The sequence below is a fragment of the Solanum verrucosum genome, unplaced genomic scaffold (genome assembly GCF_900185275.1).
Source record: "Solanum verrucosum unplaced genomic scaffold, falcon-dt-bn FXZP01000182.1, whole genome shotgun sequence".
Classification (NCBI taxonomy): Eukaryota; Viridiplantae; Streptophyta; class Magnoliopsida; order Solanales; family Solanaceae; genus Solanum; species Solanum verrucosum.
The window spans coordinates 1,921,241-1,974,056 of NW_026020378.1; the positions used below are offsets into that span (position 1 = coordinate 1,921,241).

Consider the following 52,816-nt stretch of genomic DNA (forward strand, 5'->3'; position numbering starts at 1 on the left):
TCCTAGTGCTTCCCCATAGGGTGCTCCAATTTTGTTTGTTAATAAAAAGAATGGTAGTATGAAAATGTGTATAGATTACCGGCAATTGAATAGGGTCACTATTCCAAACAAGTACCCTTTACCTTAAATAAATGATCTTTTTGACCAATAGCGAGGTGCATCAGTTTTCTCTAAGATTGATCTAAGGTCTGGCTACCATCAATTGAAAATTAGGCCTGAGGATGTTCCCAAGACGACGTTAGAACCCGCTATTGGCACTATGAGTTCCTAGTTATGTCTTTTGGTTTGACTAATGCGCCTGCAACTTTCATGAGTTTGATGAATAGGGTGTTCAAGCCATTTCTTGACTCATTTGTTATAGTCTTTATTGATGACATTTTGGTCTATCCGAAAAGTGATGAAGAGCATGCCGACCATCTTCGTATTGTTCTAGGTGTTCTTGGGAAACAAAGGTTGTATGCAAAATTTTCTAAGTGTGATTTCTGGTTGACTTGGGTTGCATTTTTGGGGCATGTAGTTTCAAAGGAAGGGGTAATGGTATATCCTCAAAAGATTGAGGCGGTTAAGAATTGGATTGGCCTAGCTCTGTGACGGAAGTTAGGAGTTTTGTGGGGGCTCGCTAGCTATTATTGTCGATTTGTGAAGAACTTGCTTCTATTGCCACTCAGTTGGCAAATTTGACCAAAAATGAGATACCATTTGAATGGACTGAAAAATGTGAGGAGAACTTCCAAAAGATCAAGACTCTCTTGACCACTGCACCTATTATAGCATTACCGGTAGAAAGTAAAGAATTTATTGTTTATTGTGATGCTTCACATTCTGGTTTAGGTATTGTGTTGATGGAGGATAAAAATGTTATAGCTGATGTATCACATCAATTGAAGGTGCATGAGAGGAATTACCCAACACATGATTTGGAGTTGGCAGCGGTAGTGTTTGCTCTTAAGATCTGGCGACATTATCTCTATGGGGTCAAGTGTGAAGTGTTTACTAATCATCGTAGTTTGCAGCACGTGTTCACTCAAAAGGATTTGACTTTGAGACAACGAAGGTGGGTGGAGTTACTCAAAGATTATGATATGATCATTCAATACCATTCGAGTAAGGTTAATGTGGTGGCAGACACTTTGAGTTGAAAAACGATGAGTATGGATAGTTTAGCTTGCTTGAGTGTATCCAAACGATCCTTGGCTAAGGAAATTCAGACGTTGGAGTCTAAGTTCATGCAGTTGGATATCTCAAAGAGTGGTGAGGTGTTAGCTAGCATTGAAATTAGGGCCACATTCATTGAAGAGATCAAGGCTAAACAATTTGAGGATGAAAATTTGAATGAACTTAAGAAGAAAATTGTGATTGGTAAGGCAAAAAGAGACCACTCTTGATGCGGAAGGTGTGCTCAATTTTAAATAAAGGATTTGTGTTCCTCGAGTTGATGACTTGATTAAGAAATTGTTGACAGAATCATATGGTTTGCGATATTCCATTCATACGAGTGTAACTAAGATGTACCGAGATTTGAAGCGAATTTATTGGTGGCCGGGCATGAAGAGAGATATAGCGGAATTTGTGGCTAAGTGTCAAAATTGCCAACAAGTAAAGTATGAACATCAAAGGCATGCAAGTTTGCTTAAGAGAATGCCAATTCCATAATGGAAGTGGGAAATGATAGCTATGGATTTTGTGGTTGGTCTTCCCAAGACTTTGGAGAAGTTTGATTCTATTTGGATAGTGGTTGACAAATTGACTAAGTCAGCCAATTTTATTCCGGTAAGAATAGATTATAATGCTGAACAATTGGCTAAGGTATATGTGAAAGAGATAGTGAGGTTGCATGGGGTGCCCCTCTATATCATCTCAGACCGTGGTACCCAATTCACTTTTAAGTTTTGGAGGAAATTACATGATGAGTTGGGCACACAAATCACTTTTAGTACAACCTTCAATCTACAGAAGGACAGGCAATCGAAGAGGACTATTCAAGTGTTGGAAGACATGTTGAGGGCATGTGTGATTGATTTTGGAGGGCATTGAGATAGTTCTTACCTTTGTGTGAGTTCTCCTATAATAATAGTTACCACTCCAGCATAGATATGGCACTGTTTGAGGTACTTTATGGGAGGGGATGTAGATCACCCATAGGGTGGTTCGAAGCTGAAGATGTGAAACCTTTGGGAGTTGATTTGGAACAGGATGTTCAAGATAAGGTGAGAAGTATTCAAGCTAAGCTGTTAGAAGCCCAGAGTAGACAGAAAAAGTATGCAGATCATAAGGTAAGAGATATGTCATTTCAGACAAGTGAGAATGTTCTTCTTAAGGTATCACCCATAAAAGGGGTGATGAGATTTGGCAAGAAGGGCAAGCTAAGTCTGCGATACATTGGTCCCTTTGAGGTTCTTGAATATGTAGGGCTTGTGGCTTATAGATTGTCTCTACCTCCTAACCTATCGGGAGCTCATCCGGTATTTCATGTGTCCATGTTGAAAAGATATCATGGTGACGGGGATTACATCATAAAGTAGGACTCAGTTGTGTTAGACAAAGACCTCCAATATGAAGAGGAACCGATTGCAATTCTTGATTGTGATGTGCGTAAGTTGAGGACCAATGAGATTAAGTTTGTGAAGGTTCAATGGAAGCATCGTCCAGTTGAGGAAGCTACTTGGGAAACCGAGAAGGACATGCGAGACAAGTATCCCCAATTGCTCGTTAATTCAGGTACTACTCTATTCTTTCTTTAGCTTGTTTTTCCTAAGTTTGTCACTCGGGGACGAGTGATGGCTAAATTGGTATCTATTGTAACGACTTGTTCCCGTCGTTATAGAAAAGTCAATGGGAAATTTTTTTGGGCCAGAAAACTTTTTTGTAGTAACTTGGATTTTCCCAACATTGTCCATATTTAGATGAAACCGGAGTAATTAAAGTCTAGGGAAATCTGGTAGTGATTGGCTAATTTAATTATGATTTTAATTACATGAGTTGATATCCAAGACGTTAAGGAACCCGTACGACTTTACGAAATTAAATTCGAGCGAGTAGAACTCCCGAAATTAATCTTAGCTTGAACAGTAGTTTGTGAGTGTCGTTGGTTAAAGGTGTGTTGTGAAATGGGGTCTTGGAATTATTAATTTTTCTCAGTGTTCCGTGCAAGCAGATATAATGATATTTTCTGCCGCCAGGGCAGGGCCGCTGTAGCGGGGTGAGGTCATTATGGCGGGATAGAGGCGACTTAAAGTCGGAAATAAACCCCAAAAATGTTTTATTCTGCAATTTTCAAACTTGAGAGCTAAGGAACCAACCCAGGGCTTTTCTTGACAGTTTCTTGAGGCTAAAGGTAAGATTTTCACTCCCCGAATCTATTTTTTTGATCTGTAGAACATGATATAATGGGTAATTATCGATGGGGAAGGGTTTCGAACCGGTAATTATGATGGAAAAACCCTAATCTAGGTATGAGGATCATGGGTATGATCTAGGGTTGATAGAATTATTAGTAATTCAAAAAATTAATTATTATTTATTGATTCCCGTGTTATATTAATTGTTTGTAGACCAAGAACAAGCGGAATGAATTCGAAAAAGGAAGAATCAAGTTTCTTAGGGGATTCAAACTTGTTTCGAGGTAGGTGATGGTTGTGATTTCATGTTATGTGAAGTATGTTTGGTCTTGCTTCATTATAATACATGTATGTATGTGAATGTTGCATTATTGATCACACTAATTGTAAATGAGGATAGATGAATAATGAATGCCATGAATCATGACTTGATTGTATGATTATGAGAATGTACTTTGTGATTATGATTTTGGATTGTTGAATGAATCGGGTGTTGCGTTTCGACACACTAACTTGGATCGCTTGCCACGTTCCGACATAATTGTGAGATCGGTTACCACATTTCGGCATAATTATTGGATCGAGTACCACGTTCCGGTATGCTAACAATTTGAGTTTGGGTTCCATGAGAGGACCAATGACTTGATATAACTGTGATATTTGAGAATTATGAAATTATTCGTTGTTCGTAAATGTTGATGATATTATAAATATTCGGTGTATGCATGTTATTGTATTGTTGTATTGACTTATGTATGTTGCACTTAGTGGGATAGTCACTTGATCCTGCCAGTACATTGTGGTTGTGTACTGATACTACACTTACTCTTTCTTTGTTGAGTACAGGGCATCTTCAGGCGGCTATTGACAGACCTCGCTTAGAAGATCAGTGATCGCTTCGAATTCAAGGGTGAGCCAGTTCTTCTGGGCTGCCATGAGTTCTCTTTCGATTTAAGTCCACATTTCGGACTTAGACTTTCTAGTTAGTTGTTAGTACATTAGTTTGGGGTTGTAACCTTTATTGTTTAGATTTATGGTTCTTGTTAGAATTTTGGTACATTGACTTTCAGGTTCTAGGTAGTATTTCCGCATTTGTTTAATTGTTAGACTTTTGTTTGGAGTTTATGGGAACTCCCTATTTCTTTCCTTAGCATTTAACTTTCTTCTGTAACCTTAAATGCTTTAGTATTTTTTATTAAGTTGGTTAGCTGATTAGTATAAATGGTTCTCTCACCGGAGGATTAGTGTGGGTACCAATCACGATGGTCTGGGTCGTGACACATTCGACCTGCATCTTTTTATGATGCAAATCAGGTACTTAGGATCATCAACATGAAATCCATTAAAATCACATCATCTGCTTGTTAGCTTTTGGTGAGACCTTCTATTTTTGGAGGACCCCAATTTTATGATTTGTTAATAATAGTTTGAGGTGTCGAGAGTCTTGTCTCAACACCTATCTTTATACAGTAGATGCTTTATAAATAGACAGTCTTGATCAGTCTTTTGACATTCAGTTTTAGAAGTTTTATTTAAAACCTTATGTTTGATACTCAGTATTTTTAGATAGCTTTGAAATTTAGTAAACTGTTTGTTAAGCAATTCTTCAGTTTTGATGCTTGTATATGCTTGAGTTAGTCTTCCGCTTAGTAGTCAGATAGGACAAGGGTTTACTTGGGGACCAACAATGATTTTCGAGTGTTGACCACGTCTAGGTTGTAGGATCAGGACGTAATATTAATGTTTAAATCGTAAGCATAAAACTTATCAAGATGTTAAGTAAGTTCTTCCTTTAATACATTTTTGTGATTATTTATTATCTCAGTAATTAGGTCGGATAAAAGACAAAAAACGCCCCTCTATAGGTATCGGTACCTCCATATTGGTGAGCACTAAAAGTTTGATTACGTTTATTAATGAGTATAAGCAGAATTGTGTTCATAAAATATGTTAAGAAATTTTAATTTGAGGCGTTAATTAATTTTGTACTTAATAAAATCAAAATTAAAAAATAAATAGTCTGCATTTAACATTATTGTATATGTATATAAGTAACTGGATTGATAAGAAATTCCTAATATATTCTCTCCTTAGTTTGAGGTGAAGAGAGCAGATATGAAGTCTTTGGAAAATTTCTAACAATCCAGTTATTAGGATATATACATAAATATTAAATTCAAACTATTTATTTTTCAACTACTAATTCTCCTAATTAAGTATGAAATTAATATAAGCCTCAATTTTTTAAAAATAATTATTTTTTACGGACAGAATCCTACTTATGACATTAATAAGCACGATCAATATTTTAGTATTCAACGGGTCAAGTTGAATCAATGTGATGATATCTAAATCTATAGATAGACTTTTTTTGTCCACCATCCAACCCACTATCAAGATAATAAAAAATTACAAAAATGCATTTAAGCAAAAAATATAGTGACATCTAATAAGATTTATGCCTACTGTTGAAACATTAACAATACCTTAAAGGCATACATTCTGCAAGTATCAAGAATTTTAGTGTACATGACATTATATGACATTGAAAATATAACTAAATTCTATGATACTATTAAATTTGAACAAGTTAAAATATCAATAATCAAGACATGTTGAAGTGATGCAAGTGATTGTAAAAATTCAAAAATAGAACTAATGTAATTAATTCTATACATTCTTTAACAAGAAAACCTATAAAATACATAAATAAACAAATAATCATAAGTAGGAATCAATTATTACCTTTTCAATGTTTTACTCGTAGATTAATTTAATTATATTTCTAACATAATTGTATATATTATGAATATATACTACAATTAAAAGCATGATTAAGACATCAACTTGTAAAGAGAGTTATTCATTTCGAAGCACCTTCTAAGAATATAGAACGTTTTGCTTCATCTTCCTCTCATTGCTTCTCCTATAATTGGTTGTCGAATGCGGCAAATGCCTTCAGTTTGATGAGATAAGAAGGAACTTAGCCCTATATATATAAACATTAAGTCTTGACCTAAAAAGACTTCATTATGTATCTAATAGGGCCTGTACTACTACATACATTAATACATGAAGTGATTTAGGCCCAATAATGAATTCAATATAAAGTCCGTCCAATAAAGATTTTGGGGCCTTTATGCCTATATTCTAAATATTTTAGGCTTAAATGAGCTTGTGTTATGAATGAAGTTCTCTTATCTTTACTTGCACGATTTTTTTTGTTTCAAGTATTTATTTGTCTCGATAGGTTTAGTAAACTAAAGTGGAGCCTTAACTCTTTCTGTATTCATATTAATCTCACACTTAAATATTGTTATATCTTTTAACCTTCGCCTTCACAACACAACTAAAAAATAAAGTTATTTTATATATTCTCTTTCGAGATAAGCCTTAATTTGACTACTTTTGAATAATTAGGCCCATACATGCACCTTTCAATGACATATCAGACTGTCCAATAAAACATACACAAAAGTTCCTCTCAAAAGGTCCAATTTACCTTATACTTTAAACCAAAAGTATATATATTTTGTTCATCATTATACTTTTTCAATAAAATTATCTTTGTTATCCAATTTTATTGAAAAAAATATAACGATAGATAATATAATTTTTTTTAAGAGTAGAGAGCATTGTATTATTGGTTATCCACAAATTCTTAAGGGTCGTTTGGTAGAGTGTACTAGTAAAAATAATACATGTATTAGCTTTGTGTATTAGTAATACCTTGTTTGGTACACTTTTTCATGCTATTTATAACTAATACTTACATTAGTTATACACTCTATTGTGTATTGAAGAGCGTAAATACCATGGATTTCTAAGTATTAGTAATGCAAAGAGATTTAATACATGCATTAACATGATTAAAGACCAATTACCCCTCAAAAATACTTTTACATCTTTTCCACCATAATTATGGATGATACTTTTGTAAATAAATAATTTTATACAATGCATACTATTTTTTAGACACCAAACGAAATAATGCATAAGAAGTAATCTAAGCATAACTAATGCAAATATATTTTTTCGATCAAAGGGATACTTATATATTAAAATTAAATAGTGGCGAAATTAGTAGGTTCCCCACTCGTTGCCATGGGTGGGTCATTGTTAATAGTTTGGGCCACGTCCTGGCCCTGGATAATACAAAAAGGTTCATTTTCTAACCCTAGTAAATTTAGTTCCTAGCATGTCTGCATCTACTTCCTTTTGCATACATATTGTTGCAGTAGTCAAAAAATTTGGTTCGTCAAACAAAACGTTCTTCACTCCTTCCTTTGAGGGCTTGTCCGCCACCCTATTTTGTTCACGGAATACATGCTCTGCCTTGGTGACTTCCAGCTTTGTCATCAAGAACCTGCATTCAACAATCAGATCATTATAGATAAGGTTATTCTTAGTTAGCATTTTAATTGCTTCAAGGGAGTTAGAGTTTATTTCCAAGGGGCTTAGTCTGTATTCTACTGCTAGTGCTACGCCCCTCCTCATGGCCTGAAGTTCGGCTCTGATTGGGTTAGTTAAGGGGGTATGTTCAGTGAAACCCACCACCCAATTGCCGTGGTGGACTCTGATCACCCCTGTCAACCCTTCTGGTCCAGGATTTCTCTTGACAAATCCATCGACATTGAGTTTGAAAGTGTTGCTGTCGGGTGGTTTCCAGTTGACCTCGATGGTGATTTTGTTGTTTTTGCCATTTCTTTTTTTCTCAATTATTATGGGGTACTCTGTGGCCTGGTGGATGACAAGACTAGGGCTTACACCTTTATTTTTGTTGTTGAAGGTGTTGTGATTCCTGGTGAGAAGATGTGCCAAAGGCAGAAGAGAATAAGGTTCCCAGTTTAGCCAACCATTATAACTGTCCTTGAGAGTATGCCATTGGTCTATCTAATTGGTTGCATTGATTGGGTTGGCTCTAATGGAGGCTAGATTATTGCTGGTGGAAGTCATATGGTTCCAGAATGTGAGAGAGTTAGGACACTGGAAGAAGATGTGGTTAATATCTTGGGTGTCATTGTCACAGTAGTGATATTTATGATCCACATCAAGGCCTCTATGGTTTAGAGAATGGTTTGTTGGTTGTCTCCTATGGTAGATCAACCAAAGGAAAGTCTTGAACTTGTTTGGTGCTTTGGCAGACCATATCCATTTGAATCTCTCACTGGTTTCATGCCTATGATTTTCGTTGGCTTCTGTTATGTGTCTGTAGGCAGTGCTTGTAGAGAATAGCCCATTGTTGGTAAGTCCCCATATTAGGGTGTCTTCTTTTGATTCGTCGCTAGAGAGCATGTGGCTCCTGATGACAACTTTCATTTCTTCGGGGATAATAAATGACACTGTCAAAATTCCATTCTCCATTTTGGTAGACTTCTCTTACTTTGAGGTGGTTCTCGCTTTCTGGAAAGGGGCCATGGATGCTTTGGCCTATAGTTCCACAATGAGGAATTCATTTATCTCTTATGAAGTTGATCTTGTCCTTTTTATGTACTCTCCATTCCATTGCTTTCTCGACATCTTGCCAACCATTCTGGATATTTTTCCAAGTCCTAGACACTATCTTTTTGGGGTGTTCCCTGTTTGTCCTTTTATATTTGTCTATGAGGATCTTACTCCAAAGCTTGTAGGGGTTTTGCATTGCTCGCCATGCTAGGCTAGAAAAGATAACCTTGTTTTTCAATTCATTTTTCTAGAGTCCAAGTCCTCTCATGGCTTTCGTGTTTGTGATGCTATCCCAGCTCAGTAGGTGAATTTTCTTTTTTCAGCAGTAGTTCCCCACACAAAGTCCTTTTGCACCTTGTTAATTGTGTTGGTAATTTTAGCTGGCAACTTTATGTACTGCATTACATGAGAAGGGATCTTGCTCAAAGTGGCTTTTGTGAGAATTGTCCTGCTAGTCAGATTTAGGAACTTGGTTTTTCACCCTGACAGTCTTTTCTTCATGTTGTCGAAGATGAACTGGAAGTCAACATTTATGGGTCTCTTGTGGAAGATTGGGAAGCCAATGCATTTATCGAATGTGTCAGCAGCTCCAACGCCAAGGGTGATGGAGAAATTCTGGCGCACCTGGTTAGAGCAGTTCCTCAAGAAGATGATTTTGGATTTTTGGTGGTTGACTCTAATGTTAACATTACTAATACACTATATTTGACATTATTTTTATACACTACCAAATGACCCCTTACAATGAAGTGAAAATGAAAAGATAAATCATAAAAAAATAAAATAAAAATAAGCTGCAAAATGCAAATTAAAAGAAAGAGGATTAACAACTTGTTTGGATGGGCATTTAAGCTGGTCAAACTGGCTTAAAAGCTAGTTTTTGACTTATTAGAGTGTTTGACAATTATCAAAGTGACTTATTTTAAGTCAAAAATGACTTATTTTAAGCCAAAAGCTAAAAGCTAGGTGAGGGGAGCTTTTTTTTTTTTTACTTAAAAGCCCTTTTATGTTGACCAAGTATATTACCTTTTTGCCCTTAATTCTTTTATACAATTTCCAAATTGCCCATATTGAATTATTATTATTATTATTATTATAATATTTTTTTAAATTATTATTATTATTTTATTATTATTATATTATTTATTTTATTATTATTATTTTATTATTATTATTTTATTATTATTATTATTTTATTATTATCATCATTATTATTATTATTATTTTATTATTATCATTATTATTATTATTATTATTATTATTATTATTATTATTATTCCTCTTATAAATAATTTGTGGTGGTAAAGAAATATGTGAATGATAGGAAAATATTATTACTTATGGATGTAAAATATAAATTAATTTTGTTTAAATTTTTTTAAAAGTATAAAAACCTTAAATTAATCAACTTTTCATCATGTTAACAACTTAAAGGGTATTTTAGAAATTTTGATCAAAAAAGTGTGTACCAACACTTATTTGCCAAACACATTAACAACTTTTTTTTCAACTGCAACACTTTTATTCAAACACATAACTACTTATTTTAAAAATAAATTTCAGTACTTTAAAAAGTTACTTTTTAAAAATTACTTTTTTTTAAGTCAATCTAGACGGGCTCTAAATACTGAAATAGTGTATAATTAAAAAAAAAAACTAAAAAAAGTGGTGACATTTGAACCCGAAGAACCGGCTATATTTTCGTATCAGTTCAATTGGAATGAAAATCCTTTCACCTTCTTCTACCTGCTACAAATCTTATGGTTTAACTGTGGAGAGGTCTGGATTTATGCGTATATACAGAATACATCATTGAAACTCAGATCAAACGACTATGAGGAGCTTTTCAACTTCACTGTTTAGTTGTTTCTTCATTCTCATACTTGTTCTAAACCCAATCTCATTCACTCATGGCAACATGTAAGTCCTCTTACCATCACTATCCAATTTTGCCTTACTTTTTGGAAAAAATTTAGATCCTTTGGGGGCTCTTGGCTTGAGTAGTGATAGAGATAAGCAGTGGCCGATACAAGATTTTCATTAAGGGGGTTCGAAATAATAGTGATTGAGAATTGAACTGAAATTTGAATACCCTAAACCACTGACCTAACCTCTATTCTTATGTTAAGTGTATTCAATTTTTTTTATATATATACATAAAAATAGAAAAGGTAACTTATATATATTGTATAAGCTTTTACAGAGGGGATTCGTGCTAGATTCACTCCTGGGCTAAGGTGATTAGGCAGAATATGCCACAACTTTAGCTCACTGATGATGTGACTCTTGATAGGAGGGTGTAGGTCAAAGATTAGGATAGAAGGTTAGTAATAAGTCAGACGTGTTTTTTTCCCATTCTCGGAGTTTTAGCATTATTATTCAGTTTTTTACATATTTTTAGATTTCTATTGCTACATGTTTTTCTTTAGCTCGATATCTTATTTTCTTGTTGTTTCTGCGTGTTACTGCTGCCACCTTTTCATTTACCTTTTATTTTTTAGCCTTGTATATTATTTTCTTGAAATTGTTTCTGCATGTTACTGCTGCTTTTTTTTCATGTTCGTTCAACCAAGGGTCTAGTGGGAGTAGTCTCTCTACCTTGAGAAGGTAGGGGTAAGGTCTGCATATACTTTACTATCCTTGGACCCCATCTATGGGATTACACTGGGTTTGTTGTTGTTGCTATTGTAGATCCCTATGTGAGTTTTGCAATATATTGTTGGATTTAACTTTAACACATAAATTTGACCTGTCAATGTAATTTAATTGGCCGGAACAGCTTAGTATACTTTCCAGGTTACAAATCCATGCTTATTATGGATAGTTACCTATAGGCTATAAGGATTTCAGTTACAGGGTATAGAATTTGTATACCTTTTCCAAGTTACCTGCAATTGTTCTTTAGATAATTGCATAATGTAAATATGTTATAAAAGCTAAAATTCATAATGTTATAGGATGGATATAAAAGTTTTGCAAGTCGGACAGGAGCTAATGAAGGAAACTCTTCCATTACAATCTGGATCGAGACTATATGAACTGCAAGGGTTGAATTCCAATAAGTGGTATGAAGTGAAGATCTCATATCCTGCTTCTGTATGTACATTTTCATTCTTGCCTACTACTAGATTTCTATACCCTATTGGTATTTAAAGCTTTAAACCTTCACTTTTTCAACATATAACAGATACCAGCTACTTTTACTCTACAACTAAGTAAAGGAAGTTCAGTGCTAAATGTTGGTAGGAAGTTACTGAATACTGAAAAGATTATTTTTCAGGCGGACAACAGTCTTCAATTGCTTGGTGACAAGGTTTGGTTATGTCTGCATCATATATAATGATTCTCATCTATTCTTTTGCTCATTTTTACCTCTGAAGTGGCACTGATAATGGAATTTTTCACAGGGTGAAATGTTTGTTCTGGTAAATGTGGAGCCTGAGGGAATTGTTGCAATACCTGGGGTAAAGGAGAGGGAACACATCATATATAATATAGGTAAACGTTTCCCCTTAATTTAGATAGTTCAGAGTTCCATCTAGCATGTTTAATCGTCTTCTCTCATGCCAATATAGTAATTATGTTACCCAAGTTGTCATCATTTAGAAGCGAATTGGCAATGCTAAATTTTCAGGCACACCTTAACCTCCTTTTTATCCCCAGAAAAAAAGAGTGGGAAGGAAGTAAGAACATTCACCTATGACTTGTATTTTTGAGTCAATTGCCATAAAAATGAAAAAAGAAGATAAATGCTATAATTGAACACCTTCTAATAAATTGGAATTCACAAAATTAAAGGCGTATTCGCATAACACTCTTTGATCTAGGAAGCACATTTATGCTAAACAGAAAGATGTCAAAGTATGCAATGTTGAAATTTATCTAGGCTGTCAGTTAGCTTTACAGATACACCACGTCATAACAACAACAATTCCCAATGTCAAGCAAATTGGGGTCGGCTGTATGAATCGCCCATATTGCTCCAAGTGTCAAGTCCTTTAGATCTCTAGAGCTTTGTGAGCTCCTTGAATAGCTAGGAGTTTTTTGCTATCAGGAGACTTGACTTTTTTTTTTTTTTGCAATCAATTGCATCCTCTAGATGGTTGATTTAATGGAAGAGTAGTTGATTAAAAGAAAAAAATTCAAGTAGACCCCATTAGATCTAAGACTTGTTGCATAAGATTGTCAAAGGAAGAACATTGAACATGTGAAGCCTCTTGCCATTGTCTGGTGATTCTTCTATTATTTATCCTATTAAAAGAAAGTAGAATTTTAATATGTGCTATAAAGATTGCCGTTACTTGTCACTTGAAGAGAAAGAAAGGTAATTTGGTGCGAGAAACGTAAAATGTGGGAAAAAAAGATGGAAAGGCTTGTGCATGCTTAACAGGCTTAAGTGCTCAGCTGGATATATGCTAAAAAGTTCTAGTTTGGTGGAGGTTCTATGATATAGGATGAGAGTTTATTATGGCGACGAGAATTTTTGAACCATGATCTGCAGAACTCCTTGAGCTGCTGTCACCAGTGGCCATTGCAGCTATAGGTTAGCAGCAAACTCCTTTCAGGAGATGTGTTGGTCTTGGGAAGTTCAATTTTAGCAGGTATTTTATGATGCCTCCTTAAGAAGGGAGAATTGCAAGATAAAATTCGGTATGGATGGTTATAGAATTGATCACATCAAATCCTATTATAACAACACCTGTCACATATATTGTCTTAAGATGCCTCCGAGCAGTTTTCTAGTAAAGGTATCATAGCAATATAGATATTTCTAATCTGGAGTAGAAACAATAGGAAAAGCTAAATTCAGGTTGATGTTTGTAACCACATAGTATTGCATAGCCAAGTTGCTTTTAAGCTTCAGTCTTGTTAGCAGATTTCACACCTATCTTAGGCTTGTGAGCTATTTGTCCAAGTTTAACAAGGAAAAAAAATAAGCCACTTCCCTCACATGTCTGGCAGTTTAAGGAGACAAGATTGGAAGGTGAGTCAACCAGTGGATTGACTAATATTTCTCCATCAATGCGATAGCAAAAATTCTTTGCTAGAGTAAAGGAGAAGAGGGCATGTGGACAAACCCTCCCCTGACCATAATAGGAATTGAGGCTCATTCTTTGTGTATCAGCCATGATCTCTCTCATTTTTATTTAGATATTAACATTTTATCAAAACTTACTATTAAGTAGTTATATCTTTCAAGTTGTATCTCTGTTTATTATTACTATTAGCCTATCCGATCAGAATAAATTTTGCTTGGTTTGAAAACTAATGTGAATGAGAAGAGTTTTTTTTTTTTCAAGCAATAAGAAGAGTTAACTGGTGTGTGTTTTATCTTCTCTCATGGACCTGTGGTTGAAATAAGTTTTTGATTCCATAACTAGTAAACAAAGTAGTCAAAGCGAAAAGCATAGAAAAACGCCAAAGTGTACTGGGGCTTTAAGCCCATTATGGTACTTAAAGCACGAGTGGCACTAATGAAGAAAAATATTTTATATATAATGCAATAGAAGGGAACTATTTATTTGGACAAATAAACTATAAAATATATATTTTAGCGAAATATATGAAGTTAAAAAGATGTCAATAAAGCACCAAAGGGTGTAGCAATGGTTAATGAATTGGGTTGAAAATCTTTGGTCTCAGGTTCAAAACCCACAGAGGCAAAAACACTAGGTGATTTTTTCCTATTTGTCCAAAACAAAATGATGTCAATCAAGTAGAACAATTTTAGTTTCTGATTTAGATGAAAAAGTTTCTCGGGGCTGGTTTTCATATGGTACTAGATTTCTGACTTCTTCTTCCTTACAATTAAAATTTCATTCGTACTGTTTTCTAACAAGTAATGTATCAGTTTGCCAACTATATTTGTTGTCTAGTGCTGTCCTATTAAAGACAGTGTCTACAGTTGATGCCCTTGTATCTTAGGACAGACAGTAAAGCACCACCTAAACGGGGTGATGCGTGTAACCTTTGTGAACTTACACATCCAAAACAGCCCTAGATATGCTTTCTCAAGTTCATCTTAGATGATGCCTAACTATTCTATAAAAGCATAAACAATCAAATAAATAAGAATGCTAGGCGTTAGAATAGCGCTTGATGGAATACTCCCACTCAACATATCAAGTGCACTGTGCTGAAGAAATCTTTTTTCACAGTGCAATTTTGTATGCACTTGAGTACTACATTAATCTTTCATGTTCTAATATGTTGCATTTGGGTAGTTTGATTTTCTTTTTAATTCATTGTGTCCTGCTGTCTAGGACAATTTTACGACTAGTTGCAGTAAGCCATCTCGATGCACTGAGCTTAATACAATGCAGTGCGCTGTATCACCTTTCTCCCTCCCTTTTCCTACTCTTCTTGTCGTTATGGATTTAATCTGTAGTTTCTTTGCTCTGGGCTTGAGATCTTGAGCTTCATTGCGCATGCTTTTGACACATAACAGTGGAAAATCATTCCTCGTACCAATTACACCCACCTTCAAAACAAACACAAATAGGCAGTTCAAAGCAATAAAATATCACTCAAGGCATTCAATTCAAATAAAAAGAATTGTGTTGAATGTTTGTAACATCTCTGGGTCATCAATTGTGTTCTTGGTTGTAATGATAGGGATTGCAAATGTAGGCTAAAAAGTGGCTTGTAGCTATAATATCTGAAGACGAATGAGGTCCTTTGGTTTGTTCCAACCCATTGACAGAATGTAGCTTTGACTTCTGTATTATTGCAGCCAGTATCTCGTTAAACTGTGCCCCTCTTTTCTTTGATGTTGAAATATTGTAATAACTATTGTGGAGTATTAGTCAATAGAAAACTTCTTAGCTCAATTGCATATCTGCTTTTCTATACTGGTCTATCTACAATGTGATCTTACCTACAATTGTAAAATTTTGATTTGTGAAGTTGTGGATAGCTCGTGGATTTCCTGTTCCTTTTCCCTTTGATGTTAAGAACATTAAAATGACTGTTGTAGAATATGGTCAAATGAACAGCTTTTCATGATGATTATGACCCCTGTTTCATGATACGCTTGCCGTCCAACAGCCTTGTCTTACTGAAGCTTTTTGGCAGCTGTGGCCTGTGTATTTGTTAGTATCTTCAATTGTTACTCCTTCACAGTGTCTTGCTAATATTATGTGCATTTCCATGGCAGTATGTGATGAGCTACTATTTGGCATCCCTCACCAAGCATGGTATGTCGTAGTGCTGGTGGTGCTCTGCTTGGCACTGGCACTTGTAATCCCGTCATTTCTTCCATCATATGTTCTACCAAGGAATCAAGGATTAGATGCTGCTAATCATGGTATTTCTAAGGACTCTTGATCATGTTCTGGTATGTCACCAGTGACGTAACATACATTCAGCAATGGGTAGTAGATCTTGAAGCTCAAGTATTAGAAAACTTTCTAACTGGTGTAAGGTAGTTTTGTTAATTGCAAATGATTAAGATCTGCGTCATTACTCAATGCAACTCTCACAACCCCTATCTCTTTATGTATTATTTTCCCTTCTCTTGGCTGTAAACATGGAGTTAGTTTGTTCTGTCATTTTTCTAGCTTGAATAAAGTATCTGCTTGCAAAATTTTCATGTGATATTGTTGAAGTGAATTAACATCTAGTAGCCTCTGTTCATAAATGTGCCCCTTGTTATTAGCGGAAAGGAATTAACCCTATTTCAGAACCAGGAGAAGCATCAAGATACATGTGATACACCTTACTTTTCCCATACTGCTATCTTTCTTGAGGTAGAACCGGGAATCTTTTCTCAATTTTAAACAATAATATGAATTCCTTGTTAAGAATTTTGAAGTTTTTTCCTCCTTATTTCCCTTCTTTGTTGTACTTGCCGTCTTTTTTGCCTTTCTGTTTAAAAAAAGTAATTTGTTGGTGTTTTTATTTTATTTGTACTTCTATTTTTTTTTGTTATAGAAGAACTGGAGATGCATCATACGTTACTTTCAATTTGTCCATCTTTTCCTTCTCCCCCTGCCAAATGTTTGATCCTAAATGCTCATAAAACTAAAGGCTCATGCCAAGCTTCCCATCACTCCTGCACACTTTTCTAGACCCCTCATGTCTCACACCACCCAAGAAGATGATGCCAATTGTATTTTCATGTGTCCTTAGGATCCCCACTTTATCACAAAAAAAAAAACTATATAATGCAAGACTCTCCTAGTCCTTTGCATTCATTCTCAGTTCCTACCTAAAAGTATAACAACCTCTATTGTTAGAAGTTTTAGCCATGTCTGATCAGCAGAAAGAACTCCGTGGATCACCTCCAAATTACGAAGCCTTGAGGCTCATGGCAGCAGGAACACTTGGTGCTGCTTTGTTAGGCTTGTCCAGTCTTACTTTTGCAGGGACAGTTATATTTCTGATCCTTGCTGCCCCATTCCTTGTCGTGTTCAGCCCAATTCTTGTTCCAGCTGCGATGATTCTCATCTTGAGCACTGCTGGTTTCTTGTTTTCTGGTGGGAGTGGAATAGGGGGATTAGCTGCAATATTGTGGTTGTATAGGAAAGCTCGTGGGCAACTTCCGTATGCTGCAGACCAACTTGATTTTGTTAGGATGAAGGTTGCAAGCAAAGCTTGGGATATGAAGGAAAGAGCTAAAGAGGGTGGACAATTTGTGCAGAACAAGGCCCAGGAGAATACAGAAGCCTAATTATATGAAATGTTATTAAAGTGCAATTTGTGTTGCCTTATCTTAAGACTGAGTAATATCCCAATAATAAAGGGGGAAAAGAGAATGTATGTGTTGTTCCTACTGATCTTGGCATAGCTTTATCTCTGTTAAAACTCTGTTTGTACGATTTTTACGTGTTGTTTCATAATATATTGTATTGTATCGTATTTGTTGTATTGTATTGTTTTAATAAATATAATATTTAAATAGATTGTATTGTCTCTGTTGTTACATAATGGGCAAAAGGCATAAATTACCCCCTAAACTTGTACCCAAAAGTCATTTACACACTTTAACTAATGAGGCGACCTATTACACACCTCAAGTACATAAAAGTATATTTATTTCTCCCTTCCGTCACCCAACCCAGGGCGCGTTTCACTCCACATAGTTGAGCGCGTCAACACGCTAATAAAGTCATTTTTATTTATTTTTTTAATTAAAAAAACTCAACCCAACAGTTATATTCCCATTCTCTTCATATAACCCACCCACCCGACCCTAATGAACAAGAACCCTAAATTTTCACCCAAAAATTTGAATCAAGAACCCTAAATTCAAACATAGTTCAAAACTCCTTTTGAATCAAAGGTGGTAACTCTTTTCCATTTTGATTCATTCCTCTCTTTTTCATTTTGATTTGTTTCTATCTATTTTGTATTTTGAATTTTTAGTTGTTTGATTCGCGGTAATTCTTATAAAGAAAATTTAGATGAAATTGAAGAAGCAGCAGCAGCGGCAACAGAAAAATCTACAGGGGAAAGAGGAGACATTGGAGAAGACTGCTAATAACTTTTGGATTTTACGTTACGGAGATAAAATCCAAGTCCTTCTGCTGCTGTTGTTGTTGTTGAAGTAGCATCATTTGTTGCTGTTGTTGAAGTTGTAGAAATTGCAATTGTTGTTGTTGTTGAAACTCCGCAAGAGATCGCTTCCCCATCAAATTTGGTCTTCCTTGATGAACGATTTGCAATTGTTGGTGTTCTTAGAGAAAGGAAACGGGTGGGTGAAATAAATGGACTAGGGTAAAATAAAATGGATTTGGGTGAAAAGAATCGGATTTGGGTGAAAAGAAATGGGTTTGGGTCAAATGAATCGGATTGGGGTCTTTTATTACGTGGCTTCACTAGGAGGCGAGTGGCTCTCACTCTAGGCATAATGTCCTGGGTTGGGTGATGGAAGTGGGAAATAAATATACTTTTATGCACTTAGGGGCCGTTTGGTTACTGGTTAGAGTTATGCAGGTATTAGTTATACATGGTTTAGTTATGCAGGGTTTAGTTATGCAGGTATTAATTATGCAGGGTTTAGTTATGCAGGTATTAGTTATGCAGGGTTTAATTATGCGGGTATTAGCTATGTGGATATTAGTTATGTAGGTATTATTTAGTTATGTAGAGATTACAATACATGAATTATTAACTATTATATTAAACTTGTAGTAAATTATTAATATATATTATTTACAAAATAATAATACATGTTAATAAAATGTGGAATATATTGAATAATATACAATACTAATATTTTTTATTTTTTTTAATCAACATTGGACCATGTCTATTTATTCATCAAATAAAAATGTGTCCAAACAAGGTCCAAGAGTGACCAAGTCGGTCAACAAAATAGACAAAACAAAAACAACTAGAAATAATCTAATTTGGAAACAAAAAAATCCTAAACTGATAGAACAACTCCAGCATAATGCTAATATTTGATTAGCATATGTACCGTCAAAAAATATACAATCAAATCTCTAATATTAAAAAAATATTTATATTTGCATAATAAATAAAAACGGTAAATATAAAAAAAATGAAAATAGTCTATATATAAAAAGAAATAAAAATAACAAACGTAGATAGGAAAACAGTAAAGTTTCCAATTAAATAAAATAAAATAAATTAAAAGAAATGAAAATGATCTATATATAAAAAGAAATAAAAACAACAAACGTATATAGGAAACAGTAAAGTTTCCAATTAAAAAATAAAAAATAAATTAATATGGTAAATATGTAATCTATCATTTTAATACATGTATAACTAATACCCACATAACTTATTCCACCTTCTACCCTGCATAACTTTATACATAGATTTCCTCATAAGTTATGTTGGTATTAATTATGTAGGACTACAAAAATGCAACCAAACACCGTATAAATTAATACATGAATAACTTTTATACAACATTTAAATTCTTACCAACCAAACGTGGTATAAGTTATGCTGACTTTTATACCTAATACAAAACTTCTACCAAACACAGTAAAGCTAATGCAACTTTTTATACATGAATAAGATGTCTCTTATACAGTAACCAAACGACCCCTTAAGGTATGTAATAGGTCGCCCCATTAGTTAAAGTGTGTAAATGACTTTTGGGTACAAGTTTAGGGGGTAATTTATGCCTTTTGCCTTACATAATGTCAATAATGTCATACATCAACCATTTGAATGATGATACATTGTGATATAAAACGGTAGGGTAAAGAATAAAAATTGATTAATTAAAAACAAGTACATCAAATCAATCATTATATGAAATAAAAAATTTTGATTTTATCTAACGATGCATTTAAATGATACGATATAATAAACTTTAAGTGACAATTAAAATAAATATGGCATTTAAACTAATAATACAATATAACTTAAATAGCACAAAATTAATATTGGATAACTCCTAATTTTCCGTGGAACAAAATAACTTAAATAGCACGAAAATAATATAAAAGATTCATATAAACCCCAAACTATATGTTTGAAGCATTATTAATTTAAGGGTTAAATAGTAAAAAACACACTTATATTATCCTATTTATTGAGTTTCACACTTAAGTTATCAAGAGTGTGAGTTTCCAAGCTGAACTATCACCTAATAGTTAACGAAACACACCTAAATGTTGACTAGATCAAAATTTAAATATTTGTCTAGAAATGCTTTTAGGAGTGCTTGTACCTAAAATTTCCATCCACCTAGCATATACAATAACTCTATTTATTGACACACTAATTTTTAAATATATTTTTATTCTACTTCTTTATAACTCTAAACTCTTTCCTTTTAAAATTGTTGAAGACGCTCCTCTAAAAAGGAATTTATTGAACAAAAAGAGTATCGCTATTGGTCCACGTGGCACGTTACCGAAAATATGACCGTTGTAAGAGAAATTATGTCCCCCGTCCCCCCTCTATATTCAAATCGAAAAAAACTTCAAACAACTCACCATTCATTTTTTTTCCCGTTTTGCCGTCCACTCTCTTCTTCTTCTTTCTTTGATTTCTTTTTTCTCTCTCTAGATAGATATAGAGGATGGGGATCGCGATGGAGAACCAACAACAACAACAACACAAGGTGAACAAACAAATCCACGATTTTTTGAATTTTGATTTGATTATTTTAAAATTTCATTTCGAGCTTTTTGACAAATTATGTGTAGGGATTCCATCAACTTTTGAAATTTATTGAGTAATTTAGGGTTATACATTGGACGAGCATGATTTCATTGAGTTTTTCTTCCTTAATTTGGAAGATTTGTAGAGATTCCAGCTCGGTTTATGATATGATTAGGGTTTTTATGTTCATTTTTTATGACCGGTATAATTTATTTATTTTTTAAAATTCCAAATTTGATTTTTGATGATATACTGTACAACAACAACAACAAGAATTTATTGTTATTTTTACTTAACTGATCTTTTATGTGGACTACAGAATTTTCAACTTCTACAGACTTCATCAGAGGCTGATAAAAAGAGATGGACACTAAATGATTTCGACATTGGGAAGCCTCTTGGAAGAGGAAAGTTCGGTCATGTATATCTAGCTAGGGAGAAAAGGGTAAGTCCTTAAAGCTTTACATGTTAAAAATGGCTGATAAAGCTACTTACTTTTTCAATTTCTCGGATTTATGCTTTGCGAGTGAGAATCTCTCGTTCAACATATTAGTTATCAGCTATGGTAGTACTAGTCTGTATACTCGAGGACCGACCGAGGTTCTAGATAAGAAATTTTATATAGCGTCTAATGGTAATTGTGGGAGGTTGGGGATGATATCTTATGGACATGACTTGAAAAAAAAAATCGAATTCTATTAGATAGACTTAACATTCTACAATCACATTCCAATACTAAGGTTAGTTGTTTCTTGAAAACAGAGCAATCATATTGTTGCATTAAAAGTGCTGTTCAAGAGCCAGCTAAAACAGTCCCAGGTTGAACATCAGCTTCGTCGTGAAGTTGAAATACAAAGCCACCTTCGCCATCCAAATATTCTGAGGCTTTACGGTTACTTTTATGACCAGGTAACTTGTCGTAACCTCTTCTTCTGTGCTGCTTGTTCTCAACTTTTGGTTTTAAGAACTTTCAAGAGACTGATGATAGCACTTACTAATGCAGAAACGTGTGTATTTGATCCTGGAATATGCTGCCAAGGGTGAACTCTATAAGGAGCTGCAGAAATGCAAATATTTCAGTGAACGACGTGCTGCAACTGTGAGTTCTTGTTGAATTACTGAACTAGTTTTACGTATATTATTGGAGATAGGGTAGTCTTTTCTTCAATTAGAGAAGTTTGTAAATGAGCAGATGGGGTAGTTTTTTCTTTAAATTTTCTGTTGTGGTCCCATTCTAGATAGCCTTCAGTATCTAATTATATTCATGCCCTTCACCATCTACTTTCAAACTGACAATAAGTTCTCTATTTTTTCTTTATCTTGGGTCTTGGAGCAGTATGTTGCATCATTAGCCCGGGCCCTGATATACTGTCATGGGAAGCACGTAATACACAGAGATATTAAGCCAGAGAATCTTTTAGTTGGTGCACAGGTATATATTTAGAATTGCTAAACAGTTCATACACTGCATTGCAGTAACATGACAGCTGAAATTAATTATTTTTAATATTTCTGCTGTTAGGGTGAACTTAAAATAGCAGACTTTGGGTGGTCAGTGCACACCTTTAATCGAAGACGGACTATGTGCGGCACTCTGGACTATTTGCCACCTGAGATGGGTATGCCTGTTTATATGCAAAAAGTTGCATTAGCATGATGGTTTCATTTTATATGATGTAACATGTTGGCAGTTTTATTCAAATGTTTTAGCATTTCTTTCACTGCTTTTACATTTTTTTCTGATACATTAATTGCTGAACTTGCAGTGGAAAGTGTGGAGCATGATGCAAGTGTGGACATTTGGAGCCTTGGTGTTCTGTGCTTTGAGTTTCTGTACGGGATGCCCCCATTTGAAGCAAAGGAACACTCGGACACATATAGAAGGTGAAATTTTCTTCCAAAATGTAGACTTAACTTCAGAAGAAATAGTACAATTTTGTACACAATTCCCCTCTTAGAAAACGTGTAAATTCTTTCCTACACTGCTATTGTCAAATCTTTAGTCACTAGTTACTTTCAGAATCTCCTTTTCAACTTCAAATACTCATGGACAAGTGTGAAATGACAATGAATTACCCATATAATGAACACAAGTAGTACTACAATTTTCAAGCCTTCCGTCAATAGCTAAATCTTGCATGGATGAGTTTGAAATAGCAGGAGACTATTATAATATTACCAGCTTAACACTTGTGGGTCTGTGGTAATTGACAAGGTTTTCCTATGTTTATGACAGGATTGTGCAAGTGGATCTCAAATTTCCTGCCAAACCAGTTGTTTCATCAGCAGCCAAGGACCTCATTAGTCAGGTTTTCCCCTAATCCAATTGAGATGCTTTGAAATACAGCAGCTTTGTAGTCTCGAGCCTAACTTGTTCTTTTGATTTCATGTTTGTGGGATACAGATGCTTGTAAAGGATTCTTCCCAGCGTCTGCCCCTGAAAAAGGTACTAGAGCATGCTTGGATTGTGCAGAATGCTGATCCTTCAGGCGTTTATAAAGGCTGATGAGAGAGTACTACATCACCAATTACTCTCACAATCTTTATGGCGGACTACAAATTGTTTTCATTTTTTACTGAAGAGCATCTTGCTCAGCTGGATCGTAAAATTATGTGATGTAACATAACCACACCAAGATGTTAAACCTTTGTGATCTTCAAAACCTTGCATGAAAGGAGGTTTCTATACAAAGGATATGTATTCATTTTGCTTTTTCTAAATGTTGTACTTACTATCTGCACTGTCTGGCTGCCATTGGATATTCATGCTGTGCTAGTGGTTTGTTTACCTGTAATCTCTCACTTTCATTGTCATCTCCATCTAACAACTGAGTTGGTGGGTGCTGACACTTTTGCGCTTGAACAATGTCTTTTGTGCTCAAGAAACTAGGCCGACTGTTGAAAGAAGTCGTGTCCACGTCTATTGTGACCACCTTATTTTGCTTCTCAGTAATGTGCTGCATAGCAAAGATGCTTATTCAACTTGTGAAAATGATGTGTCCATAGCAATAGGAGTCACTAGTGCCCATGACATAATTGATTAAACGGCTTTTGGTTCCCTTTTGGGCAACCAAGTCACAGTGGTGAAAATGATCCTAATAGAGCTTTTACATGCAAGGCGACAACATACAATGCACAAAGCTGTTGATGGTTTCAGTTATGCCATGAAATTAGAAAACAGAGATGTTTTATGTCATAATAGAGAGGCCAACACCATAACCCTGAGTACTGAACAACAAGTTGCTGATAACAATCTTAGAGAAAACGAGCATATGTCTTTCCTAAGGTGTAACTGCTTCTAACTGAATGGTAGAGCAAAATTTCAACTCTTTTATTTTTTCCAACTTACAGAAAGGCAGCAAACAATCTCACTTTAGTTATGTTTTATCAATAACGGTTATAGACTATCTAGTGACGAGTTTTGCAGCTAACTATGCAGAGAAGAGCTTATTATTTAACAGCAAACAACCAGCAATGAAGTGCCAGATAAGATTTGTAGTGGAGATGGACAAAAAAAAGTCTTTATAAGAACTTGATATTAAAAAAATTCTATACTAGGCTATTTGCCATGCATAAAAACATTGTAAAAGCATGTTACCACTATAGCAACCCATTAGCTTCACCACACCAATACCGTTCTAAGGACTTTGAGCTTCAACATGTGTTGCATTGATGGGACGTTGAACCTCCTCTACAGTATCAAAGCCAAATGACTTGTCGATGATCTGATAACAGAACAAACTCGTTTTTACCATTATTAGCTACTAGTTGCTCAAGTCAAATGAGAGGGGATACTGCCAAAATGAGATTTCCAGACATTACACTGTACTTCTAATATTGAGTAGTAAAGTTTATGCTTTGCACTTCGCAAGAAACTTCAGATTACTTCCTAAGGTTTTTAAATTGTTTATTGTACCAGAACAAAATATAATCAATTAAAACATGAAGAAATGAGAAATACTGGAATATCATTGCCAATTGTCTTTGGTATCCCAGCAACAACTTTGAGACAACACCCCCTAATTTCCTGCAAAAAGGGAGTAGGATTATACTAAAAGTGCTTGCAAAGATGAACAAAAATTCTCTTTTACCAAGAAAATAATTGATACCACCAAGGACCATCGGAACACGAAATCATATACCAAATAATGCATATAACAGTAGGGTGTTCCATTTACCATTGCGAAACTAAATATGCATCTAACATATTCAAAAGAAACATTTCCATGTAAGAGACCGGCAAGTCCGTGGAAACTATTAGAACATAAAGACGAGCTAGCCAGAACTAGTTAATAAGGTATATTCAAACATATTGAATCTCTGTGCAGATGATGTTTTGTGAGAAATATTGGAGAAAAATATTATTATTGTGTATTTGATAAACAAAAGATGTATAGTAAGATTGAGATTCAAAGAATGTGACATCAATGGACCTAAGGTATCGACGAAGATCGGGTAAATAACAATGATACCCTTTTTGAACTCGCGAGTAACCAAGGAAGACATATTTGAGAGCACGGGGGCTAATTTATCCCTTTTTGGGGGGATAAGTTATGAACAAAGCATGTGCTCCCAAAGACATGTGGGATGATAGAGTAAAGATGTGATTGAGAAAACAGTATGGAATGTGGAAACCTGATTCTAAATAGAAAATGAAGGCATTCTATTAATTAAAAATAGCAAGACCCAAGGACCCAAAAACACAGAGGAACATGGGACTCAATGAGAAGAGTGCTACCAGTCTCAATTAGATATCTATTCTTCTTTCCTACTACACTATTCTGTTGAGGGGTGTACGGACAAGATGCTTGATGAATAATTCTTTGGCGAGTAATAAACTTCAGAAATTAGGAGGATAAGTATTCTAAGGCATTATCACTACGAAAAGTACGAATAGAAACACCAAACTGATTTTGAATTTAAGCAAAGAAACTTTAGAATATACAAAATAACTCAGAACGATCTTTCATTAAGAAAACTCACGTGCATCTTGAACAATCATCAATGAAACTAAAGAAATAACGAAATCCTAAGGTTGAAATGACTCTACTAGAACCCCAAATGTCAAAATGAACTAATGAAAAAATAGACTTTGAACTCCCATCAATACTACGTGAAAATGTGGCATGGTGTGTTTCCCAAGTTAACACGACTCACAATCTAATGTGGATAAACTAGACAAACTAGGCACCATCTTGGCATCTTCTATAGCTTGGATAGACTCGGATGTCCCAAACGTTTGTGAATTAGGTCGGGAGGATCGGTAACAGAGCATGATGTGAAGGGATTTGTAGAGGTAAGATAATAAAGGCCTTGTGATTCATGTCCTGTGCCAATCATCTATCCCGTACTGCAGTCCTGCATAAGAAAAAAATCATCAAGAAAATGTTCTGCCACAATGTCGGGCACGCGTCAAATGACTAGAAGATGTCAAATTAAAAGGAGAACCAACGATATAAAGAACATAATTTAGAGTGACAGAAGATAGGGGTTTAGCTTGTGTAACCCTTTTTGATTTTGTTTGGATTCCATTGGCTAAAGTAATAGTAGGAAGAGACTATGAATAAACAGTATCAGAAAGACGTTTGCTTACTTGCTCGATACAGAAGGAACTCATCATATTATGTCTGAGCAATATGAGCAGTATTGGATGGTCGATCAGGCGGAGCAACCGAGGCTACTTGTGGAGATGTTTGTGTACTAGCACGATTTCGAAGAAACTCATTATATTCCTTTAGAGCAATAGGATCATAACTGGGTGGTGGACCATGCAAAACATAACATGTCACTAGTGTGTCCAATCTTATGGCAATAACTACACTTGGATCGAGGTTTCCCAAAACGACTTCCTCCTCACCAATTCTCCATAGACTGATATGTTCGTTTTACTATGATTTGAGATGCGAGAACAGAGGAGTCAACGATGGATGATGAAACACCTTTGTGATTAGGAGGCGCGGCAAGACGAAGTAGTCGGGAGAATAACTCAATCTATTGTAGGAACCATAGGACTAGCTAAAATCTTGACACACACTGAATCATAGTCATTAGGCAGTCCAACAAGTGTAAAAACTAGAAACAACATATGTTTGTGCTCTTGTTGTTTTTCCTCATTTGTAGTGATGGGCATCAACGTTTCAAATTCCTCCATGACTGCTTGTACTTGTCCCAAGTAAGTAGACATATCGGATTCTTGTTTCTTTAAGTCGATCATTCGAGATATCACATCATATAAATGAGATATGTCATTAGTGTATAAAGCACAAGCCTTTTGCCAAACTAAATAACATGTTTGGAATGGGCAAAACAAGGGCATCAACTTGGAATCAATAGAACGCCACAAGAGACAACATAATTGAGCATCAATCTTCTCCCATTGTGCTTTGATTGTTGCATCTTCTGCACTAGACTTTGCATTTTCATCTACCACACATGCTTTGTTCGTTAAGTGATCTTGGACACCTTGACCTTTGCACCACAACTCAACCGAGGAAGCCCAAGCTAGATAATTTGAACTTCCCATTAATGGTTCGGAAGTGATCATAACGCTCGAACTTCTAATTCCCATATTTTTTATGCCAAAAGTGTCAACCTCAAAATACATCTTGTTAAATCAGAACTCCACCCACCCACCCACCCAAAAAAAAAATTGGAAATAGAGTGCCGGAATCTGGAAAATAAACATCCAGTCGCCGGAAATACGATATGGTTGCCGGAAACTGGTCGGAATCAGAAAAAATATACGGTCAGCCTTGGAATGGAGAGGCAACCTCACTGGAAATTACTTTTGTCAAAAACTGGCAGAAAAAGCTCGCACGCTCAGGTGCGTGAGGCGTGTGAAGAACCAGAACTCAGAGGAGCTCACTGGGGTTTGCTCGCCGGAGTATTTCTCACCTTGTGGTGTTGGTTTTCACACAACACTTACAAAACAATAAAGGGACATAAATCAGTCTTTGACAGTCGCTGGAAAATCTGCACAGTGACCCTGATTTTGCTGGAATGATGTCAACAATGTTTTTCTCACAATTGCTCTGATATCATGTGAGAAATATTGGAGAAAAATATTATAATTGTGTGTCTACATTATTACTTATAGAACCTATTCCTAGACACTATAATACAATCCTTTACCAAGTAGGACACTATATACTATTCCTATTCCTATTCCTATTCTAAGTAGGATTGTGTATACTTATTCCTATTCTTACAATGTTCAGGCTTGGAACAAGATACTTGATTTGACCTTCGTAGAGTGATAGAGAATCTGCTCAAGAGACTGATTATAAAGAATAGATTATTGAACTTTCAGCAAAATATGTAAACCATATTTATTACCTTAGTCGAAACTGTCTCATGTTTTTGGGTGGGTATATACCTGGCCTCTTAATTTGCAGAATCTAACACCCCTCATAATTAAAGCTGCTCCTTTTAGCCCAGGGCACAAACCACCACATTTTCTATTGAATGGAAGATGATTTTACATCATCTGAACTGAAATAAACCTGAGAAATATTGAAGCTTTCTTCTGAGTGAAAGGTTTCATATTAATATCTCTATTGGTTACTGACAACAAATTGCACATTGCCATCCTTGAAGAAAGTAGGCATACCTTCTGATGTGGACCAGCACGCCGAAAATGTACTCCTCGATGACTGTCCTTATGAACAACAATCTACAAAATGATCAAACAAATTCATAACTATTACCACAATGAAAGAGGACAGATTGATGAACAAAGGAGCTCTCTTGGACAATTTTTTTTTCATTATAGGTAAATGAAGAGAGAAACTGACAAGGAATTTGAAAGTAAAATAAAGGACTGACTGAATAATTTGTCCCAGACAGTCGACTCAGGAAAAAATTTCTACACACTTATTTTGTCCTTTCACTGCAATGGCTTAGTAGATTGGCAACTATTGCAAGACTGAAGAAATGGTTCAGAATGCAAAGTTCAGTTTGGAGACTCTGTATCCACTCTGAAGAGTCAGCCATGTCTACTTTTCAATAGCTTCTACCATAGTTGCAATTAGTTGTTACTCTGTTCACGTTTACTTCAGCCTTTTGATCCTTAAAGGGACCGACTATAGTATACACTCACATAAAGTACGTTTTCTGATGCATCATTTATAGCAGTGGAATGATAAAAGTAAGTGGCCATAGAATTTCTCGTGAAGTGCTAATTTGATATTATTTAGTATCTATTGTTTCTCCAAAAACCCACATCAGACAATAATGGTCCTCTACTCTTGCTTTCCAGAAAGTTATATCTGTGCTTCATTTATGTGACTAGCATCCCACTTTGCAGAATCACTAACTCAACTATTGCAGATCAATGTGGCTATCTGTTAGTATCTATCATCTGTCTTACCATTTTATTAACTTTTGAAAGAGAAAGAAGTACAGACATTTTCTACGAAAGAAATTTATATACACAGGCAGAACATGTTAGAAAGAAGATTGCACCTTCTGAGGAACTGTATCATCCATGTCAACAAAGTGATGCCTGAAATCATAAAGACATTTTATAACTTGTCATGGATCAACTGCATAAAAACTTCCACATTGGCCTGATAGCATTAAAAAAAGAAAGGTCAATAATGGACTCACTTCACAACTGAGTATGCTGGATTAGAATGCAAGGGGTTATCATAAGTCTGTCATCAAGCAATGAAACGAAGAATAAAGTCGAGTTAGTAGATAGATCAACATCTAGAGCAACAAACACACATGATTGAGGGGATAACACAGATACATAGTTGAAATCAAGTATCTCGTGTCTAACAGATACACCTTTTATTTTCTGACTGAAAAAGTAAATACAACTCTTGCAAAAAGTAAATGTGAATTTCCATTAGTGTGTACAATAAGTATTAGAGGAGACGATTCAGAGACATGAAAAGGCCGTAATGAACAGCATTACATTAAGATACAAGAAAATTTCTAACACCTAAACTAGCATACATATATGGTACAAGAGATGCAATCACTTGCTTACAGACTTTGCTATCACTTCTTCCCACCATCCGATCCACTGTTCCCCTAAAACAACTCATGATTCAATAATTCAAAATCAATAGATATACATAAAAATATAAAAGGTACCTTATATATACTGTATTTTTTTTTACCAAGAGGGTTCAGGTGAATCCTTTGTGACCCCCTAGATCTTCCCCTGGGCTGAGGCAATTAGGCAGAATATGCCACAACTTCAGCTCACTGAGGAGGCGAGGACATGAACCTTGATAGTAGGGTGTGGAGGCCAAAGATTAGGGAAGAAGGTTAGTAGTAAGTCAGATGTATTTCTTTCTCATTCTCGGAGTTTTAAGCATTATTCTTCTGTTTTTTCCTTATCTTTAGATTTCTGTTACTACCTGCTATTCTTTTCTTTAGCCTCCATATCTTATTTCTTGATATTGTAGCAGCATGTCACTGCTACTTTGTCATGTTCGTTCAACCAAGGGTCTATCGGAAATCGTCTCTGTGTACACTCTACCCTTAAACCCCACCTATGGGATTACACTGGGTTTGCTGTTGTCATGGTAGATCCCCATGAAAGTTTTGAAATTATTGTTGGATTTAACTTTAATACATAAATTAGACCTGTCAATGTAATATAACTGGTCGGATCAGCTTAGCATACTTTCCAGGTTACAAATCCATGCTTATTAGGGATAGTTACCTATAGGCTATAAGGATTTCAGTTGCAGGGTGTAGATACCTTTTCCAAGTTACCTGCAATTGCTCTTTAAATAATTGCATAGAGTAAATATGTTTAAAAAGTTAAAATTCATAATGTTATAGGATGGATATAAAAGTTTTGCAAGACAGACAGGAGCTAATGAGGGAAACTCTTCCATTACAATCCGCATCGAGACTATATGAACTGCAAGGGTTAAATTCCAATAAGTAGTATGAAGTGAAGATCTCTTATCCTGCTTCTGTATGTACACTTGCATTCATGCCTACTACTTCTCTATACCCTATTGGTATTTAAAGCTTAAACCTTTACTGTTCAACATATAACGATTACCAGCTACTTTTACTCTACAACTAAGTAAAGGAAGTTCAGGGCTTAATGTTGGTAGGAAGTTACTGAATACTGAAAAGATAATTTTTCGGGTGGACAACAGTCTTGAATTGTTTGGTGACAAGGTTTGGTTATGTCTGCATAATATATAGTGATTATTGTCTGTTCTTTTGATCATTTTTACCTCTCAAAAGGCACAGCTTAACCTCTTTTTTATCCCCACAAAAAGTGATAAGGAATCAAGAACATTCACCTATGACTTGTGTTTTCAAGTTACTTGCCATAAAAATGAAAAAAAAAAAAGTAACTACCAGCCAGAAAGTTCTTGCAATACAAACATAGCCATTCAAATCAACTAACCATTAGTGTGTACAACAAGTATTAGAGGAGACAATTTAGAGGCATGAAAAGGCCATAATGATTAATGACCAGCATTACATGAAGACACAACAAAATTTCTAAACAGCTAAACTAGTAGCATACATATATGGTACAAGGAGATGCAATCACTTGCTTACAGACTTTGCTCTCACTTCCTCCCACCACCCGATCCACTGCTCCCTTGAAACAACTCAAAGATTCGAGCTTCAAGATCCTCCACACTAAACTTGATATGCCTCTCTGCGTACCTGCCAGAATCGTTATTACTCTGCAACCTCCCAATAAAGTTGCGATATGCTGGAGACAAAGACCCTGCTACAGAATTCCTTAATTCTTCCTTCAGTTGCTCATCAAAGATTATCCAAGTGGATTGAGTTTTACATATCTCCTCAAAGTAGGAATTGAATAACTTAAGCTTTTCTTTCAAAGATCTCGAAGCTCCAGTAGGTGACATAGCATTATTATCAATCTTCAGAACTCCTGAAACCTTACTCCACGAACTTCGGTGATAACTTACATGATACTGCTTAACTTTGGCTGCGTGTTTTCGTATCCAATCATCACCTAAAAGCAATCCCAACTCACTATCTTTAACTTTCTGAACAATGTATCTTTCATTATTCATCATAAAAACAGCCAACAAAGCAGAGTCCTTGTAAATCTTTGATTTTGCTTCCAGATTACTCTCAAGTAACTCCATAATCCATGCCATTTGAACAGCCAATGAAGAAGACGAAAGTGCTCTATCATCCCCATCTCTGTAATCAACAGCACTAGCAGATGGCACAACAATTTCCTCAAAAACCTGTTCAAGAGTAATCCGGGATCGACAAGCTGCACGAATATAATTCATCACGTATCGAGTAATTGGGTGGAGTCCACCGCCAGGCACTGGAGTCTTAGCAGGATCACGGCGAATCAAATTCTCCAACTCCATAAACATCCCTCTAATAGCCTCACCCAATCTTCTCCATATAGCCAATGCTTCATTCCTCAATAGCACACAATATTGATCCGAAAACATCAATTCAAATTCAGGCATCAAATCCCTAAGCGCCTCATAAACATCAAGTACCTTGAAAAGTCTCTCCGGTGCCCGACTAGAGATCGCAACAGCATCAGCAAAGTTGAGAAGTTGAATAGTAGAACCTCTAGAAACTTCCATGAAAGATAGATCAGAAACAGAGTTGAATCCAAAGAAGACCCGATCACAAAGTCGACGTTCACTCGGGAACAGGATTCGGAGAGCTACGTTGACCGCTTTAACCCATTTCTCAATCTCATCTTCAAGGTCATTCCACTGCATTTTCTGCACTTGATCCATACTCAGCTTCTGCAACCCCAATCTACTTAAACTCTCTTCCAAAAACTCTCTTCTAGACACACTATACGCGTGTGAACACTCTTTCTCATACCCAGCAGCCACCATTCTCTTAGCAATCTCATGTAGATCGCTAATGATTCCCGCTGGTAAAGCTTCAATAAGGATCCCGTAATCCGTTACAGGATGTGCTATAGGAATCTCATTATCATCATCATCATCAACTTCTTCCTCTTCAGATTCGTAGTAGTCTCCCAAATTATTACCACCATTCTGGTGGCGCGTGAGATCCACGGACTCGGAAGCGCGTTGCATGAGGGTAGTAAACTCATCTTGTAAACGAAACATAGCTTGTTGAAGTAAATCATCAGCTTTATCAAGAGAAACAGAAACAGATTTGTCATTTGCCATAGGATTCCATTCATGAATTATGGCCAATAATTGGTCAACAGAATCAAGGAAAGCAGCAGACTCAGCTGAATCAGACCATATATGATGCTGAGCGGAGAGATGACGAGAGATCTGACGATGAAGAGATTTAAGGGTTCGTTCAAGTGGTTGATCATCAGTAAGTTTTTCACGGAATCGATTATCAAAATTAGAGAAGATTTGAAGGATATCATCAGTCATAGTATCAGTATGACCAAGTGTTTTGGCGATATGACGAGCAACAGCTATGAGTTTTTCTTCACCATTTTCAGCCATGGATGCAACTCTCAAATTTGTGTATGGAGAAAGTGGGGAAGAAGAAGAAGAAGAAATGTTTAAGGATGATAAGAGTTGGGCGTTGAGGAAGTGGGACCCACAGAAAAGTCTATAAATTGCTCAATTATGTCTCCACCACTTTACATTAAATTGAGAACGCGCAAATTATCTAAACAAGGTTAGATCTTTCAATGATACTACTCAAATGACACCTGGTACAATCCTTTTTATTAATCTCTCTCACATGAAATCATATCATTTCTAAATTTTAATTGTATTGTGAGGTTTTTTTTTTTTTTATATATATATATAGAATCATAAATTTCTTCAATAATAAAAATACAAAAAAAATTGAGAACTTTTTATTTTAAAATCAAATATTTATATTTCATGTACTATGAAAATACTAAACAATTAGAATAATTTAGAGCTGTTTGGATTGACTTAAAAACGAATAGTTTTTAAGTCAAAAAAAAAAGTTAAATTGAAATGATTTTTAAATTAAAAAATAAAAAGTAGAGGAGACCTATTATTTATTTATTATTTATTTTAAGTCATTTTAAACTTATTTTAAGTTATTTTTTTACCTTGTCAAACACTTTCTAACTTATTTTAAGTTATTTTTGATTTATTTTAAATTATTATTTTTTATATTTGTCAAACACTTTCAAAAGTAAAAAACTAACTTAAAAGTAGATTTTACCAATTTTTAATCCAATACAAACACCCTCTTAATTACGACTATTATTCCTATTTTTTAATTGATCGGTCATGTCTTATACTCCCTCTATTTCAAATTACTTGAATTGTTGAGACATTTTTTATTTTTCAAATTAATTTAATTTTTCAATTTCCTAGACTACTTTTAGAATGTTCTTCTAATTTTACCCTTTATTAGTTAGTATTGGAATTCGTTATTAATTAATGTTTAGTTAATTTAATCATAAATTTGACAATAATTAATAAGGGTAAAAATGGAAAGGTATACCTAATCCATGTCTTAATCTTCTTTTCTTAAAGGCTCAACAATTCAATTAATTTGAAATAGAGTCTTAACGTTCTTCTATATTCAAGGTAAAGTTTTAGCACTACTTTATTTTAAAGGTCATAGATCTGCAACTCAGGAAATGAAAACTCGGACTCTAAATCACCAATTGGACCATAAAAGAGATTTGATTTAAGAATGAGAACTTGTAGGTTTGGAAGTTTGTCCAGCCATACGGGGACCGTGTCCCCAAATCAAGAGCTACCAAGCTTGTACAGTTAACCAAGGATCGCGGGACTTGTCCCCTCAACTGATTGCCAAGATATTGTAACCCTGTAGGTAAGTAAGAATCTTGGTATCAATTGTTCATTCGCAACTCTAAAATAGAAATGTGGCTATTGGAATTACCCAAACAAACTGGAATTGAACCATTGAAATTGTTCGGAGCCAAAATGAGTAATCAAGTCACAAATGGATTGATGCAAAGGCCCTTGAAGAAAATTGTTCTCCAAATTAAGGAGCACCACACTTGTTTTTCAAAGCCTGTGAAGAAGTTATGAGAGAGATCGAGACGACCAATGCTCATGGATAACATCCAATCAGGGATTTCTCCATACAAATTGTTGTACGAAAGATCAATCCTAAAGTAACTTCTATAAGTGGACTAGTTAGTGAATTGTTTTGCAACTCTAAACTTTCAAGGCGTGTCAAGGTTGCGATTGAATTGGGGAATGGGCCAGTGAAATTGTTAGTATCAAAAGCTATGAAAGATAGCTCTGAAAAGTTGGAGAATATGTCTGGAATCGAGCCTTTGAAATTATTGGAAGAGAGAGATAAGGAGTCAGCTTTCCGATAGTTGAAGGAACATTTCCAGTGAAGCTGTTCTTTGAAAGATCCCAATCTAGTGAGATTACCAAAGGATTCTGGAATCGAGCCTCGAAAATGGTTATAAGAGAGATCTAATTCAACAAGTTTGTTTAGTTTTGAGATAGTTGAGGGAACATGCATTACCAGTTAAGTTGTTACGTGAAAGTGTCAACACTCTAATTGCTTGTGAAGGTTGTTTGATCAACTTGGAGATTACTGAAATACCTGGAGAGGTCAAGTGAAACCAAGTTGGATAATCCTGGTGGGATCATGATTGAGATGTGTCAAACTACTGAGTTCACTAATACTATTTCCAAGAGGAAAGTCATCGAACTCGTTGAAAGCAAGGTTGAGTCTTTGTAGCTGATCAAGTTTTGTGAGGCTATTGTTAGCATTGATTATTCCACTAAGAAAGATCGAGTTGACCCGTAAATCCATTGCAAGTAACACCATCCCATTGGCAACAATATTCCAGGACAAAGTCTTGGAATAAGCATGGCTATCACAGCCATAGTGAAGAACAGTTTGATCAACTGTGAGGCTTTGCTTAAATTCAAGCAAATAAAAAGCTTCATTGCCGGCACAGAGTTGTTGCCCTGCATATGTAAGCTGAGATTGCTGGAAAAGAATTATAAGAAGTGAATACAAGCAGAAACCTATTATCAATTGTTGGTACTCCATTACATATACTCCCTCCGTCCCATTTTATGTGAGGTACTTTGACTCGGCACGGAGTTTAAGAAAGAAAGGAAGACTTTTAAAACTTGTGGTCCAAAATGAATGATAGAAATTTGTGTGACTGTAAATCATTTCATTAAGGGTAAAATAGACATTTTATAATCAAATTGTTACTTAATATAGAAATGTATCATTCTTTTTGGGACTGACTAAAAAGGAAAGTAAGTCACATAAATTGGGACAGAGAGAGTATCTAACTAGCTAAACTAGAAAGTTGTTTTATATATATATATAAGGTGTAATACATAAGTATGTCCTTTAACTTGGTTTCAGCTAATATCTATGTCTTCCAACATTGAGTGTGCTAGAATTGTTGTTTTATATATATATATATAAGGTGTAATACATAAGAACATTGTTGTTTTTTTCAGGTTAGAATTGCTAGGATTTTTAACACATATGGACCGCGTATGTGCATAGATGACGGTCGGGTTGTGAGCAATTTCGTTGCGCAGGTATATGTTACTTCATCCTTCCATATATAAATCGAAAACGGATCATTTTTCCAGACAAATGAACAAATTTTTCTGTCCATCTAAAAGAAAATTTCCATTAATAAATCACAAAGGAGGTCGATGAACACGACTAATATGTCATGTGGATTTGTAAAAAGTGATTTCATTCTAAACTGAATTTTCTCTTTCTCTTTTTTTTTTTGTTTCACTTCCTATTAAATAAACATGAACTTTTCAAGCTAAATATCATGTAGTTCGATTTTAAAATTTTTGATATATTTTTTAATTAAAAAAATTAATATTATTAATGCTATGTAATTTGATTTTCATAATTTTAATCCCCCATTCGTTAAATCATTTTTTTTTACATATGCAATTCTTGAACAACCTTCGTGAAATTTCTCGCTCTTTTTTGGCAAGCGGAAGAATGATAAAGCAAGAAATAAAATACAGAGGAGTGGATGATTAGGAGAAGTAATAAATACAAAAGGGATAAATATGGCCATATTGAGGGAGAAATTGATTAACAGGATGATAACCAAAAATTGCGGAGTAACATAGAAATAAATTAAATATGGTTCATAATTATGAATCAAATACAACAAAGCTTTGGCACAACTTCACTAGATACAACAAAACCTTCAATATACATCTGTTACTGCCCACAGCTGAGGCACGGTAACAGATCCAACACCTTCAAATAAGTTCCTACAGGACCCGATTAATCTGACATTATGGTAGGCAAAGGTAGCAGAAAATGCAACTGCAGTGACTACTGGTGAAAAAAAATTACTAACTTCAGTGTTTTGTTTCATGCTGTGCTAGTGTTTTGTTTACCTGTAATCTCACTATCATTGTCATCTCCATCTAACAACTGACTTTGTGAGTGCTGCCGCTTTGTGCTCAAGAAACTAGGCTGATTGGTTGAAGCAAGAAGCCGTGCCCACATCCTGTCTGTTATGACCACATTATTTTGCTTCTCAGTAATGCGCTGCATAGCAAAGACGCTTATTCAACTTGTGAAAATGGTGTGTCCTTAGTAATAGGAGTTAAATGGCTATGAAAGTTGAATCAAGATAAAACCAACAACATATGTTTTGACAAGGTCAATTGATTGAATGGCTTTTGGTTCACCAAGTCACAGTGGTGAAAATGATCCTAATCGAGCTTTTACATACAATGCACAAAACTGTTGCTGATTTCAGTTATGCCATGAAATTAGAATAATGACATGCATAATGTCATATTAGAAAGGTCAGCACCATAACCCCGAATACAGAACAACGGGTTGTTGATATCAATCTTAGAGAAAACAGCATATGTTTTTCCTAAGGTGTAACTGCTTCTAACTGAATGGTAGAGCAGAACATCCTGACTGTTTAACATACTTACTGAAAGGCAGCAAACAATCTCCCCTAACGTTGTGAAATTCAAGAAAAACTGGATGGATAGAATCTAAATGTATGGTGTGAGTGTTGAAGGAGTGACCATAAAAAGGACATCAATCTTTAAGAACATGAGTTGCATTCCCAAGGGAAACCTCAAAACCAGGTATTGGACCGGAAGCTGCTCAATTTAAAGCAGCTAGGAACTAAGATTTATGCCTATGGTATGATAATTCGCAGCCAAGTCCCAGTGAGATTCCAATTGGCACAGTGATGGAAGTAGTTGATAACTCGAGGTTAATAAGAAAACAATGGAGATACGACTAGAAAGGTCAGCAACCAAATGTGGATACTTACGTTGAAGGGAAGATATGTTTGGCGACCATTGACAATCCCTGAGGTGAAGCCTGTGTACCCTGCCATAGCTCCATGAACACAACTTTGAGCAAGAATCGTGCAATATACGTTGTCAGATGCATTACTTGGAACAGCACGAATCATGTAAGTTGGGTCTGCATGAAAATATGAATTGCTGATTAGCTCCGTAAGTTTTCCAAAAGACCCAGCTATTCAGATGGTTGAAATTTTCCTACCTATATATTTAAGAGTAATGGGCATCTTAAGCTTTTTTTCAAAATGAACCTGCAAGAAGTAAAGAAATGGTGAGTACAACGCTAATACATAATTCTTCCTTATTTAATAAGCTCAATCATGGTTTTCCCATAGATTGCAAGAAAATATGAAAGAAAAGTAGGCCAAGAACCATTTCCATGTTTTTGGATCATAACAATCTTTACAAAGGATAAACACGACAATCCAAGACAACCTCTGTGTATTGCTTCAGGGTGCTTTCAGTAAGAAGTTCAAACAAATTTCATGTTGATCATCTCTGTTAGATGATAGTACATTAGCACAGTTTTTAAAGGAAAATTTAGGAGTATGGTCTTTGTACAAAATTTATAACATATCATTCCTCAAGGTGATGGATAAACAACAATGCATTCAAAATAAATATAACAAAATATATAAATACAGAACTATAATGCCTCACCAAATATGTTTAAGTTATTCAAAGAGTTATTGGTAAAAAACACACCTAAACTATCACTTTTTCGCGAGTTTCATACTTTAACTATCCATTGTTCTCTTTACCTACCTAAACTATTACTCCATTTGTATTAAAACACACCTCAATGCTGAGTTGGCCAACAGGTACATTATTGGTATGAACTTTAGTACATCTAATTCTCCAACACAGATGATAATAGTTCTCTCACATTTCCCCAAACCCGCATATTCAAGTAGAGATGAACACACTTAATCACTTACATAGAGGGAGAGAAAGCAAACATCGATCAATTCTGCATTATGTATAAACTGTAAGAATAGAACAACTCTGTCTATTGAACTACCTTACCCTGATTTTATGGGATACCCACAAACCAACATCTTGGAGAAGCTTGTTTCCTGAAGCATCTTGTTCACTTCCAGCATTGGAATTCTCTGCTGCAAGAAGTTCCTGCCCAGCCCCTTCGGCTATCACAATAACCATGTGCCCTTCCTCTCTAAGCCTTTTCTTAACAAATTCGAAGATACCACCACTTCCGTCAAGAAAGAAGGGTGACTCTGGAATCAAACAGCAGTCAACATCTCTGCTTGCTAAAGTGGCATACATTGCAATGAATCCTGCACCCAATTCCATCAAATTGACTTAAAATCAAGCTTTTGTTGTTTGTTGGAAAGTACAATAATCTATAGATTATGGAAGCATGGACACGTTTAGGCAGTTAAGCATTAAGAATATGACTTGAAAAAAAAAACATTTTGCTGTCTCATAGAAACTCACTTTAGTTAAGCATTAAGAATATGACTTGAAAAAAAAAACATTTTGCTGTCTCATAGAAACTCACTTTAGCTATGTTTTATCAATAACAGCTATAGACTATCTGGTGATGAGCTTTGCAGCTAACTATGCAGAGAAGAGCTTATTACTTAACAGCAAACAACCAACAATGAAGTGACAGATAAGATTTGTAGTGGAGATGGACATAAAACAGTCTTTATAAAAACTTGATATTAAAAAAAACATATACTAGGCTATTTGCCATGCATAAAAACTTTGTAAAAGCATGTTACCACTATAGCGGCCCATTAGCTTCACCACACCGATACCGTTCTCAGCACTTTGAGCTTCAACATGCGCTGCATTGATGGCACGTTGAGCCTCCTCTACAGCAGTATCAAAGCCAAATGACTTGTCGATGATCTGATAACAGAACAAACTTGTTTTTACATACAGCAGTTCAAACTGAAGAGCACTATTAGCTACTAGTTGCTTAAGTCATATGAGACGGGAAACTACCAAAATGAGATTTTGAGACATTACACTGTACTTTTAATATTGAGTAGTAAACTTATGCTTTGCACTTTGCAAGAAACTTCAGATTACTTCCTAAGGCTGCTAAATGTTTATCGTACGAGAACAACATATTATAAATTATATCATGAAGAAACGAGAAATACTGGAATATCATTGTCAATTGTCTTGGGTATCCCAGCAACAACAACTTTGAGACCACGCCGCCTAATTTCCTGCAAAAAGGGAGTAGGAATATTCTAAGAGTGCTTGCAAAGATGAACAGAATTTCTCTTTTACCAAGTGAAGAATTGATACCATCAAGGATCATCGGAACACAAAATACCAAGTAATGCATATAACAGTAGGGTGTTCCATTAACCATTGCAGTGAAACTAAATATGAATCTACCATATGCAAAAGAAACGTTTAATGTTTATCATGTAAGAGACTAGCAAGTCCGTGGAAACTACTATAACATAGTGACAAGAGCTAGCCAGAACTAGTAAGTAAGGTATAGTCAAACATATCGAATCTCTGTGCAGATGATGTTGGCATAGTATGTCAGGCTTGGAACAAGATATTTGGTTTGACCTTTGTGGAGTGATAGAGAATCCGATCAGCAGACTAATTATAAAGAATGGATCGTTAAACTTTCAGTAAAATATGTAAACCAAATTGCACTAGTTGAAACTATCTACCTGGTCTCTTAATTTGCAGAATCTAACATACCTCATAAATGATAGCTGCTCCTTTTAGAGTCCCATCACCACCAATTATATAGACCTGAATCAATAAGAAAATCATTATACCAAGTGGAAGCATTTGAGCAGAAAATAGTTTTTTTTGCGATGAAATCAAAGATGCCCACCAACAAAGTTGACCAGCAAATTGCAAAAATCGAACAATGAAAATTTCTAGAAGTCATTTATGTTGTTGTAACATTATGCTACTCAAACTTCTTTTTATATTAAGAAGATACTAGTCACCATTATACCACTTTCTTCAATTATACATAGCTCTTTCATATGACCAACATACCACTTTCGACAATTATACATAGCTCTTTCTTATGACCAAGATACTAATTTCTTCCTAAACAAGCTGCTTTATAGCAATTAGGAAATCCATCCCAAAGAGAGAAAAGAGACCAAAATAAGAAAAGGTCCTCTAAGATTCAGCAGTGGACGTATTTAGACAATCTTCATAGTTGGGGTACCTGGTTTATTCCATGGTCCTGTATGCTGTCAACTATCTTTTTGGTATCGTGGCCTCCTCGTGACGTTCCAAGGATTGTACCACCACGTTTATGAATATCATTTACAAGCTTTGGAGTCAAATTGATAGTGTTTTTTGCATAGAAACCTCTGTAGCCTCCCTATGAAGGAGAAAATGTACTGTTAACTGCCAGACAAAAGCTTAGCAAGAATAAAAGAGTTGAACATCAGCCAACTCACTTCTATTCCAAGGACTTTATCTACACCATACATATAGTCCAGACTATGTACAATTTCTCTGATCACTGTGTTTAGCCCAGGGCACAAACCACCACATGTAACAATACACGCACGAACATCATCTGAATTGAAATAAACCTGAGAAATATTGAAGTTTTTTTCTGAGTGAAAAATTTCATATCAATAGCTTATAGCTATACTGGTAAATGGCAAAAAATTGCATATTGCCATCCTTGAAAAAAGTAGGCATACCTTCTGACGGGGACCAGCACGCCGAAAATGTACTCCTCGCTGACTGTCCTTATGAACAACAATCTACAAAGTGATCAAACAAATTCATAACTATTATCACAATGAAAGAGGATGGATTGGTGAACAAAGGAGCTCTCTCGGACAATTTTTTTTTCATTATAGGCAAAAGAAAAGAGAAACTGACAAGGATTTTGAAAGTAAAATAGAGGGCTTGCTGAATAATTTTGTCCCAGAAAACCAACTCAGAAAAAAATTCTACAAACTTCTTTTGCCCTTTCACTCAAATGGCAAAGTAGATTAGCAACTACCGCAAGACTGAAGAAATGGTTCAGAATGCAAAGTTCAGTTTGGACTGAAGAGTCGGCCATGTCTTCCTTTTCATTAGCCTCTACAATAGGTGCAATTAGCTCTTACTCTGTTCACATATACTTCAGCCTTTCAATCCTTTAAGGAGCCCACTATAGTATATGCTCACATAGAGTACGTTTTCTGATGCATCATTTAATAGCAGTGGAGTGATAAAAGTGGCCAAAGAATTTCTCGTGAAGTGGTAATTCGATATCATTTGGGATCTATTGTTTCTCCAAAACCCACATCAGATAATAATGGTCCTCTACTCTTGCTTTCCAGATAGTTATATTTGTACTTCAATTATATGACTAACATCCCACTTTGCAGAATCACTAACTCAACTATCACAGACCAATGTAGCTATCTGTTAGTAAGAAAGAAGTACAGACATTCTCTATGAAAGAATACGGGCAGAATATGTTAGAAAGAAGATTGCACCTTTTGAGGAACTGTATCATCCATGTCAACAAAGTACTGCCTGAAATCATAAAGAAAGTCTATAACTTGTCAAGGAACTACTGCATAAAAACTTCCACATTGGCCTGATAGCATTAAAAAAAGAAAGGTTAATAATGGACTCACTTCACAACTGAGTATGCTGGATTAGACCGCAAGGGGTTATCATAAGTCTGTCACCAAGCAATGAAATGAAGAATAAAGCCGAGTTAGTATATATATCAACATATAGAGCAACAAACACACATGGTTGAGGGATTACACAGATACATATTTGAACTAGGTGAAATCAAAGTGTTTCGTGTCTGACAGATGCAATTTTTATTTTCTGACAGAAAAAGTGAAGACAACTCTTGCAAAAAGTAGAAGTGAATTTCTCCAACCAAAAAGTATGAACGAAACCAAATGAGAGTGGTAGCAAGAATAGAGATTTCGAATTAGAATCAACTTCAGAGAGAGAAAACAAACAAAGATTAGTAATAACATTTTAAAAGTTGTTGCTTCCTAGAAAAGGGTACAGCCAGGATGAAAACAATGCGCATTTAAAAAGCTCTTCTGTAAGAGAAAGTCTGCCCCTCAACCATGAAGAGAAAGAGTACATATAAGAAACTCTTCAGGAGGAAAAGACGAAAATGCATTGCTTGTTTGATCTGAAAGAAATAAAAGTTAACTTCTTTTATACAAAGCTCAAGTTTTTTCAACTAAATGAGAATGTGAGAAAATCACAGTTTTGGCCATCTGATATCTCATTTGCCTCCTAAATGTAAAACGCGAGAAAATCATCGTAAAGTCTCAAATAAAATAAATTAAAAATACCATCAAAAAGTGCATGAAGTTGGTGTATCACAAAGCATGATAATTCAAGGTATTAGTTACTGCTCTACATGAGCTAGAGTTAAGATCCTTCATTCATGAATCATTAAGTGTTGTTGTGGAACTCATTAGTATATAGCAACACAGCTAATGCCTGTTCCCAATGTCTCTCTCCCTCTCCTAAGTCCAATCTCAATCAAAATATATAAACAAATATGGAATTTCTTTAGAAAAATTGCTCAATATGTCCACCCCTTTATATTCAATTAAGAACGCGCAAATTATCTAAACAATGTTAAATCTTCCAATAAACTACTAAAACAATACCTGGTTTGCACTTATCTTCAACCCCAATTGGATCTTAGAACCTTTAGTACAAGTCCCTAAAAATCAATTTTTCCAAGAACTCACTAAAATACAACAAAAGTTGATGCATGTTCACTCAACATCTCATAAGCTAAATAAAGATTCATTCTTTTCATAACAAGCCGTTGAAATACATACACATAACAACAGAAAATGCACATTCTATGATAGATTTAGAGAGTAAGAAAGAGTACAGGAAGATTAGGGATGTAATCAGTCAAGTGAGGCACATCTTCAAGTACGTAGCCAAAATCTCCATTCACCACCTTCATTTGATATTTACTCTCTGTACCCATCTTCCCAAAAATTAAAAAAACAATAACACTAATTTAATGGTAACTCAAAAGGGTGTCTAAAAATAGTAGAAAGATTGTATTTTTACAGCAATTGTGATCAACCAGAATAAAAAGATTGGTTTTTTTTCCTTTTTGATTCTTAAAATGGGAAAAAAAATGGATAGTTAGTTGTAAATGCGAAAAAGAAGGTATATAAGAAGAGAAGATGTTAAAAATAAACAAGAAGAGCGAGTCAGAGTCAGAATTAGAATCAAAAATGTTGAAATGAGGGAGAAAACCAGAAAGCTACGCCGATGGTATTGGAAATAACTGTATGGTGTCTTCAAACGACTATAATTCTGCTACTACTGTTATGTTTTTTCTTTCCACACCAAAATTACACATGTATCTGTGTTTAGTGGCACCTTTCAGATATCGAGATTTAATTAATTAATTTTTTTATTATAATTTTTTTATATATTTTTTAAATTGACAATTATCATGACTTATACTACTCTTTATATAGTTTCATAATATATATAAAATTTGTTTCAAAAAATTTAAAAATTTCATGTCTGATTTTTATGATCAAAACTAAATTGTTTGAGTCTTGAGAAGCAAAACGTGTTGCATGAATTGAGATAGAGGATGTATATAAAATAACAGAGATAGAATTTTACTAAGAAGATTGAAAAATAAATATATTGTATGGGAATGAATTTTGAGTCTCCAAAACACCAACCTTGAGTCTTATATATAGTGAGGATACATTTTATATATACAATATATTTTTTTGGTTGATATGGCTCGGATAAACCCTCGTGATCCCTTAGATTCGTCCATATTAGAAGAAGTATTAATGTATTAGTTTTTTTATGATGAAACTATAGTATTGTGATCTTATTTCACAATGAAATTAAGTGGAATGGATTCACCATCTAGTCAATTCAATGTTATTGAACAACCCTTTTTATTCTGGAGGTGTGATATAAATTTATATCTTGTCTCATAATATTCTACAAGTCATTCCGTATATTAGTAAGGCATAATGTATTTTCAATGGAAAAAAACACAACAAAATTTGGAAAGTACAAATTCAATTTGAAAACTATAACATATATATAACCAAAAAAGTATCTCCAATCACTCAAAATTATGACAAATTTTGGAAAAATATTGCTACACAACTTATGATGAATTGATGATTCAACTCTTAATTAATAGTATTATTAGTAGTGATACAAAGTATTTTGCATTTAATTTGACTATCTTATAAACTTTTGGATGCTAACATGAAATCTTTTATTCTAAAATAATTAATGATTATTCTATATAGTAAGAATAATTAAACTTCAATCGGATTTACATAAAATTTCTTTGAACTCTTCATATTGAATTGTTATTGTTACTATTCATTAAGAATAGCTTTAGTGTTAACTGTATTAATAATTTAAATACTGCAATATTAAAATGACAAAATAGATTTTTTTTATGAATTATTTATGACGCGTACATTTTTTACATGCAAAAATGATGTTACTTATATGAAACTTTTCCCTAGGAAAAAAAAGAGAGGAGCAAAACCATTAGCCAAATGAAGTCAAAAGGTGGATTCTCAATCAATTGGAGTCTAGAAGCTAACTATTTTTCTCCTTTTTTTCCCGTAATTGTAGTCATGGAAGAACAATTGCTTCTTAAATGGGGAATATAATCTCCATGCAAAAATTAATACTAGTCTCTCCGTCTCATATTACTCGATCACATACTAGATCATAATCGAATTAATTAAAAAAATTATATTTTACTGCTACAATTAATATGGCCTTTGGAAGTTTAATCAAACTTTAAAGATCTAAAAAAAAATATTTTTCTTCAAAAGGCTAATTAATATGAACAAAGAATATAATAATAAAGTTGATCAATCTATTAGTGATTTCTTAATTATCATATAAAATAAAAAGTATTCATCTAATATGGACTGAGAGAGTATTATATTTGATCTCACTTCTCCATTTCACATAAAATTTAGTACCATGATAAAATTTCGCAAGTCTAAATTAAAAGTAGTAGGATATAACGGATTTTATCTTTATTTTTATGAGATAGATAAACTATTTCTCATTAATGGACATTTACATAAAATTCAATATATAATGCTTAGCTTCGCTTTTTTTCCTTTTTTCACATATTAGGTAAGATTTTATATATTATTCTATAGATTAGCAATAATAGATTAAATTGTTAAATAATAGAACCCCTTCATATAGTAACCAATAATTTATCCCTACATTTCTAATGTATGTGTAACTAATCCTTATATTATAAAGAATCTACGACTTAAAATAAATTTGATCTCATTCTATTAAAAATTTATTTTAAACATAAGAAATTTCAACAATTTATATATATTTATTAAAAGAAATTATGTTTATTGTAGAAATACTCTGTAATAGAATATTTTTCACTTCAACCTCTTTCAAACCATGTAGCTCCCCTCTATTATATATTATAAGATAAAGTTTAGATCTTAAGATTTGGCACAAACTATGCACCATAGTCCATATATGTCTTAAAGTATGATTAGTTTGACTAACAAAATTATAGAAAAGCCAAAGACTTGATCCTTTTCCTAGATCCTTCATAGTCCTCACCTTAAGTTTCACCAGCTTTGACAAATAAAAGTTTCTAGATAATATGTAATCATGTATAATATATGCATAAATTTTAGAACTTCAATATTTGCTACACTCCTATAATTAAGCTAGCGTTTGATCATAGATTTCCAAATATTTTTGACAAATATTATTTGGTGAGAATTTGGGTGAAATTTCACCATCTATTTGGTCATAATATTTGGGAAATATTTCACTTTTTAATAAATATGAATTATATCCATAAGTTTTTAAAACTATCAAAACTAACCATAGGTTTTGTACTACATAGCAAGATAGAAATGTCAACAATTTAACAAGATTCATGACTTCCGCAACAAGACAATTGAATCTTCGTTGCAACAAATAACAAGTAGTGTCCATGATACTATATGGTAGTTTGGAGGGAGTGCACCAAGCATCATTCCATACATCGTGAAGTAGACGAATCACATGACTTTATTACCCTGAGACGATTATTCGTTATTTTCATCAACAACCATATCATCAATCTCATATTAACTGAATATTTCATCACTGTTTTGATGTTCACGTAAAAAATTATGTAATACAGCTCAAGCAACTACTATAGAGGGTGCTTTTGTAAAATATAAAAGTTTGGTGTAGAATTTGAATTTTTAAAATTCCCAAATAATGAAATTTGGCCCAAATACTAGTTTTTTACTAGTATTTGGGAATTTAGGTTATTTGCCAAATAACGATAAATTGTATGGACAAACACTATTTGCCAAATTCCCCCCCAAACTTTACTTGGGAAATCTATGGCAAACGGATTCACTGCATGTTAAAAAGGACAAAAGTATGACATCATAATTTTTTTGCGCTAGGATTTGAGTATTGTAACAACTTTCTAACAAGATAAATTTTGTGAACAAACTTTTATGATCATAGTTTTTTTTTAAAATTCTTAAACGGAAGGTTAAGATTGAACTCTACAGTTATTCAAATAAATTATTTATCCACTTTGATTAATAGAGCAATCTATTATCCTTTATATATATCGAAGTGAATTTATTTATTCCTATTAGGCCTAGGTGAATGGAAATACGTATTCAATGATGCCACATATTAAATAACGTAATTACCATTCTACATACACTATTATATTTCAATCCTTTTACTAGTTTAATCATCCTAATATTTTTTCTCTAGCCCATTCCATTCTACCTAAACCTATTAATAATCTTCAATCTATAATATCAAAACCTGACTCTGAAATTGAATTGCTTAACTAAAATCAAAGCAAAAACTTCAAAATTTGTTCGATTCATAATGTTTTGAAGTTCAACTTTTTTCCATAAGCTTATAATCAAAATTTCAGTAACATATTCTAAGAAATTCAATGTTTTCAATCGATGAGTGCAAGATTGACACTATTTGATTCAATTCAATGTCTTTATTCCTAAAAGTTAGCCTGTGTTTCTTTTTTTTTGTGATTTGAGCTAGAATTTTTTGTCTTTATCTTCAATTATATTTTCAAATTAACAATGTAAATGATTAGATGAAGGCTTCAATTTGTAATGAAAGAAGTTTTGCTGATTCAATTACGTTGTAGCATAGTGTAAGCTTTTTTTTGTTGTTGTTGTTGCTGCTTTGGTCGTGGACAATAGTCTAACTTTACGTATGAAATTGATTTATTTTTACGTGTTCAAGTTATAAAATATCTTTTGAATTGATTAACAAACCATGCATGGAGGTCAAAGTAAAATCTCAATTCTTCACTTGGGCTCTTGTGCAAGAGAATCCCTCAATTTACTAGATTTCGAAGAGAAATTATAATTGAAATAGCGTACATGTGGAAGGTATATATAAGCATGAATTAGTATGTTTTTTTACTGTACAAGTATGTATAAAATAGTAATTACTAAGCATTTAGTAGTAAATATTTTTGTAAAATAGCATACGAGAATATGATCTTTAAAATTCTTTTATGATTGATTTATCTAATATTTATATAGACAGTAGAGAGAATTTTTTTTTTTTATCGTTAAAGATATTGATATTGAAATAATTGAAAATTATCAAAAAGAACTATAATTGTAAAAAGTACTTGTACAAATCAAATTAGTTATTATTGGTAAGATTTTTAACGACCTAATGACTAATTAATGAACGAAAATTTGTACCGCTAAAAAAACATTTAAGGATTAAAATCATATTATCGTTAAAAATTCTTTAACAATCATTCTTTTTAGCTATTAATAACCTATAATAATCAATTTTAAACTTTTAAAAACATTTTTTTCCTCGCTAAAAATCATTTTTTGTTGTAAAACTAAAGCAAAATAAGACAAGAAATATAGAAGATGAAAACAATAGAAATATAGAGACAAGATATGAGAGTATTTCTTATTCTTCAAAGTCTTCAAGTGTATATGTACAATATGAACCCTTATGCCTCTATTTATAGTGTAACATAGAGGCATACAAAAGGTTAGTCATAAACATGACATTAACATGAATATAATGGGGAGGTTATGGAAGTGAAAGGTTACAAGAATAATGGTTATAAAGGTGGAGGTTATGGAGGTTATGGTTATCTTCATAATGGAGGAAAGTATGGAGTAACTTCTTGATGTAGTGGACATCCACAATATATTATTTTATAACACCCCCCCTTGGATGTCCATAGATAATATGCCTCGTTAAAACCTTACTAGGAAAAAATCCCGTGGGAAAAAATCCTAGTGAAGGAAAAAGAGTACACATATCTTTTAATACGCTTTGAATGTTGCCTCGTTAAAAATCTTACCAGGAAAACCCAATTGGGATAAAACCATGGTTAAGGAAAAGAGTACAACACATATTTTTCTCCCCCTGATAAAAACTTTACTTGATATCTTGGAGACGATGCATTCCAATCTTATATCACAACTTCTCAAATATTAATGTTGGCAATCCTTAGTGAATAAGTTTACAAGATATCACTTGAATGGGTCTTTGAACGTCTATCTCACCATTTTGTTGAAGATCATGTGTGAAAAATACTTTTGGTGAAATATGTTTTGTCTGACCTCCTTTGATTGTATCCTCCCTTCAATTGAGCTATATATTATTTTTGTAGATGGTGGTTAGAATATCCATTGCCAAAGGAAAATCACATGTTTTTTGAATATGATAGATCATGATTCCAACCATACACACTCCCGACTTACTTCATAGATCAATATTATTTCTATATGATTTGAAGAAGTGGTTACCAATGTTTGTTTCTTTGAATGCCAAGATATTGTTGTGCCTCCATATGTAAACAAATAGCTCATTTGCGATCGAGCTTTATGCAGATCAAATAAATATTCTGCATCTACATAATCAAATCATTTCTAACTCAGAGATTGATCATTTCAATTTTATACGTTGCTCGTCTTTTCTTCTCAAAAATAAATCACACATCTTCTATGTGTTGAGTCACTTTCTTTGTTAGTTTCTTGGCATAACTTGAATGATAATATGGCAATCCCCTCACATAACTTTTTATATGTATATCAAATAATCTTCTAGCATTTGCATAACCATCAATCTGTAAGTGCACCAATTGCACTAATACATGACATTTTAAATCATTTTCATGAGATCAAAAAGATTCTTTCTCTGTGTTAAGCAATCTCAAAACCATTGGGTACTCAATGGAATTGCTTTAAGGCATTTTAAATCCTTCAAGAATTTTCATAAAACTTCATCGTCTAGTTAGACATAATAATCATTATGCATATTCAAGTATTTCATCTATTGCCAGACTGAAACAAGTCTCATTGCATCCACCATTGAAGAATATATCTCCATTTAATAATGTCAGGATTTTTGCGAAAATTCTTTATGCCCCGAGACACAAACCGTACTTTATATCTTACGGTTATACTTTTGCACAATGATTCATTTGTACCCCCATTGACATATATTTTGATCTATGAACTATAAGTTCAAAAACATCACTTTTCTAAGTGAAACAAAATATACTTGAATAGTGCATTTTATTTGGCCAATCATTTAACTGTCCATATTATATGACAGATTCAAATTTAAGATCCTCGTAATCATTTATAGCATTGAGTGCTACTTCATATCAAAGATATAGTCGACTGTCATTTTGATTCGATTCCAATACGACATAACTTATCGAGATCTCTTCATGTTTCATCATTTTCAGGTACATGAACCTTTGCCAAGGTTTTATGAAGTGTTATGTCATAGTACTCTTTCAAAGCATTTACCTCATTATCATGACCATTTTGATAGTTTTCTCCTCTCCTTCCTCAAGGAGTTTTATGTTTGGAATCGATTGATCTATCACGCTTCTGGCGTACCATAGACTCTGTCCTTCAAGGACTATTTACTGGAGCATTTGCAACTTAATTAAAATATTGGGTCAGTAAATACATCAGACAAATTATTTGCAACATTTTGCAAATGAATTATCTCTTGAACTTCAAGTTCACATTTTTTTTTAACGAGGATCTAGATAATTCACCCCACACATAATTTTCAGCTGCTAAACATATATCCCCCTAATGTTAGGAAATCTAACATTTACCCCCAACCTCATTTTGGGGATCCATCTTTGTGCGTGGTGGAGCAATAAAATCATATGTGCACACATTAAATTTTTAGATGGAAATTATTTGGTTCCTGACCCTGAACCAATTGTGATGGGAGAACCTTGTTGGCTTGATGCATACACGTTACAACCAATTATAGCTAGACCAACCAGTATTATCAACACAATTTTATAGTTTGGAACTGTGCTCTTAATTTAACAATTTGAGCAAACAACCTTACAAAAACCAATTTGTAAGTTGATACAAATGCACATGTGACCATACCATAGATGCATCTATTAAATCTAATAGTAAGTGGTCCACATGACAAGTGAACGAGCCCATATTCACCTTTTTATATGTTCCAAATAATTTCAGGGGATACAATCTCAACCTTAGTTGGTACAATGATCATTTTATCATGAAAACAAGCAACACATGAGAATTCTTGAAGAATCTTTTATTTCTTCAACATATAACCACATGAATTCTCAATTCTTTTGCATCACATTTGAACCGAAATGGTCAACCGGTTATGCCAACATATATTTATTCTAGTAAACTTCTAGTTTACTTTTGCATGTGATTCCTTCATCATGCCCATATTTTTATTCAACAAACAAGAGAAAGACGGGCAACCTTTTATGTAAATATTCATAACCCGCTTTGATTGTAGTAATTTGAAGATATTTAATCTTTCAATAATTTACAGTCTCAATATAACAATTTTTCTTTTCAATTCCTCTGAAACTTAAAAAGTTTCTTTTGAGACTTACTACAACCTCAATATTATGAACTATTTCATTTTCTGGATAGTAACAAATTAGTCCTTCCGAAACTTTCAATTAATTTTGTGTAATGCCACAAATTTCACAACACCATTCTTACGGTGACCATCTCCTTCAAGGAGAAAATTATTATTATTGTCATGGTTAAAATTATTACTGCAAGACTTATTTCTTGACAACCAATGACAAATTTGTGTTCCCGCACAATAACATTTATTTTGGTCATGACCATAACCTTTATAGAAAAGAATTATTTCTTTCTTTTGTCCTACAATAGTTTATAATAAAACATACCACAATATTTGTGTAGTACTCAAAGTATATGACCGAAATGACTATTTATCTCAAAATATATTATTTTTTTTCAATATCTCAAACCTCCCGTAGAGGTGAGATGTGGCAATTATCCAACCATACATGAACATGTCCTTATCCATACGAACACACGTCACATTCTCTTCAAGAAATGACCATAACCATTTGTACATGCTCCATAAGTTTTTATTAGTCATACTTTGACATTATCAAATTTATTTGACCCACCTCAACATCACTTTAAAAGTACTAAATATACTACCACTTTGTATTTCTTTATTTTAATGGAGGATTTAAAAAACTTTCAAATTGGGTTGCACCAACTCAATGTGCCCAATAACTTTTCATACCACTTTGATGGCCAAAACTTACCTTCACATTTGAAGGACCATCTTAAGAACCCATAATGTTCTTTCTTTTAATTACCACAATTGACCATT

At 34.1% G+C, this 52,816-nt stretch overlaps 5 protein-coding genes and 1 long non-coding RNA gene across 6 annotated transcripts; 3 read left to right on the forward strand and 3 right to left on the reverse strand.

The window, feature by feature from the left end:
- The first annotated feature begins 10,482 nt into the window (after positions 1-10,482).
- LOC125838526 (uncharacterized) lies at positions 10,483-16,374 on the forward strand. The gene is made up of 5 exons (XM_049517575.1): positions 10,483-10,703; positions 11,741-11,879; positions 11,971-12,096; positions 12,191-12,281; positions 15,940-16,374. Exons 1-5 carry the CDS (start codon positions 10,618-10,620, stop codon positions 16,107-16,109), a joined length of 612 nt encoding a protein of 203 aa, XP_049373532.1. The 5' UTR covers positions 10,483-10,617; the 3' UTR covers positions 16,110-16,374.
- Positions 16,375-16,483: 109 nt separating this feature from the next.
- LOC125838535 (oleosin Ara h 15.0101-like) lies at positions 16,484-17,490 on the forward strand. Its single transcript, XM_049517582.1, has one exon. The coding sequence runs from the start codon at positions 17,032-17,034 to the stop codon at positions 17,452-17,454; it is 423 nt and encodes a 140-aa protein (XP_049373539.1). The 5' UTR covers positions 16,484-17,031; the 3' UTR covers positions 17,455-17,490.
- Positions 17,491-18,187: 697 nt separating this feature from the next.
- LOC125838870 (serine/threonine-protein kinase Aurora-2-like) lies at positions 18,188-23,564 on the forward strand. Its single transcript, XM_049517893.1, has 10 exons — positions 18,188-18,281; positions 18,335-18,477; positions 21,196-21,321; positions 21,639-21,785; positions 21,880-21,975; positions 22,213-22,308; positions 22,399-22,495; positions 22,643-22,760; positions 23,113-23,185; positions 23,281-23,564. The coding sequence occupies exons 1-10, from the start codon at positions 18,188-18,190 to the stop codon at positions 23,380-23,382; spliced, it is 1,092 nt and encodes a 363-aa protein (XP_049373850.1). The 3' UTR covers positions 23,383-23,564.
- Positions 23,565-28,282: 4,718 nt separating this feature from the next.
- On the reverse strand, positions 28,283-29,530 carry LOC125838545 (uncharacterized). Its single transcript, XR_007443582.1, has 4 exons — positions 29,484-29,530; positions 29,340-29,379; positions 28,486-28,548; positions 28,283-28,378 (listed from the first exon to the last, which is right to left on the reverse strand). It is a non-coding gene; the product is annotated as an uncharacterized LOC125838545 (long non-coding RNA).
- Positions 29,531-31,231: 1,701 nt separating this feature from the next.
- Positions 31,232-33,379, reverse strand: LOC125838513 (exocyst complex component EXO70B1). Its single transcript, XM_049517560.1, has one exon. The coding sequence runs from the start codon at positions 33,308-33,310 to the stop codon at positions 31,433-31,435; it is 1,878 nt and encodes a 625-aa protein (XP_049373517.1). The 5' UTR covers positions 33,311-33,379; the 3' UTR covers positions 31,232-31,432.
- Positions 33,380-36,890: 3,511 nt separating this feature from the next.
- LOC125838519 (ATP-dependent 6-phosphofructokinase 6-like) lies at positions 36,891-44,184 on the reverse strand. Its single transcript, XM_049517566.1, has 13 exons — positions 43,986-44,184; positions 42,739-42,785; positions 42,595-42,634; positions 41,806-41,868; positions 41,554-41,691; positions 41,316-41,474; positions 40,829-40,882; positions 40,264-40,332; positions 39,877-40,006; positions 39,158-39,426; positions 38,334-38,382; positions 38,098-38,252; positions 36,891-37,346 (listed from the first exon to the last, which is right to left on the reverse strand). Exons 1-13 carry the CDS (start codon positions 44,085-44,087, stop codon positions 37,167-37,169), a joined length of 1,455 nt encoding a protein of 484 aa, XP_049373523.1. The 5' UTR covers positions 44,088-44,184; the 3' UTR covers positions 36,891-37,166.
- Between the last annotated feature and the right edge of the window lie 8,632 nt (positions 44,185-52,816).

Coding starts and splice junctions, on each gene's coding strand:
- LOC125838535 (XM_049517582.1), top strand. CDS start 17,032: ATGTCTGATCAGCAGAAAGAACTCCGTGGATCACCTCCAAATTACGAA.
- LOC125838513 (XM_049517560.1), bottom strand. CDS start 33,310: ATGGCTGAAAATGGTGAAGAAAAACTCATAGCTGTTGCTCGTCATATC.
- LOC125838519 (XM_049517566.1), bottom strand. CDS start 44,087: ATGGGTACAGAGAGTAAATATCAAATGAAGGTGGTGAATGGAGATTTT. Junction 38,253..38,333: donor CATTACTCTTAAATATATAG/GTAGGAAAATTT, acceptor ATTTTCATGCAG/ACCCAACTTACATGATTCGT. Junction 37,347..38,097: donor AAACATATCTTCCCTTCAAC/GTAAGTATCCAC, acceptor TTTGCTATGCAG/CGCATTACTGAGAAGCAAAA.
- LOC125838870 (XM_049517893.1), top strand. CDS start 18,188: ATGAAATTGAAGAAGCAGCAGCAGCGGCAACAGAAAAATCTACAGGGG. Junction 18,282..18,334: donor TAATAACTTTTGGATTTTAC/GTTACGGAGATA, acceptor TTGTTGAAGTAG/CATCATTTGTTGCTGTTGTT. Junction 22,496..22,642: donor CTATTTGCCACCTGAGATGG/GTATGCCTGTTT, acceptor CTGAACTTGCAG/TGGAAAGTGTGGAGCATGAT.
- LOC125838526 (XM_049517575.1), top strand. CDS start 10,618: ATGAGGAGCTTTTCAACTTCACTGTTTAGTTGTTTCTTCATTCTCATA. Junction 11,880..11,970: donor AGATCTCATATCCTGCTTCT/GTATGTACATTT, acceptor AACATATAACAG/ATACCAGCTACTTTTACTCT. Junction 12,097..12,190: donor TTCAATTGCTTGGTGACAAG/GTTTGGTTATGT, acceptor AATTTTTCACAG/GGTGAAATGTTTGTTCTGGT.